This window comes from Mytilus trossulus, chromosome 1, assembly GCF_036588685.1.
Source record: "Mytilus trossulus isolate FHL-02 chromosome 1, PNRI_Mtr1.1.1.hap1, whole genome shotgun sequence".
Classification (NCBI taxonomy): Eukaryota; Metazoa; Mollusca; class Bivalvia; order Mytilida; family Mytilidae; genus Mytilus; species Mytilus trossulus.
Window position 1 is genome coordinate 28,365,404 of NC_086373.1, and position 72,089 is coordinate 28,437,492.

Consider the following 72,089-nt stretch of genomic DNA (forward strand, 5'->3'; position numbering starts at 1 on the left):
AACTGCGGAAGTTTCCACTTATTTCCAAATGACAAGTTAGACTAATCACCTTCGTTTCGTTAAAAATTTCCTTAATAACTCTTGCAAAATGTTATTTCTGTGTCTTTATCATATACCATGTATTCAGAACCAGTAACGAAGAAAGACCAGCAAGTAATTTATTCATTCTTCAGAAATATGTTATGTAATATTGTAACATAATAAAGAAAGTACCGTTTGACGGGAGCAACCATTTCTCGGAATGTCGATTTCGTGTAGAAAAACAAGTAATATCTATGATTGGATTTGAAAGGCAATCGATTCTATGATGTGTGAAATAACGTGAAAAATGAAGGACTAATATAGCCAAAATAATTTGCTATAAACTTCTTAACATTGTAGTTGACCAGTTGAAATCGTGATCTATGTTATGCGGGAAAGAGGGGGAAAGCGCAGACTAAGGCAGTTGCCTCCCCTTTCCCGTTGAAGGGTTTATTGTGTTGTTGTTGGTCTTCTGTTTTACATGTCTGTATTTTCTATTTAACTACGATAATTGGGGGACTATCGTTTGCGTTCTTTCGAGGCTCCTGGTGAATAAAACAAAGATGTCAATATATGTTTATTTGGAGTCCAACCATACGAGTAAATTAATCAAATACATAAATATGTAATAAAAGAGTTTGATTCTTAAATGAAATTGAAATAACAATTATCAAAATACTTTATCAATTAATTAAAATAATGTATCATAATAGTTGTGGAACTTTAATCAAGAAAGACTTCTATTATTTAACTTTTCATTAAACAAAAATTATAAGTTTACGAACCTGGTGAATAAAACAAAGATGTCAATATATGTTTATTTGGAGTCCAACCATACGAGTAAATTAATGTCTCATTCCTTAGGGTTTCCTATTTTAAACCCTAAGAACACGTGCTGGTTGGACTTGTTTTATTCACCAATCAAAATGACTTTTAGAATACTTATTTTTATAAGGACCGTTTTTATTGGTTAGATCTCTTTAACCCTATTCTCATTTTTGCATAATTTGGGGTTACTATTTTTAATAACTTAATACTTTGTTTTTACGACCATTACGGGAATCCGATTATTTTGGTTAGATTGAATTCTAGGTGAACAATAGAAAAGAATAAGATATATTTGCTAAAGGAAATACTTCTAAGAGTTTAAGCTGTCAAACCTTATTTATGTCGCTAAGTGTCAAATAAGAAGAATTTCACATCTAATACTTATATATTAAAAGTTACATAATATTAAAGACTTTCTAATTATATCTTTTTTTATACAAAAAGCTTTATACAAGAATTAGTTATTTTCTACAATTACATAGAAGATTCCTAAGTTTTATATGAAATATTAAAATTTATTTCTTTGAAATATTTTACCTCATTTTACCTTCATTATATATCCCTGTTGTTCGAAGAAATTGCTCCGCAATTTTACATTCTAATTTATTGTCGAGCCTTCGACTTTAGTCGAAAAAGCGAGACTAAGCGATCCTACATTCCGTCGGCGTCGGCGTCGTCGGCGGCGTCAACAAATATTCACTCTGTGGTTAAAGTTTTTGAAATTTTAATAACTTTCTTAAACTATACTGGATTTCTACCAAACTTGGACAGAAGCTTGTTTATAATCATAAGATAGTATCCAGAAGTAACTTGATTTTGTAAAAATAAAATTCCATTTTTCCATATTTTACTTTTAAATGGACTTAGTTTTTTCTGCGGGGAACCATTACATTCACTCTGTGGATAAAGTTTTTTAAATTTTAATAACTTTCTTAAACTATCCTGGGTTTGTACCAAACATGGACAGAAGCTTATTTATGATCATAAGATTGTATCCAGAAGTAAAGTTTGTAAAAAGATTACTCAGTTTTTTCTGTAATTTACTTTTAAATTGACTTAGATTTTCTTACAATCATAAAATAGTAACAAGAGGAATATTTTTATTGATTTTTTTCCTCATTGTTTTTGAGCCTGCGATTTACAGCAAAAATAGGCGAGACACTGGGTTCAGCGGAACCCTTACAAATTTTTTTCTTTAAAACTTGTTTAATTTTTTTTTTTTTTTTAAATATTCTCTTAACTGGATTTGACTATTTGACTTTATGGCTTATGATCAGTTTATATTAGATGTTTTGGTTAAATACAAGTTGTTATGACCAAGATGATTTATTGCGTTTTAGATATTCTTATTCTTATTTTTCTTATTGATAAAACAATTTTATTCTTTAATATTTTACATGTTCGATCTCTTCATCTTTTTTGTAAGAGCGTTGGTGTTTTATTTTATTACCATTATTATTATCGTTTCGCTATTTCTTATATGTGGCAGTAAGCCCGCTTTTATTGGTAGTCTGCTCGAACTCCAAACATACCCGAGTCATTTCCTCTCGCTGGAGTATGCTCATTTCCTGGGTACTTTGCTCCGACTCCAGAACTATACCGCAAGTCATACCCTCATTTTCTTTTATATTTCTTACATCGGATTTGTTGTTTGTTTTACAATGGATAGTTTCTAAAACATTTGATTACAGTTAAGATTTTACATTATGGTTAATGATTTGCTTATGCTAGAATACATTATGTTTGCTATAATCAAGATTTTACATGATGACTAGCTAGGTCAACATATTTAGCACTAAATTAGGTTTGTACCATCCTAATTCTTATGATTAAACTCGCATTAAATTCTTACATACGGGAACCTTAAAACACATGTTTTACTCAACATTTATCGTAATCGCTATAGAAACATTAAAAACTTACACAATTTACCAACATTTTATTCATTTTTACACGTGCATTTCTCTTTAAATTTCTCTTTATTTATTTCTCTATTTTTATTCCTTATAGGACACTGTGCCTTACTTCGTCAATTTCTGCTTCTTTTTTTAAGTCTTTAAACAACCAACCTCTTCTTACAGATCGTATTTTTTTTGTACTTTTATCTTTTGAAAGTTAACATTTAAGGCATTATTTTACGATTCTCATATAAACAAGGGTATTTCTTTCTACTCTTTATTTTGGGGTTACTATTTTTAATAACTTAATACTTTGTTTTTACGACCATTACGGGAATCCGATTATTTTGGTTAGATTGAATTCTAGGTGAACAATAGAAAAGAATAAGATATATTTGCTAAAGGAAATACTTCTAAGAGTTTAAGCTGTCAAACCTTATTTATGTCGCTAAGTGTCAAATAAGAAGAATTTCACATCTAATACTTATATATTAAAAGTTACATAATATTAAAGACTTTCTAATTATATCTTTTTTTATACAAAAAGCTTTATACAAGAATTAGTTATTTTCTACAATTACATAGAAGATTCCTAAGTTTTATATGAAATATTAAAATTTATTTCTTTGAAATATTTTACCTCATTTTACCTTCATTATATCTAAATGACAGTTGAATCTTATCACTCGTAAAACTTTGACAGTTTGATAGATAGTTTGTTATGTGTCATTCTAATTTCTTTAAACGGCACGAGTTATGAAAATATTCAAATTGAAGTTCGCCAACTGTTTAAGTATATAAAAATGAACAAAGACTGTTTTTTTTTATATAAAATTTACAGATATTAATCCTAATATATTTTGAAATATTAAATGTTTTTTTGTTTGTTTTTTTTATTATGACTGACATTACTCATCCATAAATATATCTACATATATTCAAAAAAAAATCATGGATCATTCATACTTTATTCGAACTGCAAGATATCTCCCAAATACGTCTCAACATACTGACTGAAACTTGATGAATAGTAACTAACTTATTATCGTTATTTTCACAATTTCTAAAATCATAAGCTAGCATAAAACCGCTTATAGGATGTAATCGTAATCCACTTTTTTTTATACACAAAGCAACATACACATCTTCCAGATGAAAAAACGGAACTGTTTTTGATATTTCAACTATTTTTGTGATAACGTTTAAACTGGTGACGTATCCAGTACCAGAACAATAACCCGGGTATGTTTTTTCTGGATAGCTTTCAAATGAAGCATACCATTTGGATCTTTTATCTCGTATAGGACTTGCAACACGGTGACAACTTCCTCCAACGGCGTTCTGTAACGCATTCGAATTTTCTGTTATTACTCGTTTTAGTCTAGGAATATGCACGTACACATCATCATCCGTTTTCATAACGAACTGCGCATTTCTGCAATGTTTTGTTGCCCATTGAAAACTCATCAATGTTTTATAAGTTAGATTATTGTATGTGTCCTTAAAGCCTCCCAAAATAATATCCATTGTTTGAAAGTTTTCTTCCTCTAATTCTTTAGTCATATGCGATTCTCCAAGTAGAAATACGTAGCGAATATTTCCTTTGTTCATTTTTGTATGCTTTAACCAAGTATCTCTTATAGCGTCTCGGCTCAACTTATTTTGCGGAGAAGACGTTATCATAATCAGTATATCGATAGACTCGCTACTAGGTTTACAAATTTCTTCATTATTGATAATTAAAGCAATGTTTTCTGAGAAGCACCCAGTACATTTCTGTTGCCTGATAATTTGGTTTTGTTTATCAGATGGTTTAGTTCTAGAATGCATAGTTTGTTTTAATTTAATAATTGTTTGAGTACTAGTGTGTGTTTTGTGAAGAGGTGTAAAAGTTTTAATCCTTTCCAGAACAACTTTTGTGCCACCTGTAGCATCATATTCCAAGAATGGTTTTACATACAAAGTTAAGGATTTGACGTTGGTGTAAAGGTAACAGAACATTGGAAATGCAATTCCGAGTGATAAAATAAATGGAAGCAGAAGTACAACTGTCGTCTGGAAATTTCTCCGCTTTATGTGCACAACTTTAAGCATGTTTTCTGCTTTTCCTTTGAGAAGTTTCTACGTACATCTGAAAAAACAAGAGAGTTTGGCTAATTGAACGATTTTCAAATCATACATACAATATCTTTTTTCTAAAACCAACAATTATAAAAAAAGAAGATGCGGTATGTTTGTCAATGAGACAACACTCCAGAAGAGACCAAAATAACACAGAAATTAACAACTATAGAGGGCGTTATCTATGTATTACTGGTAATTTATTAAGCCAGTAATTTCGTAACCACAAAATCATCTATGAATATAAATGTGGTGTTGAAGTTTGGTTGTATCTCATGAAAACTTATTTAAACGTGATAGCATATTCTCCTATTTTACGGAAATAGTGTTTACCGTGCCCGAAAATTTAGAAACGACCCTGGTGAACTTATAGATCCTTCAAACAAAATTATTCTAAAAGGTTACCAATTCAACACTGTAATTATATCATTGAATTTTGTTTTTATTGGTATTAATATTGATTTTGTTATCACTGAAAGCATTGCACAAGGTCATGTTTATCTCGGACTTTTAATGACGTATTTACACTAAATCCATTGGATGTTTGATGTGTAATGATTTTTAATTTAGTCTAAGATACATAATTTTTAATAAATTGATAGTTGCTTTAATTTAGCTGTCAGTAACTGCAAGTACTCTCAGATTAGTGCATAGAGCCTCTTCGTCGTTTGGATATCCAAGTACTCGGCCACTGTCACTCTGTGTTTTGTTAGATGCATTTCTATTTGTATCCATCTAATGAGTTAAGCCTTTTTCAGCTGCTTGTTATAGTCTGATCTTATGTTGAAACTGTCTTAGGTTAAGAGAGGGTTGGTTTCCCACTAACACGTTTAACCCCGCAACAGTGTAAATGTGTGTGCCTTTCCCAATTCAAGAGCCTGTAATTCAGTTGTTGTCTTTTGTTGATGTGTTACATATTTTTTCGTTATTTTGTTGTACTTACTTTAGAAAGTTAATTTTCCCGTTTGAATTGTCATTTAAAGCTGACAATACGGTATGGGATTTGCTCATTGTTGGCAGACGTATGGTCAACTATAGTTATTAATTTCTCTGACATTTGGTATCTTTTTGATAGTTGTCTCATTGGCAGATCTTCTTTTTTATAGTACACATTTTTGTATCAAATATTAAAGTGATATTGTTGTACGAGTCCTTACAGTTTCCGAGCACAACATCGTTTGTTATGAAGTGTTTTTTCCTGAATCAAGCTTCTTTTGTTATAACCCTCAAAGAAATACGTAATTCTATCTGGTCTGACTTATCTTCGTTTGTTCCATACACTAGATAGCACTCCACAAAACAAATCACAAAAGGTCCAATTATATTGTAATCATGGGTTTTTCATACATTTAACCAACTGTTTGTGTCATACATTTATATGTAATAAGTTTCCTCTACAGATTTAATGTTCAATTTTATCTTGTTGGAATATAATTCCTTTTCTGTGTATCCATTGTATGATGCAGCATATACTTATCATTGGATAATGTACAAAGGCCTTGAACGGTCATATTTCTCCAAAGAATTTGGCTTAAACTATATTTTACAATAGTTAGCCCTTTTAATGATACCTTTCTAAAATTATCGACATGAATGTACCATATGAAATGATATGTTTAAATAACTAATGATTATTTTTTTTGTAAAATTTAATCACAAATTTCATTCATGTACAGTGCACGATGACTAATCAATATTGTAGACAAACGTTAACATTGTTTGAACCCTTATATTGTATTTACATTGTTGACCTCGTTAATATCGCGATGTATACAATCTTGAAAATATAAGGTGTTTACATGGTTAACATCGCAATGTATACAATTTCAACACGATGTTGTGTTAACATCGTTTACATTGTCTTCACTCTTACATATTTTTTACATCGTTGACCTCGTTAACAACGCGATATCTACAATATTAACACGATGTTGTGTCAAAACTGTTTACATTATTTGAACTCTTATATAGTGTTTTAAGTTACATCGTTGACATCTTAAACATCGTGATGTATAGAAATATTTTGTGTTTACATTGTTAATATCGCCATATAAATTATGTTAACACTATTTTGTGTCAAGTTAGAACTACAACATCACATCTTTTAAAGATTTATTGTCGTTAAAAAAACCATAAAAATGCAAACTGTAAACATGTAACCGACAAACTTTATTGATTTATATGTAAAAGCGATATTGTCAACATCACGATGATATCGATATAAACGATATAAACAAAAAGATAAAAGCTTGGTTTACAACCTCCATACGATTTTGACGATGTAAAAACGATTGTGTTAACATCACGATGTATGCAATGTAAACGATGTAAAGATAAAGGTGGGACTATATGCTCAACATAAACACGATGTTGACAAAATTTTATTTACATCATGCTGTTTACGATGTAAACACAAAGGTTTAGACTTGGTTCACACCATGTATACAATGTTGACGATGTAAAGACGACATTGTCAACATCACGATGTATAAGATGTGAACGATAAAAACACAAAAGTAAAGACTTGGTTCACAACATCTATATAATGATGACGATGTAAAAACGATATTGTAAACATCACGGTGTATACGATGTGAACAATGTAAACACAAAAGTAAAGACTTGGTTCACATCATCTATACAATTTTGACATTGTAAAAACGATTTGTCAACATCACGTGGTCAACAAAAAGTTATAGAGTCGATATACAACATAAACATAATGTTGACACGGCATTGATAACATCACAAATATACGATGTGAACGATGTAAACACAAAGGTACAGAACATATAGATAGGATAAAAAGTAAACACAATAACGGCACTATAAAGTTGACATTGCGATGTTGACAATATTGACAAAACATCGTGCACTGGACATACTTCACAAATTCTGAGCGACAAAAAACTGGAAAAACATTACAATACAAAAGTTATTTTACGAAAACAATTTCTGTTATCGATAAGAAAATACGGATTGTCATACAGCTAAAACCCATAATACATACGTTACCCAATCTTGATGTCCCTATTAAATCACTATGAAATCTTTATGAATCTGCAACTCTCCAAAAAGTATTTATATTGCACACTAGCTTTTATGTTTGAAAACTGCAAAGACACCAAATGCTAACCTACTCATATAGCTGTGGACTGCTACCCTAATGTGAAATCTCGCTGCTTAAATTCTTAACTATTTTGGTATGTTCAGCTAGCTGTAACAATGAATATGGTACTTTTTAAAAAAGTGTTTAGTTAAAAAGATTTTATAAAGGTTAGCATATTATGTACAAATAAAATGCTTCAGCAAAGTGTAAAACCTGAAGTTTTTCTCATTTTATTGTCTGTTTATTCGTTTAAAGTTCTACAATAATCTACAAAGAGGATACATGGTACAGTATGTAGCTATTTGATATCACACGCAGTTCAAAGTTGATTTGAATAGGATGCCAACCATTGGTTTGACACTTTTAAATATGGTATACATTATTTTTGGACTTTCCTTTTTGATTTTTTCCTCGGAGTTCAGTATTTTTGTGTTTTTACTTTATTTTTTATTTACAGTAATGTCAACTTTAAATGTATTAAATGCCTAATTATAACACAAAATCCTGCTCAAAATGTTTATTTGTCTTATTTGCATTTAAGACTATGAAGCACTTCATTGTACGGCTACTAAAGTGCAATATTTAGTTACGAGGTGAAGCTAATGAAGTAAACATTTTAGACGAAAAACTGTCTAGTTTTGAACATGTCTGTATTTGGTTGTCTAGAACAATATACAGTAAAATTAACATGCATTGACATCCTAGAAGTTCCCTTCTGAACTAATTAGGTCTTTCCTTTCACTATCAGGAAAGACTTTACTGTATTTCTTCTGATTATTATTATTATTCTTTCCGCCAAACTTTTGCGAAATTTCCCCCAAAAAGTACGCGACATGTGGAAATGATATTAGGTATCTAGTATCTGTTGACCAAAAGCTATTTTGTGGGGACGGCACGACCCCGTAACTTGTCCTTTATAGCGGTTATCTCCACTACCACCGAAAACCTTGTTGTCATTCTAACATCATAACCATAATAGGTAGACAAAAACAAAAAGTGGAATTTGTTCAGGAACAGACCTTGGTTCTTTGTTACATTTGGATCGAAAAGATTCAACAACTCATTGGTAGGGTTATGCCTCTTTGAATATAAAACAATGTCGATTGGCCACTGAAACTCAGAAACTGTAAGTTGTAGCCACCTAGGATCATCACCAGAGATTATTAATTCACGTGACCATGAATATTGACCTCAAGTCAAAGGTCAAGGTCATGACCTAGATTTTGACCTTAGCTTGTTATCATATTTACTGATCAATTACCGTAAAAGATGGCTGTTAAAATGTTACGGAGACAATGTGTGTCTTGTCAAGATCTACATTTGTTATGCTGTGTTCAAAGTTTTTGGACCAAATGTTATGGAACTAGGGCACCAAATAAAGGCAACAGTAGTATACCGCTGTTCAAAACTCATAAATCCATGGTAAAAAGACAAAATCGGAGTAACAAACTAAAACTGAGGGAAACGAATTAAATATAAGAGGAGAACAACGACATAACATTTAAATGTAACACACATAGAAACGGATTAATCATTAGACTATGAGAATAACAAATATAACATCAAAACTGTTTTGGGGTCCGAAATGATGATTGTTTGCTTATAACTAAAAACTGGTTAGAGATAGAAAGACACTTTGAATGCTAAAATGTTCAGCATAATAAAATCTATAAAGTTGGCTCAAGGTCAAATGTCAAGTCCCTAGCAACGACATAAAACACCTTAGCAACCATATTTTTGAACTTAGAAGGTTATGAATAATATAAATATGAAATTCTTAATACTTGAAATGACATTTTTGACCCTAGCAACGACATATAAGTCCTTAGCAATCACTTTTTTAAAACTTTAAATACTATGAATAGTACATATGACATTGTTGATACTGGTAGAGATATTTTCATACTAAGGAATGATTTTTGTCCTTAGCAACCACTTTTATGAACATAAAAGTCCTCAGAAACCATGAATTTTTTTTTTACCTAAGAAGGCAATTAATAAAAGAAAAAAAAGGAAAGACCTTTCAATTGTTAATGAACAATTGACTTTTAATTATCTACTTTTTTTGGTTTTATCATAAATTGCGGCTACTATTTTTTACATACATGTGTATATATGCATTGATTGTCTTCTATATATTTGGTTTCTAAAAAAAGATAATGAGGTGAAATATAATTCCTATGTGTGTTGATCCATGGCAATGATTTGATTGATTCAAACAAAGTTGGGAAAAACAATGTGCAAAAACTGAACATTTTACTGCCTTTTAGTACATGAATTAGTAAAGAAAATGAAGATATAAAATTGCTTATTTTCATTTTTTTTTATCTTTATGTGTATCTGTATCAAATTTATATAATAGAAATACTGTAACAGTTATTTAATCATTTCTTTTTCTAGAATCAACGCTTCCTAAATCTGTCACCGAAATTGTCTCACCAAATGATACTCAATATTTTGTTCTTTGTGAGTCTAATTTTATTTAGTTTGAGTTTGCTTATTTACTGATATCTGTTCACTAATGGAATTGTTTTAAAAACTTACCTTTAACATATTTATTTTTTGTAATTTTCATATGCCTACACTGGGAATCGAACCCGTCCATGCATTCTTTTAAGTGTCACTAACATCAACATATTGACGAAACCTCTCTGCTACCAATTGGTTACGATTTTGTTATCTAACATATATATATAAATGAATATCTGATATACATCGGTACAACGGACACATATGGATTGTACCTTTATATATACAATAAAATACAATCGTAGTGTATGAGTTGGTAGCCGCGAGGTTTCATGGTTTCGCTCAATGAGTAAGAACTTGTCGGTTTAGCTTCGAATCTTTGTACTTTTTTGTTGTCCCTATTCTCTACTTTCCCTGTTTTGTTTCTTGTTTGTTTATGTCATTGTGGATATTTTGTTTAATAGAAGCGAGTTTGTTCGTTTATAATAGGATCATTGTTAGCTATTCCACATGTTTGAAATGAAAATGTTTACATTCTAGGTGTCCATTTTTGTTTTATTTATCAATATATAGATATAGGAAAATGTTGTGTGAGTGCCAATGAGACAACTCTCCATCCAAATTACAATTTAAAAAAATAAAACCATTATAGGTCAATGAACGGCCACCAACACGGAGCCTTGGCTCACACCGAACAACAAGCTACAAAGGGCCCAAAAATTACTAGTGTAAAACCATTCAAACGGGGAAAATCAACGGTCTAGTCTATATAAAAAAAAAACGAGAAACGAGAAACACGCCTTAATTACACAAACAAACGACACCTACCGTACATCAGATTCCTGACTTAGGACAACTGCAAATAGTATGATTTCATCTGTTTATTCGCAAATTCCTATGCTAGAAAATCGTGATATGCCTAGAATAAGACTTCTTGTAAAAACGTTTGAACACCTGCTTTATATATAAGCTATATATATGTTTTTTTGTCAAGTTGTTATCCCCGGCTTTGACACATTCCTCATTTTTATTCTCAATCTAAATTAGAAATAAGATCAAATATGTCTCATTTTGTCAAAACAGATAATGTTCAGATGCATGGTAAGTCTCGGTTATTGTATAGAAAGGTATATACCATGAAAATTAGAGCGCGAAGCTTTGCCCCAAGCTCTTATTTTCATAGTATATACCTTTCTTTACAATATCCAATTGAGCACATATTTACAACTTGAGTAATCCTGTAATTCGTCTGTTGATATGTTTTGGCTGACTGAATGTAGCTTGTTTACGTAGTTTTGTGAATCTACTCACTATAATATCATTGTTAAAATGGGATTTCAAAAGGCTGTTGACTTTAGAATAAAAAGAAGGTAGCTGCTGGTGTAAGTATGTTTATTGATATAAAGTGTTGTTTTACTGTACATGTACTATAGCTGACAAAATGAATTGACCAAGAGCAGACAATTCTTAAATTGCAGTGAAAGCTTTACATTCTTGAAAACATTTTTTTTAATTTCACATAAAACCGAAAACTATCTTGAAAATGCTTTTGAATGAGTACAAACAGTTGGATCCCCTGGGCTCCTACACCTTCAAAAGATTCCTGGTTGACTCTTTTTGTGTACAAAGTAATTGCATGGAAGATAAAGGATTACAATTATTAGATTGAGTTGTACTTTAATCAAGGTATAAAGCACCATAATGTTTACTCTTTATTTAAATGAAAGAAACTTTTGTAATTGTCAAAACAGAATTTAGATCAAAAGATTGAATAGTAGGATGTTAAAAATCTGTTTGAAAACTAATTACAAACTATTTAGGTAAATTTGGAACACAGAATTTATTTCAAAATAGCCAGTAGCAATTTTTGTTCTAATATCTTGATTACAATACAATGAAATCTTACCCTTGTGGTCATTTATGCGTAGTTACTTAGTACACGGGAAAAGTATGTACTATGAAAATTAGAAGGCAAATTCAAGCAATTTGATTGGACGAGAAGTTGTAAGTATGTGCTAAATGAAAATCTTTAAGGGCAGACGTGGTTTTTTCAACATGTATTTGTATTGTTTTAACCATTTAATTGTTATATATAATGTATTGTAATGCATTGTTTGTCACGATACCATGGTTATTAAAACTCACTTACAATACCTTCTAATTAAGAATAGGCTTAAATTTTGAAAAGACATAATCACAATAGTTTAAGTTATAGATACAATGGATTAGCCTTGCGGGCTCATGATTTCTTTTTCAAGAATCAACGCTTAGTCATTGTATCTATATCACTGAAACTGCAGTATTAAGTTACCATTTTTTGTTGAAAGAAAGATTGAAACTCAAATTGCTAAATATTGCCCATTGCGGGAATCTTTGAATGGGAATACTTTCCAGAACCCTGAAAACATATCTGTCACTCCATGACTTTGCCTTTGTACAAAATATCATTACTTATTTCAGCGAAAGTGCCCTTGAACAAATAATCAGTGTTCAACCCTGCCAGGCACGATATAATGGGATAACACCACGTTTATTGATACATTTTTATTCGAAAGTTTCTGTATTTCTGTGTTGTATATTTTGCAAAAAAAAGACAGTTTTAATGCTTGCTTAGTCAATAGGCTAAAAAAAAAAAATCATACAAAGCCTTATCATACGAATTGAATATTTTACTAGTTAGTGCTTACCTAGATAAGATGTTTGTTTTTTTGTTCGATTAAGTATTTTCCAACATGAATTTATATCAAGGTGACGGAACAAAACAGCATACAAATGTATTAAAAGTTACTTTCAAAGAGAGCTCTGCTTGATTGATCTTTGGTACTTTTATAGAGGATAATTTTAACTATGTCTTAAATCTAAATCGAAATGCTAACCGTGCTTTTATCCTACATGAACGTTTATATTTTCTTCACATTTTCGGATGTTTATTGAAAAACAAGAAGATACAGAAAAAAAAATAGAATTATGGTCCAATTTTTTTTTAAAGCTTCAAGTAATTTTGAGAAAGACAATTTATCATTAATATATTTTTATTAAACCAAACTGATATAATCAATACAGTTTCCTTAATCTATTTGTTAGAGGTTTCGATCATGCAGAAGTTGTTGAATACAAACTTATACATTTATCTATTTATTGTGAAATTAATTTCTGAATTTTAATACGATATTTACTTTAAAAGCCTTCATTAGTTGGTAACTCGAAATGATCTGGTTTCCATGGTAGTTTTGCGACATATTTATTTTCCTTAAAAGTTATGCTAGAGTTTTGATACTCAAGCATTAGGTTTTGTACCTTTTGTGTGTTGTCATCATAATCCGCCTCTACTCCGCTCGACTTCGCTCGACTCAATTTTTCAAAATTTCTGTAAATCGCACTCCTCGGGTTTGTGCGCCACTAAAACATTCATCATTGTAGAGTTCCATTGTGTATTGTCAGTATCTGTGTTCAGTGGTCCTGATAGCAAATAGCATATTTTGGATTTAACAGCTGTTGGGCCGTCACCACGTATAATTTCATCTTGTACTAAAGACCAGCAGTAGTCTGCTCCAACGAGACGTGACATGGAAAACTTTTCATCATGCGTGACTGGGTGATCAAGTTGTAATCCTCGTAAATAGGACAAGCTGTTGATGTTTACCTGTTTCCTTATATGTATCGTTGCGTAATTTTAGGAACAATAATTAATATTACTTCCATTGAAATTCTTTCTTCTCTTTCGGTCTCAATTGATAGTGTTGCTTTGTCCAGATTGCGTACCTCACCTTCTTTCCCGCGAAATGCAGAACTTTGCATGTTTACTATACCAGTTGGTTTGATATGGAGTTTTTCTACTAGTTCTTGAGAAATAAATAAATTCTTGGCGCCTTCATCGAGTAGAAAGTTAGTCATAACACTTTCATCATGGTACCATACGGGTGCAATGGCGGTTTTCAATAGAATTTCGGTATGTGCTGTAACTGCATAATGCATAGCAGCGCTCTTTGTTTCTTTGTAGCTTTTCGTTGACAGGTTTTGTTACGGCTTTATTTTCATTTGAAGTGGAGTTTTCATTTAGTAAATTATTACGGCAGATGCTACTGTGATGTTTTTTACTGCAATTTCGGCAACTGTATTTTGACTTGCATTCCGAAACCTTGTGATTACCGACACAGTTAAAGCAAACTCGTTTTTCCTTTACGATTTGGGTGTGGGCGTTTATATCGGTAATCTTTGTACATTCATTTGGGTGATGCGGGTTTTGACAAAACAAACACGGCCTTTTAGTCTTAGCGGAACTATTGTTGTTTCTATCTTTAGACCCTGTTGACTTCCATTTGTTATTTGCAGTTTCTGTCACGAACGATGCGATGCGGTGGGGATAATATCGGTTTCAATAGGATTGGCGTTAGCGGCCTCTTGGATACAGATTTCTTTCTTTATTGCTTTGCGTAAACTTGAAATATCCCAATCATCATTACCGTGGTCTCGAGTAATGTTTTGTCTGACAAATCATAAAATTTAACAATTTTGCATGCATGGGTTTACTATTTTGTGTTGTTGGCCAAATCTCTCGTGCATTGCTTGATTAAAATTTGTATTAGTAATTTGCATTCCCGAAATACACTGGCTAGCTTCTCCATAAAGTTGTGATTTTAAATAGTAAAATCGTTGCACGTCACTCAATAAAGGATTTTTATGTACGGAATTATTATAGGAACCCCAAAAAGCTGATCATTCCAGTAGGTTTCTGCCGACAGTTGGCGAGTTGAGTTTAGGCAATTTGTTATAATGACTTGACACTGTGGAGGTGGGCATGCTTGAATTGCTTAGGCTTGTTTGCTCTGAGTTGAAAATTATCTGGTTAGAATGATCTTGCACGCTGGGGTTATTGCATTTAAAATCTGATGCATTAAGGTTAAGAGCTGATTGATTTTTAGACTGACTTACTTCTTTTATGAACTTCACAATTTTCGTTATTCAAATTTAAATTTCTAACTCGTATCTGTCAACTTCTTCAATTTCTTTGTCGATTTCTTCTTCTTCTTCAATAGATTCTATAATCTTCTCATTGAGGTCGGACAATGTCTTCTGCTTTGTTTTAAGAAGCTCTATCATGGATCTGAGGTTGATAACATCTTGTTGCAGTTCTTCTGCCGGGTCTGCTTTTTTCCGTAGCTTTATTACTGCTCGTCCATGTGCGGCTCGTACTGTTTTGAGTTTCAAACTCATCTCTTGTTGTGTTTTTTTTTCGTCACGGCACCAATATCTTTGAGGGTTATTCACTTTTTTTGTGGATTAAAATAATGACTTGCTAGTTCAGATGCTTTGTGATCGTAAGATAAGATACGTAACAATAAAGCTACGTTATATTAAGAAAAGTGAGCGCGAAAGTACGGGAAACAACTACATAAGGTAACGATCTAAAGTCTGTATGCCTATATTCACGACAGCCTTCATCATGAGTCATTTCCGTTTCTATATGTTATTCGATAAGTTTTAAATTTAATGAAATAACATATCTATAATTATAACTTACTTTCGGTTTTTTTTTACAAACTTTTGATATGACATTGAAGATTTATGGACCTGTATTCGTTGGAAAAGGGAATGCAGGTTTTTTTGCAAACAGTAAATGAGGGGCAAGGGGGTCCCCATAACAGCAAAACAGTGAATTGATTTGGTGAAAAACGGATAACAAGGAATTGAAAAGGGACAATAACAGATAACAGTAAATGAAATCAGAAAATAAATCTGTCCAGGACCTATTCAGTAGATGACTCGTAGATATTAGTATATAACTTGTGGTATGGATCTAGAAAATTGTAATTTGTGTAAACAAGACATTTCGGCCGTTGAGGCAGTTCTGCCTTGGATGATTTTTTTCCCGTAACTTGTACAATAAGTTATAGTATGGATGTTGAATTTTTCTGATCGAAATTACTAGTTTCTGTTTTTGATATAGGGATATTTTTAATCTAGGGCATTTGAGGGATCAATTTTTAATGGTTTAGGTTTTTTTATTTAATTTTTGAAAATAGTGCAGCCAGTGACACAATTCAAAGGAGAAAACTAACTGCCTAATTTATCCACAAAATAGGGAACGAAAAAACACAGTAACAAACTACAACCACTGAATTCAGGCTCCTGACTTGGAAATTGGCACATACAGGAATGTGACTGCGTCAACTTAAGCATGCTAGTTGGTACCCAAATCTCCTCTAATCAGGGACAGTGGTGTTAAAATACAACATAAAGATTATTATGTGGTCATTGAATAAAAAAAATCTATAAGGTGTACCAATGCTTTTTTTATAACAAAATCCATACTATAAGTTATTGCACAAGAAATAAGTGAATTATAAATTTGTGCAAAATGCTACATGTTCACAGACAACAGAATTTATTACAAAGGATAATAATAATATATACTGGAATGGTCCTGGGTCCAATTGATTTTAATATTTTTATGTGATGTATGTTACTGAAATTTTTCTGCAAATACAGGGCCACCCGATATTACCAGTAGAAAGACCCTAATAGATATACATTGTAAGAAGATGTGGTGTGAATGCCAATGAAACTATTATCCATTCAAATCACAATTTTCAATTATCTCCAATTTCTACGGAAGATTGGCTGTCAAAATGCTAGCATTCCAATTTTCAATAACAGTTAACATCAAAAAGATTCTCTCAATTAATAACAGATAACAAAATAATTAATAGTTCTATAACAGCTAACAAAGAATAAGACAATAATGTTTAGACGAGTTGTATATACATTATGTACACAGCCATGTATCACCATCATTGATGGCGATCCGATGGATACATCTGTTGTAGGGTTGTCACTGACTCAGACGTACTTATGTATATATATATATATAGCTAGTACAGTGATTATGGACGTCATACTACACTCCATATTATATACAAGAAATAGAAATTAAAAATCATACAAGACTAACAAAGGCCAGAGGCTCATGACTTGGGACAGCTGCAAAATTGCGGCGGGGTTAGATATGTTTATGAGATTCCAAAACCTTCCCCTTTACCTCTAGACAATGTAAAAAAGTGAACGCATAACAATACGCACATTAAAATTCAGTTCAGTCCGATGCCAATAGATGTAACAAAAGAAAATAAATAAAATTACAACAATACATAATAACAGCAGACTACTAGCAGTTAACTGACATACCAGCTCCAGACCTCAATTAAACTGATTGAAAGATTATGCCTTCATCCTATGAATATCAGGCACAATCCCTCCCGTTAGGGGTTTAGTATAATACTATCATAGAATATATGGGAAGAACATAACCCATTGCATGCCAACAGCTGTTTTTTTTTAAATAAATGTGTTTATAAAAAAGAAGATGTTGTATGATTGTAAATGAGACATCTGTGCACAAGAGACCAAAATGACACAGAAATTAACAACTATAGGTCACCGATGCAAAGACGATTCAAAGAACCTATAAGTGAACCAATATTAAAGCCAAAATATGCAATCTTTAATGACCTGACACCACTATCATAACTATATCGATTCTTAATAAGTCTGTTTTAAGGTTTTGTAAGCATTTGAGTTGAATACTGACATTTTTGTGCTTTATAAACAATATTACCATAGAAGATTGGATGTGAAATACCTGAACGTGTAAGATGTCCGCATGTTGAGTTATATTTACGAATTATTTCCTTATACTGATGATACAATTAAGTAAATGTTTTGACTAGTTTGTGTTATAGAAAACCCGGTGTAATACTTTTTCAGTAATACATACATTCCTCTCGCTAAAATGAATCGTTTCCTACAAAAAGACTTCTAGAGATACTTCTTTTTGGTTGATGATCTTAGTGTGTCAATCAACTATTTCAAGAAAGATCAGATTTCTTGGGTTCTGCTTCAGGTATAGACTGTTAAATATATTTGAAAAAGAGTTATTTTTGTGCTGAACCTTCATTTTCTTGTGTAAATCAATTAACATATAATGTTGTTTGTCAAACAAAAAAAATAAAAATAAAAAAATCCCGCCCTTCTCAACCGTACAAAGCATTGGTAGACAACATAAAACAGAGAATTTATTTACAGGGGCCTTACATTGTAAATCTGTTTGTATTGAAAAGATTTTAATGATTATTATTGACAAGGAGAATATTTTTACGTCATTGCTAATAAAAAGTTATTTTTAAGGAATATAGTTGATACAATTATTTTTGCGGATACCATTTTTTTCTTGATTGAGGAAAATCATGCTCGGATGAAGAGTAATCAGTCGAAACAAGCATAAAAAATGAACCTGCAGTTGTTTTTTCTCTAAAAATTAACTAAAAATTTACATTATAAAAAGAACACATTTTCTGGTTCATTGTTACGCTGTAAAGATGGTATCATGGGTATGGTAGTCTAAAATAAAAATGATAAAATTTGTTCATACTTTGCCAAAACGTAGTATCTATTATTATATGTTGAAAAATATAAGAAAGATTATTTGTCACCGCGCATTTTTCAAGGTACAGGTCGCGACAAAATGACCCATTTTGTATGAATTATACAAGAAAATACACCATTTTGTGGATAGAAACTAAACAAAATGGTAGAATTGTTCAATACTTAAAGATAAAATAGCTGTCAGACAATGCTTTGAGAATTTCAAAAGAAAAGATAGGGTCACCGTACGTTTTTTTCCGGCTAAAATATAAAAAAAGGAAGATTCCATGTAGAATCCCTCAGAAAATGCACTGTTTAAGAGTTACCTCCCCTAAAAATTGCAATTTAAAAAAAACAAAAAAACAACCAAAAACAATCAACATTAGCAAAACTATTAGTATTATAAGTAATATTCTTATAAATTGGTTCTTTCAAATGAAAATTCACATTAAATATCTGCATTCCTGCATCAAATTTTTCTAACTTGTTTGATTGTCTGTTATTTACAATCCAAGATGGAGGAATACACCCATACCACCTCAAATGTGGGTATGTGTAATGCTGTCCCTAGTAAAGAAGATTGGATAAATATAAGCATATATTTTTATCTGACATTTTTGACGAGCATGAAACTATTTTCGCAGAAATCTCAACATAGGGATATTAATCCGGCAACTTTGGCGGAGGCGTTAGTTAACTTCTTAAAAACTTAATTTGTAATTATTCAGAAGAGAAAAGCCTGGATTCTTCCTACTATGTATATACATGCATTTTGGTACGAATTTTTTGTTAGACAAATGTCCATTGTCCTTGAATTTTTTTTCATGACTTCTTGAAAAACGAGTGAAGAATTTAATATTCTTAATATCTCCCGTAATATGAGTATTAGGGTAATTCTATTTGATATGTGCAGATTTCATGCCTGTCGGTCAGGTTTCATTGAAATAAAATTGAAATATGCTTTATCTCGAGAATGTATTTCAACGCAATCGTTGTTGTAACAAGTAGCTGTCGTTATCGCTGAAATTTTAGAATTGTACCAGTGATTATAACACCTTACTGTTTTCATCTCCGTCATATTTTTGCAGTCTCTGATGTAAATAGCTAATTAACCTACGTCCTTTTTAAGATTTTTGAATTGTACAAGCGTCTTTGTGTCCGGTTTTAACTATTTTATTGAATACATTTCAAGATTGATATAGTTTTATCAGAATAGAGTGATATGATTCATTTTATATCATAATCACACTAATGAAGGGTATCATTTTTCCAAAATATTTATAGATATTTAAATTAAATGTTTCCTTTCTTTGTTATTTGTGCTGTTTTGTACACTTTGTATGCGTTTAAATGATTAATTTATTGTGTGACATGATTCCAGCGATCCAGCGCTCTCGTGGGAAAGTTCGTTGACTAATATTTGGTCATTTATATCGCTTGTAGAGTTGATAATATTTCTGACGTACTTATAAAAACGTTATGTCTGTGACTGTATCCTACATTAATTTATAAGATCCTGTTCGATAGATAATTGAGATGATCGGTAAAATATTATCGCCATGCCTTGTGTATCATGTACTATGTTACGATGCTAAACATAGTACCTGATACAATTATGCAGACGACAATACTTTGTCAGTTAGCAGTCAGGATTATGACCATCTCATATCCATATTATAATCTGAGTATCAGTGCTGATCGATTGGTTTAAGGAAAATTCTGATCAATTTCAAGTTATTGCTTTAGGAAAAAGAATCTTTGGAACCAATCCGTCCAATTCAGCCAAACATTTAATTATGTGAAGAAACCATCAAGTTACTTCGAATTGATTTTGATTACCAACTAAAATGTGATGCACATATAAGTAACTTGTGTAGAAAGGCATCACAACAGCTGAATGTTTTCAAGAGAATTGAATCCTTCTAAACATATTAAATATACTTACTATTTTTCTTACTTTTATTTTGAGTTATTTTAATTTTTGCCCTTTGGCTTGGCATTTTTGTACAGAGAATTAAAAAAAAAACCTGGTAAAGAGACCATTAGGATTTGTATATGACGACAACTTAACATCCTCGGAAACTCTGATTGAGAACGCAAAGGTTCTTACCCTACAAGTAAAACGCATCAGAACAATGGCACTTGAGACTTATCAAATGTAAATAATTTGGCTTTTTATATATAAAAAAATTATTCCAAATTAAACACATTAGATATTCTTTTAGAAACAGTAATATTTTGGAAATACCACAGGTAAGAACTACCTCATATTGAACAAAATCTTTTAGCTTTGCTGCTGCTTCTTTATGGAAAAGCTTACCACACCGTTTCAGGACGGTAAACATCTTCTCACATTAAAGAAGGCTTGTTCAGTCCTGGAATGAAAAAGACTGTTTTTGCTCTGCCTGCTTGTAATCTGTGTTACATTTTTTATGCTTGTTATTCTGCAGTAACAGCTTGCATTGCAACTGCAATTTTGTTTTGTTTTTTTTACATTTTAGTTATAACAAGATTTAAAATTTTTATCTTATGAATTATTTATAAAATTTCAAACTGCACTTTTTAAAAAACATATTCCTGTATTAGTGGTTCATATATATGTTTTGATATCTAGCTATTACATGGTTAATACACGCAAGAGTGAAATGTGGTGCTTCTTTTTATTATGTATTGGTATGCTGCATGACCTGTTTTATTTGTTATTGCATATGTTTTTATATTCGGTTAAAAGCTCATTAGAAAAGGACGGAGGTCACGTGAAAATACATGTTATTTGGTCTAGGTGAACTTTTTTGCTTTTCAATATTTGTATTATATTTTGGATAATCAAATCTGTTAGCCTCGAGAATAACTGCAGACTCATTATTTGCTGAAATGTGAATCTGGTGCGGTTCAATTGGTACATTTAATGATTCGATGGAAAATTGTCCACACCGTTTTGTAGTGAAAAAATAAATAAGTTAAATTTTAGTGGATATTTAAACTTTTTAACGCCTTGTTAAGATCAAATCTAAATCCATTGGTGCAAGATAATAAATATTGATACTAATTTCTGTTTACGGGTAACGTTGATGGATATTTAATTATTCTTCACAGTTATTGTTCAAACGATAGTGTACTTTTGCATGGAATTAACTGTTGATAAATATTTACATTTTTCTGATTATAACTAATAGGAAGCAAAATTTGTAAAGAATAATAGACCACCTTATCAAATAAACCTCCTCACGCGATCAGTGCAGGGACACCCTTTTTATACTTTACTTACAAACTGTACAACGTTATAATTTCTATTAGATGTCTGTATTCTATATGAAAAAAAGTAAAATCACAAAAATATTGAAATTAGAAAAAAATCAATTCGGAAAGTCCATAATCACATTGCAAAATCAAAAAACAAAACGCATTAAGGACGAATGGATAAAAAACTGCCATATTCCTGACTTGGTACAGGCATTTTCAAATGTAGAAAATGGTGGATTGAACCTGGTTCTATAGCGCGTACCCTCTCACTTTAATGAAAGTCTCATCAAATTCCGTTATATTTACATTGATGCATTAAATAAACTGTCTTTAATTAAAGTTCGGTCATTTAAGGACGTTTCAACCGTTACATATACGTAGACGTATATGCATCTGCAGATATACCAAAAAAATAGTATGTGATCCCGGCTTTATTAATTATATTCTTTCAATAACACAGATGGACAACTGATTACTTTCTTATGCAAGTATTTAATTGTGTAGCTGACTTAATTTTGATAAAAGTCTCGAATATGTCTGTTTTAATTTCATTTGATTCTAATGTCGTTTACTACATGGGAAGATGTATATGACACGTATGCACTTACGATGTGTTTACATGTACATGTAGGAGGTACATTGTATGTATTGCTATTCAATGTGAATAACATTATTGACAGACATATATTCAAAGATATAAAACACATAAGCATCTTTTGTCAGGATGAGGACAATGTGCAATTGTAAAAACTGATTTTTTTTTTTAAATGTGGTTAAAATGGAGACAATTTTTAGACAAGTTTAGTGATAAAACCACAAAAAAATACTATGCAAAGTGAATCATGTCACAAGTCAATAATAAACTGATAACGTCGTGGCTTAAAGGACAAGACAAACTCAAAATCAACACAACAAAAATATAAAGCTACAGGCTAAGAAACACGAATTTAAAACATGCAATCCAAGTTGTTTTCGATAGAGTACCTTTATTTATGTTACTTTAAAGAATAAAAGGAATACAAAAGTCAAGAATTCAGATTTAGAATTCATATGGCAAATAGATATGTCAATCTAGGCTAATTCTGTCAAAGTTCTTATATATTTTTCTCCTGTTATGAATCCATCGCTCGAAATAAGCGAATTGATCATCCGAATATATATATAGATATTTATTATTTGTTCAATATGTATAATATTTATCATGCTGGAGGTACATAAATGTTTACTGTTTAGTACAAAATAACAATAAAATGATTTTGTTTCAGCTTTAAAAACATTTTCCTAATATCTGATATTGTTTACTACAATCTTCAATTTTGACGACAATATGGATCAATGATAGAACATATAGTTTATGTCCAAAGGAATGATAGTTAAATTCTCCCTCGCCCTGCTCGTCCGAATTTAAAGCATTTAATTTCTAATTCAATAGGCTATAAACAAGACAAACACAGATATAGGATTAGTTGCTCGCAGTAACATCTTATTTTCTCTTGCGATACAATATTTTATTTTACTGAATTTTACATATTTCTTCATTCGAAACATTATATAAACACATGACATATAACATTGTTTCTCTTTCGCATCGTTTCTTTTCCCCCGGCTAATGCCTCCAACGCCTGTACGTACAATAAACATAGCAGCAACTGCACATATACCTATGTGACCAACTTCAATCCGACGTAACTGCGAGCACCTTCGATACTAATACATTTAAATCCCAAACTTTATATAGTACCTTTAAACCCCACCCATAAAAACCGCCAAAACTTTCCTCGTGCCTCCTGCACCTAACATCAAACTTATAAATAGTACATACTGTTACAAAACCAGTATCCGAACTAGTTACACTAGTTTCCATCTGTAAATATTAACTACAAATAGCAAACGGGAAAAACCCTATTTCAAACGAAATAAAATACATTTCAAATGAGTCTAATTACTGTGTAATTGATCACCGGTTCACCCTGGTACAAGTGAGATTTAAACATTTAATTAAAGAGTTTGCCAAATTTATCACCTTGACGAATCACGATATTATAGATTACGAATGCAGGTATTCGTTTCGATTTACATAAAGAGTGTATAGAAGCGCAAATTTATTGTAGAAGTTTTGAAAATTAAAAGTGGCGTAAACTAATTATGATTTATAATATTAGAGTTCACTTTTGAACAGGTTAGTCTTCAATTATTCGTGGTATCGTTATATATAAATTAGTATCAGGAGTGTAATGCACAGTGCTTAAACATTTCGTTGAAGTTCAAATATTATCTTTATAAGTACATCTTTTTAGCCAAACGGAATAAATGTGGACAAATTTTAAATCCTGTTACTTCATAAATTGTTTAACCGTTCAAAATAATACAAACTGTCAACTATTTACAGATGAATCCCGCTTCAAAAAGCGTTTTCAGTGCTTGTAAAAGCCTTTAATGAACATGAAAAGGGAAATAGTGGTCACTGTACTATTTTAATAGATTATGGCTTGAATTTTACAAACAATGTCTTGAAAGGACATTGTTTTTTTTTTCATTATTTAGATAAGGTAGTGGATCACGTATCACACTACATCGAATATATATATATATTTAACAATGAAAAGCAGCCACAAGTGCACAAAAAAACTCACAATACAACATTTCTGCAATTTGATACTTTAATCTTGGTTTTATGCTAGAATGGTTTCTTGTTTGAGTGTTAACAGCTACTGGGTAGATATTGTAGTTTATTTCATCCCCGAAAGTATCATTTTAGCAGTCAATACGGTTTAGTTCAATTCTGAGAAAATGTCAGAATTGAGTATTTTTGGTTTTCATCTTCAGAAGTACATTTTCTTTAAGAGCCCACGACTAGCCACTAAAGTATGTAACGTGTACAAAATGTGAGCCTGTCTATTTTACAATGGGTTCGTTACCAGTTCGATACTGAATGTCCCTTTTACAAAAAAAAAACATACTTAACAAATTTACATTAATTAACTAAATTATGTATGCAACTGCTCTTTGCATTCTCTAATGAACTATTTGTTAATATTCTACTTCAAAAATATACAACAAGTATACATTTGAACTATCACAAATGTGTCCTGGGTCTGGCAAAAACTTGTTCTCTGGGAGGGGGCATTTATGTTCCCTACTTGTCTAATTCGTTACAAAAATACGGGAGAAATATGTTAACTCTAACGTGTACAAGTTTGTATTTCTGAAAGGCACCAACCTGTTCTTTTTACACTTAAGTACTAGTGAATATGTGAACATGGTTCTAAAAGTACCTAATGTCAATGTTTCTGTTCTGACATGCATGTTATATGTATATACCACTGGACGTTCATTATGATTTCTCAAAAGTCTATTTGAAACTTTACTTCGGATAGACTGATAGTAGTTGTATTAACGAACGATCCACTCGTGGATTGATTAGTTTATTACTTTAGCTTGTTGGGGAATAAACCATCCCCAGTATTGCACTTATGCATAAAATAATGAATAAGAGTAACCTGAAAAAAATTTTAAAACAAAAGGTCGTATATCTGCCATTCTGGTATTTTTTTTGTTATCACCATCTAAGGATTCAACGTACAATTGTATGCTAAATCGAAAAAAAATTCGGCGTTAGTTAACTTCTTAAAAACTTAATTTGTAATTATTCAGAAGATAGAAGGCCTGGATTCTTCCTACTATGTATATACATGCATTATGTAACGTTTTTTTTTGTTTGACAAATGTCCATTGTCCTTGAATTTTTTTTCATGACTTCTTGAAAAACGAGTAAAGAATTTAATATTCTTAATATCTCCCTTAATATGAGTTTTAGGGTATTTCTATTTGATATGTGCTGATTTCATGCCCGTCGGTCAGGTTTCATTGAATTAAAATTAAATATGCTCTATCTCGGGAATGTATTTCAACGCAATCGTTGTTGTAACAAGTAGCTGTCGTTATCGCTGAAATTTTAGAATTGTACCAGTGAATATAACACCTTACTATTTTCATCTCCGTCATATTTTTGCAGTCTCTGGTGTAAATAGCTAATTAACCTACTTCCTTTTTAAGATTTTTGAACTGTACAAGCGTCTTTGTGTCCGGTTTTAACTGTTTTATTGAATAAATTTCAAGATTGATATAGTTTTATCAGAATAGAGTGATATGATCCATTTTATATCATAATCACACTAATGAAGGATATCATTTTTCCAAAATATTTATAGATATTTACATTAAATGTTTCCTTTCTTTGTTATTTGTGCTGTTTTGTACACTTTGTATGCGTTTATATGATTAATTTATTGTGTGACATGAATCCAGCGATCCAGCGCTCTATTGGGAAAGTTCGTTGACTAATATTTGGTCGTTATTTATCGCTCGTAGAGTTGATAATATTTCCGACGTACTTATAATAACATTATGTCTGTGACTGTATCCTACATCAATTTATAAGATCCTGTTCGATAGATAATTGAGATGATCGGTAAAATATTATCGCCATGCCTTGTGTATCATGTACTATGTTACGATGCTAAACATAGTACCTGATACAATTATGCAGACGACAATACTTTGTCAGTTAGCAGTCAGGATTATGACCATCTCATATCCATATTATAATCTGAGTATCAGTGCTGATCGATTGGTTTAAGGAAAATTCTGATCAATTTCAAGTTATTGCTTTAGGAAAAAGAATCTTTGGAACCAATCCGTCCAATTCAGCCAAACATTTAATTATGTGAAGAAACCATCAAGTTACTTCGAATTGATTTTGATTACCAACTAAAATGTGATGCACATATAAGTAACTTGTGTAGAAAGGCATCACAACAGCTGAATGTCCTCAAGAGAATTGGATTCTTCTAAACAGATTTAATATACTTACTATTTTTCTTACTTTTATTTTGAGTTATTTTAATGTTTGCCCTTTGGCTTGGCATTTTTGTACAGAGAATTTAAAAAAAAACCTGGTAAAGAGACCATTAGGATTTGTATATGACGACAACCTAACATCCCCGGAAACTCTGATTGAGAACGCAAAAATTCTTACCCTACAAGTAAAACTCATCAGCACAATGGCACTTGAGGCTTATAAAATGTAAATAATTTGGCTATTTTATATATAAAAAAAATATTCCAAATTAAACACATTAGATATTCTTTTAGAAACAGTAATATTTTGGAAATACCACATATTGAACAAAATCATTTAGCTTTGCTGCTGCTTCTTTATGGAAAAGCTTACCACACCGTTTCAGGACGGTAAACATCTTCTCACATTATAGAAGGCTTGTTCAGTCCTGGAGTGGAACAGACTGTTTTTGCTCTGCCTGCTTGTAATCTGTGTTACATTTTTTATGCTTGTTATTCTGCAGTAACAGCTTGAATTGCAACTGCAATTTTGTTTTGTTTTTTTACATTTTTTACATTTACATTTTTTACATTTACATTTTAGTAATAACAAGATTTAAAATTTTTATCTTATGAATTATTTATAAAATTTCAAACTGCACTTTTTAAAAAACATATTCCTGTATTAGTGGTTCATATATATCTAGCTATTACATGGTTAATACATGCAAGAGTTAAATGTGGTGCTTCTTTTTATTATGTATTGGTATGCTGCATGACCTGTTTTATTTGTTATTGCATATGTTTTTATATTCGGTTAAAAGCTCATTAGAAAAGGACGGAGGTCACGTGAAAATACATGTTATTTGGTCTAGGTGAACTTTTTTGCTTTTCAATATTTGTATTATATTTTGGATAATCAAATCTGTTAGCCTCGAGAATAACTGCAGACTCATTATTTGCTGAAATGTGAATCTGGTGCAGTTCAATTGGTACATTTAATGATTCGATGGAAAATTGTCCACACCATTTTGTAGTGAAAAATTAAATAAGTTAAATTTTAGTGCATATTTAAAGCTTTTAACGCCTTGTTAAGGTCAAATCTTAATCCATTGGTGCAAGATAATAAATATTGATACTAATTTCTGTTTACGGGTAACGTTGAATTATTTATTTAATTATTCTTCACAGTTCTTGTTCAAACGATAGTGTACTTTTGCACGGAATAAACAACGTTAAATGTATACATTAATCCATTATAATGATTAGCGACAACACCACTAAAGCTTTGAACACTAATGCTAGACTTTTCCATATTTAATTAACTGTTGATGTATATTTACATTTTTCTGATTATAATTAATAGGAAGCAAAATTTAAAAAAAATAATAGACCACCTTATCAAATAAACCTCCTCACGCGATCAGTGCAGAGACACCCTTTTTATACTTTACTCACAAACTGTAGAAGGTTATAATTTCTATTAAATGTCTGTATTCTATAAGAAAAAAAGTAAAATCACAAAAATACTGAAATTAGAGGAAAATCAATTTGGAAGTCCATAATCACATGGCAAAATAAAAAAACAAAACGCACTAAAGACGAATGGATAAAAAACTGTCGTATTCCTGACTTGGTACAGGCATTTTCAAATGTAGAAAATGGTGGATTGGAACTGGTCCTATAGTGCGTACCCTCTCACTTTAATGAAAGTCTCATCAAATTCCGTTATATTTACATTGATGCATTAAATAAACTATCTTTAATTAAAGTTCGGTTATTTAAGGACGTTTCAACCGTAACATATACGTAGACGTATATGCATCTGCAGATATACCAAAAAATAGTATGTGATCACGGCTTTATTAATTATATTCTTTCAATAACACAGATGGACAACTGATTACTTTCTTATGCTAGTATTTAATTGTGTAGCTGACTTAATTTTGATAAAAGTCTCGAATATGTCTGTTTTAATTTCATTTGATTTTAATGTCGTTTACTACATGGGAAGATGTATATGACACGTATGCACTTACGATGTGTTTACATGTACATGTAGGAGGTACATTGTATGTATTGCTATTCAATGTGAATAACATTATTGACAGACATATATTCAAAGATATAAAACACATAAGCATCTTTTGTCAGGATGAGGACAATGTGCAATTGTAAAAACAATTTTTATTTAAATGTGGTTAAAGTGGAGACAATTTTTAGACACGTTTAGTGATAAAACCACAAAAAAAAAATACTATGCAAAGTGAATCATGTCACAAGTCAATAATAAACTGATAACGTCATGGCTTAAAGGAAAAGACAAACTCAAAATCAACATAACAAAACATATTAAGCTACAGGCTAAGAAACACGAATTTAAAACATGCATTCCAAGTTGTTTTCGATAGCGTACCTTTATTTATGTTACTTTAAAGAATAAAAGGAATACAAAAGTGAAGAATTGAGATTTAGAATTCATATAGCAAATAGATATGTCAATCTAGGCTAATTCTGTCAAAGTTCTTATATATTTTTCTCCTGTTATGAATCCATCGCTCCAAATAAGCGAATTGATCATCCGAATATATATATAGATATTTATTATTTGTTCAATATGTATAATATTTATCATGCTGGAGGTACATACATTTTTACTGGTTAGTACAAAATAACAATAAAATGATTTTGTTTCAGCTTTAAAAAGATTTTCCTAATATCTGATATTGTTTACTACAATCTTCAATTTTAACGACAATATGGGCCAATGATAGAACATATAGTTTATGTCCAAAGGAATGATAGTTCAAATGAGTCTAATTACTGTGTAATTGATCACCGGTTCACCCTGGTACAAGTGAGATGTAAACATTTAATTAAAGAGTTTGCTAAATTTATCACCTTGACGAATCACGATATTATAGATTACGAATGCAGGTATTCGTTTCGATTTACATAAATAGCGTATAGAAGCGCACATTTTTTGTAGAAATTATTAAAAATAAAAGTGGCGTAAACTAATTATGATTTATAATATTAGAGTTCACTTTTGAACAGGTTAGTCTTCAATTACTCGTGGTATCGTTATATAAAAATTAGTATCAGGAGTGTAATGCACAGTGCTTAACATTTCGTTGAAAGTTCAAATATTATCTTTATAAGTACGTCTTTTTAGCCAAACGGAATGAATGTGGACAAATTTTAAATCCTGTTACTTTATAAATTGTATCACCGTACAAAATAATACAAACTGTCAACTATTTACAGATAAATCCCGCTTCAAAAAGCGTTTTCAGTGCTTGTAAAAGCCTTTAATGAACATGAAAAGGGAAATAGTGGTCACTGTATTATTTTAATAGATTATGGCTTGAATTTTACAAACAATGTCTTGAAAGGACATTGTTTTTTTCATTATTTAGATAAGGTAGAGGATCACGTATCACACTACAGCGAATATATATATATTTAACAATGAAAAGCTGCCACAAGTGCACAAAAAAACTCACAATACAACAACTTCTGCAATTTGATACTTTAATCTTGGTGTTATGCTAGAATGGTTTCTTGTTTGAGTGTTAACAGCTACTGGGTAGATGTTGTTGTTAATTTCATCCCCGAAAGTATTATTTTAGTAGTCAATACGGTTTAGTTCAGTTCTGAGAAAATGTCAGAATTGAGTAGTTTTGTTTTTCATCTTCAGAAGTACATTTTCTTTGAGAGCCCACGGCTAGCCACTAAAGTATGTAAAGGGTACAAAATCTGAGCCTGTCTATTTTACAATGAGTTCGTTACCAGTTCGATACTGAATGTCCCTTTTACCAAAAAAATAAACAACTTAACAAATTTACATTAATTAACTAAATTATGTATGCAACTGCTCTTTGCATTCTCTAATGAACTACTTGTTAATATTCTACTTCAAAAATATATAACTTTACTCCGGATAGACTGAAAGTAGTTGTATTAACGAACAATCCACTCTGGATTGATTAGTTTATTACTTTAGCTTGTTGGGGAATAAACCATCCATAGTATTGTACTTATGCATAAAATAATGAATAAGAGTAACCTGAGAAAAATTTAAAAAAGAGAAAGGTCGCATATCTGCCATTCTGGTATTTTTTTGTTATCACCATCTAAGGATTCAACGTACAATTGTATGCTAAATCGAAATAATCGTCGGTTCTTACAATACATAAAAAACAGGGGCCGCATATCATTCATCATCAATATTTTTTTCTCATAAAGTTTATACTTTCCTGTTTTTCTTTATGAGTTAACGCAGGGACATGTCACTAACCATCTCTAATTAACGACATCATTTTCTTTGTATCAATCTCATAAGTAAAGCCTTCTCAACTGAGTTTGATATTGTGTTTTTATGTTGTGTTGTTACACCACTTCCCTATGTGACAGTGAACGCTCACATACATGTCTAACCGCGCCAAAAAAAAATTCGAGTTCGATGCATTGCAGTCAAAACTTTTGGTTTTAGTGAGCAACATTCGTGCGTTAAAGGGCATCGTCACTTCCGTTTCAATGTTGAACAAGTTGTTAAAATACTATAAGAATAGTATTTCTCAAATTACTCTGCAAATCAAATTCTCATAATTGACAATCAGCACTGTTATCAATGCAGAATTGCGATTAAGTTCCTACAGAACAAACATTATTTCTAGTTTATCCTGTACGATAATGATCACTTTTGTTCAGGGATACAGGCGATTCGATCTATCTGGTAAAAAGCATCATAAAAACTCGAAAGTGGTATGTTCTGTCTGTGCTTGTCCCGTGTCAGGAGCCTGTATTTCAGTGGTTGTCGTCAGTTAATAACTGTCATATTTGTGTTTTCGTTATAAATTAGGCAGTAAATTTTCAAATTATGCCGTCAATTTTTTCATCTGAATTTTTGCATATTTTTCATTTGGGGGCCTTTTATTTTTGTTTATACGGTATGGGATTTTCTGATTGTTGAAGACCGTGTACTGGCCTATAATTGCTTTAATGGAGAGTTGTCTTATTGACAATCATAATGGAACCAGCATTTTCAAATAGGCTTGTTTAAAACTCTATTTCTACTTATCTCCAACACCAAAAACCTTTGTTAAGATTTGATGTGACATTAGACAGTTGAAGATGCATATTGGTTTATTTTGTCTTAATAGGAACAAAGTCAAAAATCAAGCCATGATGTTTAATCTATGGAGGCTACTGAAAAAGGTTTGGAGGAATGGAAAGAAACCATCATCTTGATAGAAAAGAGGGAGGTGTTTCATTCCATAAGAAGATAAATCAGAAGAAATCAAACAAATTTCGAACAGCCTCTCTTCTAAATGTAAAAGGACAGATCTGTTTCTCTATCATAGTTAGAAGGACGACTTCATTTATATATGATAGCAACTATGCAGACACTTCAGTACAGAAGGGTGGAGTACCAGGATTATCAGGATGTATTCAACATACAAGCATCATTTCAAACTGATTCAAGAGACCAAAGTGAACAAGAAATATTTTACAGTAGTATGGTTAAATTTGGTCAAAACCTATGGCACTATTCCTCACATGGTGATACATTAATCACTAGATTATTTCCATATTCCCGACGACTCAAAAGTTTGCTGCTCAGTTTAAAATAAATAACTTTCCATAAAACTAGTATATATTGATAGGGGTTTAATCGTAGAATCAAAAAAGCAAAAAACAATAAGGGGACAATGTGCATGTTTTTGAGATATTAGCCACTGACATTTTGGCGGGAAAATGTTCGCTCTTGCTTTTTCATGGATTTATCATTGACAAGTTAAAGTTCTAAAAAACTATCAAAACATAAAGCAGACTTTTACAAATGGCTAATAATAATAATAAATGAAAATATATGATTCTTGAAATGAATAAAATGTAGAAACTTATTTACGCGTCTTTTAGCAAATGCCTATATTATACTGACCAGCTCATATCTTGTCATACTGACTTTGTAATTAACAAACTACTCATAAAATTTGAGTAAAAACTCTTGGGTCGATTCATTTCAAACCCCTGCCCGCTACAATACCCTCATTTTCCAGTGCAAGTTCAAATTTCACATACCTTCATCCCAGACGGTCAATACTTTAGGACCTAACTATAGTATGTATATCTATTTCTTTCCCATCCCGAACTTGTATTAGATATTTGCCACTGGATGTGAAGCGACGAACAAACCAGCAACCTATCCTATTTCGTTCATGCTAACCGATAAAAGGGAAATATTAAAGGGCATATTGTAACGTTTACATATTGATAACAACAAAACTACACACGATTTTTTGTACAAATTAAAAAAAATCAATAGCTGAGTTTATATTATATTCGATATCAGGTATATGCCTATTTGAATCGGAATAATTATTGCGATTTTCGGAAAAGCTGCATGCAGATTCATGTATCAGATATCAGAATGCGAGTTCTTATTATTGCGATGATCAACCAGTCGCATTATTTGCATTGATAAAAACTACGAAATAATTTCTGAATTTACAGTATATTAACACTGATTCAAACGTTACTTTGAGCCTGGAACCAACGTACCCCTTGATTTGAAGCCCTATTATGAGAGGATAGTGTTTTATCAGTTAAGTATCCCCCTTCCCTCAAAAATGTTCAAAGGAGCTCAAAGCCCTTCATGTTGAAACAGGAGCAAAACAATGAAAAAAGGATGAAACTCAAAAGCCGTTTATCCCCGAGATTGTGACTAGTTGGTTATGCTAAGTTTAGAATAATCATAAATGTAGAACAAGTACAGTTCGCTACGATGTGTATTATATATGTCATAGGAACTTATAGTAAAAAGGCAGTCCTATTGTCCGTGTCCTGTCAGTATTACTTGTATAAGCTTGTAACTGATCATAATTTCAATCATTTCAAAAACGTTTACATGACAAATATGTTATTATTTTACAACATTTAAATGTTTGCTTTTTTTTTAAACATAATAAAATAACAAATTAATATGTATCAGTCCGATGGAACATCCAATATTGAGTTACCTTTATTGTCCAATGTTTGATTATTTGTATCGAATTTGACATCCTGTAACCCGGTTAACATTGTTTAAGCATTACACTTTTTCAAAAAGTTTACAAAATAATACATCATATCGTATACTGCTGATACAATTGGTTGAGTTTAACATCAAAAACTCAACAGAGCAAACAATAGATTTGAATATCATCTCTGTAAATCTCTGTATTTTAATAAAATTCAAAAGAATAGCGTAAGTTATCCAATGCAAAAATAACAAGAAATTGAGAGAAAGTAATTGGTTACCTAGGCATTGATTTGAATTGGATATTACTTTTTGAAAAGTGTTTAAAATAAGTACATGTAAGTGTTTAATTTCCCCTTCAATGTATATATAGTTTTATCAACCTGCAACCAATGAAGTAAATACATATTCCACCACTGCAACAAGAGTGTTACGATATTTCTCCAATCATTAACATTTTAATATTTGAAGCGCGAGGATTGTCGAGCTATTTTAATAATTGAAACTAACTGTTGAGAGTGGAGAAATGTCGTCATACACTAGTTATAACGGCGAAATCGGTTTCACTAAAGATTTTTATCCTTCCTTTGTAAAGATTTGAAGACAGTTGTGTACTTTTTATGAGACGTTATTAAACATGCATGGTCGCCTTTTTTCTTGACGTCACAATAGGAAAATTCAGAAGAAACCAAGAAAATTTGACGTCACAATTAAATTTCAACCAATCATTTACTGAGAACAGATATGCCACTAGTAACGAGAACTATTTTTCTCACACTCTCAAAAGTTAGAGAAATCACATTTCAAATCAATCAGGCAAATACAATTAAGTGCCTTTAGTACGTTTTCTTTTGTTTCTTTATTTTAACTTTTAAAGAATATTTTACGAATTTTGACTATTCTTCATATATCAAATGTTCTCATATCTTTGGTTTCATGTTAACTCTCTGGTACCCACAATAAAACATTTTCCCTTTTTATAAACAGACCTCTAAAAGAAACTTACAATTATATAGATTCATGAATATCTGTTTATGTATATCATGAGACGTTTATGCTTTACGAAAAACAAGAGCAAATATAACCGTGGTACAGTTCAGCTAATATATTGATGAATATAAAAATTTGTGAAAAAGGCCGTCTTTAACACCAGTTGCGTTAATTCATAAAAACAATTAACAGTATAATCTGATTATATATGATTTATTTTGCAGCAGAATATTGTGGAATTACTTGTGCTCATGTAAGAATTATTAAAACTGTTTAAAACAGTCTCAAATAATGAAAATAGCTTCAAATTAACATACAATTTTAATGTCATAACTGTGTTAATCAACAAAACTGATGGCGTTAATCATGTTTCATCAAATTGTCGGTGTATTTAATAAAATAAATCAACAACAAGACGTCACGGAATCTAACTTTGAGGAAGCAGAAAATTATTACGAATCAATACTACCACAAAAACATCAATACTTATGTAATTGGGTTAGCTGTAAAATACATAATCTTCCCTGCAGCCCTCATCAAAGAAAAGAATAAACAACAATTGTTGAAAAACAAATTTGCAAACATATACATGGAATACATTAGTAAAACAGTTAAGAAAAATGATAATACATTACAACTGCATAAATTGTATGAACAAAATACACATGATGAAATGATTAATATTTAATATTTTTTTCAATTGGTTGATTTCATCCGTTATTTTTTATTTAAAAGAATGAACATTAATTTTGTAATATTTCTTAAAGATACAGGCAAATTGTTACACAGGAATGGTACAGAATACAAAATAAATGTCATAAACAATTGAACAAACTTGCTAGTAAGATATGATGGCGCATCATTTTTGATACACTTAAATGTCATCACAAATTTGTGATATTTTTTCCTCTGTTCAACAGTCAATCAGTTTAAGTCTTTGAATAAGGGATCAGAAGGAACAAAAGATTCTGCTTCAATTCTAGCCGCTCTCTATTGTCATTTTAAAATCCCATTTAAACCCTCACTGCTACAACTACTCATAACAATACAACAATAATCAGTTATAAGATATACCCATTATAAAATATTTTTCTGCAATTTAAATTTAGATATATCTTAATAGTAGATATAGCCTAAATGAAATATTTGAACAGATCAAATCAACTTGGTTTGTTCAGTTGAGAAAATATAATGTTAATGCCTGAGAGGTATTGATTTCAGTGTATTATTACTTAATGTGGGTTAATAAAGAGTGGAGAAATGTTTGGTATATTTTCATTAGCATAAAGAGCAAATTGATATTTGTATATTCCTTTCAGATAAAGTTTAAAGTATGAGACATTATGTCCATGAATCCCTTTTGAAGAAAAAAACACTTAAAAATTCATAATAGATATACATGTAGGAAGATGTGGTATGAGTGCCAATGAGACAACTCTCCATCAAAATAATACATACTAAAATGTTTTGATAGAAAATGACACGGGACTCAAGGAAACGTCACTATGTATTCATTTTCTAAACAAAATGTTCAAATTGGCCCATTTTTTTTGTGTTTTATTTATGGTTGTGGAGATAAGACATGTTTTAGGTAAAGGATGAAGGTAAATCCAGAAAAGTGCTTCGGACGATAGAAATTATTAATGGTGTTGTTTCCAATTCTGTAAATCACTGGGTCGTTACTACTGCTGGTGGCCTATCAGTCTCCGAGTGTATCATCAGCTCAGTAGTCAGTATTTCGGTACTGAATTGATTTAACAAACTTTTCTTAAATTGTCCGTTTATAAATTTTGAAATTATATTTAAACAATTAAACAAATTTGAAGCAGCATTATCGAGGCTATGGACAATAGTGCGTGCATGTTTTTACTAAAACCAATGTAATTTTTTTTCAAAAACACTTGACTATTACCTTAAAGAACCACATTTGTATTTTTCTGTAAATAACACTGATATACAATACTCTCAAGCCCATCAGTATGAAACTGTGTATAACATTTCCCGACGAATACTTTGTGGTTAGAAAGATAACATAACTGGACTGGACTGTTAATAGAAGCTAACCCCGATCTTTGTCGGCAAATAGATGCGCTGAAACGTCATGCATGGTGTCTGTGTGCTTGCATATCAAATAAATTAAGAAGCACTAAATGTATTAAGAGCGGAGCTGCAGGTTGCTTTGCGTCAGAATGTGATAATGCCCACATGAAGATGGTAAAAAGTAAACGAACAATTTTGGTTCCTTGTTGATAAAAGTTATAGGCAAGATTGGAGTGCAACATATTGATTACTTTGCGTTGTGCATTGAAGGATCAGAAATGATTATTTTGGAGTCAATAAGAAACGAAATGATATCCGGAAAAATTGTGGTAAATATTTGGTCTTTTGAATACAGGACATAGGTTGGAACGAAAACTATTGTAAAAGAGTTATTCCAGAAATTACAGAGTTTACAATTTTTTTTATTGGAGGTTATGTGGAACATTCTCAGTTAAATAATGAACATGGTGATAACAGAGATGGCATGGCATTGAATGTTTTATTTGTTCGTATTAATTTTTCGATGTTTTCGAATGGTACATTATGTTTATTAGAAAGAATGAGGAAAGGCAGTATATCTAGTTATTAAAGCACCATAGTTTTAATGTATGGAAACATTTTTAATTAGGCCTTTTGACCCAGAAAAGAGGGGGGTTTATTCAGTTTGTTCAACATGAACCAACAGTAAATTGATGTTAGGTTCCGTTACGAAATTAAATCAAGTAAATTTTTAAATTAGACTAAGTCTTTAACATGTTATATGAGTCGGTCAAATCAGGACAACTTATATTAGGAACTTTCAAAAGTGAATTTCTAGATCAATAACAGTAATTTGTTTTTCAAATTAGTTACATAATATGCAAATTACATAAGAGTCCGTACTTTTGATAAGTTGACACCAATGCGAACGAATTTCAAAATTATGTTTAATTGAAGAAATAGTTGATGCAAGCTATACTTTATTGTAGTTTTAACATAGGTAGGCATTATATTCGTGATTATTTTTGCCGGAGCGATAGTGAGGGCTAAAATGACAAAAATAGTATGCCTAAATAAAGGCAACAGTAGTATTCCGCTGTTCAAAATTCATAAATCGATTGAGAAAAAGCAAATCCGGGTTACAAACTAAAACTGAGGAAAACACATTAAATATAAGAGGAGAACTACGACACAACATAAACAAAACATTAAAATGTAACACACACAGAAACAAACTATAATAAAACAATTATTATTTTCCTGACTTGTTACATGAGATTTTGATAAAAAAAAATGGTGGGTTGAACCTGGATTGTGGCATGCCAAACCTCCCGCCTAACCATGTTAAAACTGCAATAAAGTACAATTCTTGACTTGGTACAGGCATATGTAGAATAAGTAACCTCAAATTTCCAAAATATTCTATAGAAACACCAAATGAAAAAAAACTTGTGCTTGGAAACACCCAAGATTATGAACTATATTTTTTTTACTTCAATGAAATAAAGAATTAATTACCCACAACTGAACATTTTAGAAATATTTAGTTAAGATAACAAGTTCTCAAATTTTTACTTCTTCATTACTAATTTTTTTAATACAATTAAGAAAAGAATTGGGGAATTTGTCAAAGCGACAATTGCTTATAATATGGACGGACCGAAGGAGAAACGGAAAGATGGACATAACGATGGACGGAAAGACGAACAGACGGAATGACAGTTTTTGCGTTCTTCGCTTAGCGGTGGGGACATACAAATCTGTGACGTTGATGATATTGCAATCATTGGAATTAAGGAAATACAATGATATAAATCATATTTGAGCACTTTTGTTAATGCTGTCATACTACCTGAAAACATTTGAATAAGCTCATGTTTTCAAATTACGCACATTACGAAATAACTTGCAAATCTTCACGAAACAGCAAATTTTGTCGCTTTCAGGTATGAAAATTCCATCAAAACATTGATATCGAACAATTAGAAACATACCAGAAGAGATTAATTTCATATTCACAAGGACGTATCCTATTGAAAAAAGACAAAGACAAAGACAGACAAATTTCATAAACGTAATGATTTCACATTTTGAAAACAGACCGGAACAGACGAAATTCATAACCACAATGATTTTACACATAATATATTGAGAACAGATCTGTATTAACATTCAAAGTACAAGGTTAAAACCGACTGTTATAATGAAAATCAACAACACAACAAAAAATGCTTAAAAATACAATGAACAAAAAAAAATTAAACATTGACATTTTAATTTTCGATTAGTATTTGATTCAGTATAGTTGTATTTTGAAATATTCAGCAGCCCATTGAACACATTCTGTTCTGCGGATGTACCAGTTATTATCTATACTAGAAGCACCGTCTATATCTGGGAGATTTCGGCGTGAACTATGTGCAGTCATCGGAACAAATAGCGGTTTCAAATGTGTTTCTTTAAAAATTAAAGCATTCATTGATATATCTTCGCAAAACCGTTCATCATTCCAATCTACCAATGCTTTATCTTGCATATATTTTTGTAAGTACTTGCGGTGAAAAAGCATTGTTTTACCTATAACCAAGGATGGTTCTTTACCTTTAACTAAATATTCATTTTTTGAATTAACAAAGCGCATGTCACTGCTAATACCAACTAGTCTATCTATATTTTCACTCCAGCGTAATAACATTAATGATAATAAAGATTCACTTATTAACACATCATCGTCAATCATCAGAACAGCATCTGTATGAACATATTGTGATACATTAAAGCGATTATTCATGCTGTTAACTTCTGCTTCTATAAACGTTATTTTTGGTGAATCAATTATAGCAGTAAACGGTTTATTTCTGTTATTCCATATCAATATTATTTTGTTAATAATCGGCATATGTATGTATGCTGGTAATATTGAATTGTAATTATTAAGCCTTCTTGGGGAATATCCAATTAAAACTACTGTCACGCCACTGTTGCCAACACAATAAGTATCAGAGCCTTCCAACATGGCCAGTGTTAAATGTGGAATAATGGAAAGGCATGGCTCAACATAATTACTAACTTCTTTCTTCCAGTTGTGTAAATGTTGAAATGAAATTAATATCCGAATTTTTTTAAATTGGAGAACATTTGATATTGCGGTATCATTAAATTCATCTGTCTGTATTATTACGATGAGTTTTGTATTAGCTGCATTGTTTACGAATTTCAGTTGATCTTGAATTAATGTGGCATTTTCATTTGAAATAAAAAATATAATTGTCTGCCTGCCTCCAATTTGTTCAACACAAGGCGAGTGTTGTGGAATAGACGTTTTTGCAACCATATTACGCCTCTGACCAATGAAATACACTCCATGGTTTTGTAATCGACGCAATTCTTCTGTGTCCCAAGAAATATATTTTTCGTCAAACATAGACAGTACTTGTTTTGCAATAACTTGCTTGATTCGAATCGGATGCAACTGAAATTCACGATCGTGTTCTGAATTCGCAATCCCTAGGTAGTTATTCCAAAGTCGTTCATGCCAAATAAAAATGCCATTCTCCATAATCAAATTAATGGCTGCATTAAATATAGATAGAGCGTCATAGACATGTTCAATAACATTAATCATGATCAAAGTATCAAATTTCCGTATATTACTCAACTCCTCCGCAGGTATAGATACTATCGTGGTCGGCAGACTTCCAAAACTTCCATTCTTGTAGAAACAACGTTTAACGTTTGTCATATAATGGAACGCCATCGGTTCTATCAAGGTTATGCTTACTGCTGTTTTGTCTTGTAAAATTGTCTGCGCTTGAGTAAACGGACCAGCGCCAATTTCAATGACATTGCCTAAATGTTGTGGTAAAGATTGGTAGTAGTTAAAAGATTTTGCATGTGCTTCGTTCCGATCAGTGGATGTAACACGTTTGTCCCATGTTATCTGTTCAACACTTTGTGCGCCATGCCATCGCTCACAAGACACTGATAAAGTACCAGTTACGTTACTATAGAAACATTCATCACTCATCTTGGAACAAGGTTTGGTAGAATAAACGTCACAGTTATGTCCGTGCCATGACGGTGTACAAAACGTTTTATTTATAAACGTAAAACTCTTTGGTATATGAGTAGCTTGCTTCTTAAGCTTAAAACTACCAACACACCATCCTTTTTTAGCACCTCTGTGCACCCAGCCATCTGGTACATGCATTTCAAGGTTATTTAATCGATCATTTGTCTTCAAGTATTCAACACCCTTCAGCACAGCAGGCCATGACTTCGAACAATCGTCCATCAGTAACAAATTATTTACTGAAGCCACTCGTGCCATGTTTTTCATATCCATTTGGGGAAAGGGTGCATGGTGGGCACCATCTATATGTATAATGTCACATTTACCTTGAAATTGGGGAACGGTTTTTGTAGAGTCACCTTTAATAAGAGTGATTTGACGATTTTTAAATTGCTGTCTTACCCATTCAATTGCAGTGTTCTCATACACAGGTTGATCCCACATATCAAATCCTATATAGCTAGCGGAATCTGTTGAAAGAAGGAATAAGGTTGCACTATGTCCTCCGGCAAATCCAATTTCACAAATTGTTTTTACTTCATGCATTTTGGTAAAATTCTGAACTGCTGAAAGATAACTTTCTATTTGCATCTTCTCTTTACCACTGTATATATTCCCATATATCTTTTTTTCAGGTGCCTTTTCACGGATTCTAATATCTAATTCGTTCAGAAGATTAAACAAATTATCACTAATACTTGCTTTAGACGTTTCATCTTTATTAGGTTCCTGTCTTATTTCAACGTGTTCAGTTTTAATGAACACTAATAGCACCACTGTAACGCATATACATAATAGTAACATATATTTTTTATTTATTTTACGGAACATACTAGGCATAGTTGTACACCTACCCGTAAAAGACCTTTTCAACAACTCACGGCACCGACTATTGACACCTACAGTTTACAGCCGAAATAGAAGGGGTGCATTAAAGATAAAAATCATTCAAGTAGAACATGCAGGTATCATAAAAGTAGTACTACATATTCAATGTAAACGATAATATTTGAAAAAAAAAAATACGTACAGCTATTCTGAATTTTTAGTTTTTCCCCTTTCTTTCAAATAATAATAATGTAAAAAAAATATTTATAAACCACTTCTCTTCAAATTCTATGATTCTTTTTTTTTTAGGTGGCAATCTGTTCACTTTCAAATCTATTAATTCTTCGGTAATATGATTATTTATAGTTTAGTTGTACGAGTTTTCCATAGGCAACTACTTTGCTTCTCAATGGTCGTTAACCCGTTTATTAATGTTGTTTTAAAGCTACATTTATCCGTCCCATAGTTACAAAGTTACGGATAAGACATTTCAACGGCATCTATCTGTCAGTCTGTAACGCGTCCAAAAACACACTTTTGGACATTGTCGAGGTTGCATCCCATCATATCTACACTAGATTTGTTGTACATATTGAATATAATTCTATGTTATAAATTCCTGAATAAATCAGAACACTTGGCCCTTTGTTTTTCGGTACATTTTCTCCGTTCCCGGGCAGATCCACGGGAAACACGTATGTTGTAAGAAGCTATAACAGCGTACTTGCGTTGATTCATGTTTTACGGAGTCAGTGTTTTCCTTATAACTTTGGTCTTCTATGAGAAAATTGGCCTTTTCTCTTGTCCCCCGATTGTTTCCCTTTATTTTTCCTATTGCTGATCTAGTTCAAACATATTTATTTATAGTGTATTATGTTAATCCCTTTCCACTTTGCGGGTGCGATTGCTACCTTGTAGCATCATTAGCATGCTCTTTTTCTAAATCTACAAGGGTGTCTTTTACGTGCAAAGTTACATATGATTTGGCTCTCTCTAAACACGGGTCAGCAATATATCGTCCCCTTCCGACGGACTATCATCGTTTCCTAAAGACCATACTCGCAAATGGTGTCAAGGGAGTGCCGAAAATTCAGTCCTGGAAATGTTCAACCCGGAACGGGAATCGAACCAGGAACCTTTGTGTTAGTAGTCCGATGCACTAACCACTACATCACGGCTGTCGTTGCTGATCTACGCTTCGGTTTCTTCTTATAATTGGTTTTACTGTGTATTCCATTGGACTTGTTTTTATTTATTGTACCTCTGACCAAAATTGGAGAGAACTTTTGGATCTGTTTACCTGTCCTAAGTCAGGAATCTGATGTACAGTAGTTGTCGTTTGTTTATGTAATATATACGTGTTTCTCGTTTCTCGTTTTGTTTATATAGATTAGACCGTTGGTTTTCCCGTTTGAATGGTTTTACACTAGTAATTTTGGGGCCCTTTATAGCTTGTTGTTCGGTGTGAGCCAAGGCTCCGTGTTGAAGGCCGTACTTTAACCTATAATGGTTTAATTTTTAAATTGTTATTTGGATGGAGAGTTGTCTCATTGGCACTCACACCACATCTTCCTATATCTATAGACTGTATTTTATAGGTTGTAAAGTAATTGTGTATATTTTTATATTTAGTTGATAGTGTTGTATTTTGTTTGTTATATGACTAATATTGATTAATTAAAGGTATGAGTATATTAATTACAGATTGTAGTTTAAAAAAATATGTAATTATTTTATTTTCATGATGAAACATGTGAAATTACATACTACAGTATTGGATACACATTATAAAAAATGAAGTAATACTTAAAAGATCAATTAAGTCATAAGGATATAATAAGGTATAAATATAAATATAACAAATGATTTTTTTAATTAATTAAATAAAAGCTGCTTCTAACAAATGCCATTTCTGATCCATTTTTACTTTTTGTACAGGGGTTAAGAAACATACAGAGTATTTTTCTATATTAATCCAATATCTAAAATATTATACCCGACCTTATTTTGCGGGGGATATGTTCTTACATCTACATTTGTATACATAACATTTGAATAACAACAAAACATCATTAATTATGTTCTAATTCATAACTTTAAGCCAACATACATTATTTACAAAATAAACTCAACACCGTTATATTGGATCAGCTCGCCTGACAGTGTGCAGCAAAGCTTTAATTTTATTAAAGACAAATGCAATGTAATAAATGTTCATCAGTGTTACTGTCTGCCTAGGCCGCTGCAGGTAACAAACACAAAAACCAATCTACAAAAATAAAAAACAATTTTCATTATGTACGCAATACATATTATGAATCAAATAAAGATTCTGTTCTTACAACATTATTATTCACATTAATAAAAAATAACACGAGAAAAATACATTAAGTCGAGTGGAAGGGTGTTAAACTTTACTGCACCAAAAGCGAACCTCGGATGACTATATCTTTAATTCACAAAACCGCCAAAAGTATAGCACGAAATATTTGAAATGACCTTATTCAAATAGTATGGTCAGTTATAACTCGACCAATGAAAAACATTTAACCTATTATATACTTTCAAACACGTGTAAATTTATACACAAATACACGGGGTAATGTTTACATACCGGTGTACATAACTTTAATAAATATATCTATTTTACTGTTGACAAAATCCTCAGACACACCCAAAATGACTTCTTTTGGACTGAAAGGCAGGAGAATGCCATAATGTTTAATCAAATCTATAACGGATAGCCAGAAGTTTTGTGATACATTACATGCCCGAAAAATGTGAAAAAATATTTTCTTTAATTTCTGAACAAAATGTACATAGTTCAGTTTCTTTTAATTTACAATTCAATAATAATTAATTACATGATATAATCCTTCGAACAATGTTAAATTGAATGTTTTGTTGAAAAAAATTCTGGTTATAATGAAGGGCATGGACTAAATAGCATTCCAATCTTTAATCTGCATATTTAAATTTATTTCCCATTTTTTACGGGAAGATACAGATATTACTTTATTATCCTCCAAAAATAATGTATAGAAAAATTTACAAGATTTTGATTCCTTTTTGAGTTTATCTATTAATTTATTTTTAATAATTTCCAGTTTGAACTACCTTCTATTATACTTTCCCATCTATTTGGAATCTCACTTAACCTACTATATTAAAACTCTACAAAATTAGTATTAATATCATACTTATTTTTAAATTCATCATATGAGAATAATGTACATGTATTATTACCTGACATCAGATCATTAATGAAGAATATACTATTTTTAATATATTTGAACCTCAAAATCATCTTGCCATCCATTTTGATGTTTGGGTTCAGCCATATGGACTGGGTCAGAATTTCAGTATTGTTTTCAGCTTTAGGCTTACTTTTTGACTTGGAAAACTTTACCAGGATACCATGCCAAAACGGATCAACTTTTTTCTGCTAAATAAAGCAATGCATCTGCACTTAAGTGTAAATTTTCGACCTCCCCACCAATGTTTGTATATAACTAAGTAGCAAGACTTTCCAAGGAGAGTAATTTTAGGGAACAAATAATTTATACAGTCAAGAGAGTTTTACACTATAGCAAAAATAATAAATATTAGGCATCTTAAGACCACCATCACAGTGTTCGGACATTATCACTGCCCTTTTCACTTTATCAAGTTTACCTTTCTATAAAAAGTAGAAAACTATATTCTGAATGTCCTTCAAAACCCCTTCTTGGAGGAAGGATAGTCATATCTTGAACTACAATGGTGAGTGCTGAAGTTTAAATAACTACAACCCTTCCAATATATTTTAGTTCTCTATAAGCCCAAGTATTGAGTAATGACTTGATACTGTTTATCTTGACTGTAAAATTACATAGAGTTTTATCCACTTTAGCAAGCTCAAACCATATACCTAATAGTTTAAACCTCCCAAAATGGTTCCAAACAAGATTTTTTTCTGGCAAATGTTTTTCCATACTTCCCTTTTTTGACCCAATAGATACGGATTCGGTTTTTTCAACATTACATCTAAGTCCAGCACATTCTGAAAATTTATCAAACAAATATAAACACTTATTAAGGGACTTCTGTTTCCCATCCAGGAGAACGGAAGAATCGTCAGCATAATGTCTCAACCATACTTTAGAGTCATTAATTGTTACACCAGCAACATAAGGGTCATTTTTTTATAGCTGCACTTAGTAATTCCAACACTAATATAAATAGATAAAGAGACAGAGGATTCCCTTGACGAATCCCCCTTTTCAATGAAAAATATTCTGAAATATAACCGTTTTTTAACACTGCACTAGAGACATCACAGTAGCATGCCTTACTCCAACTTATAAATGTATGGTCAAAACCATAAAGCTGCAACGCCTCATACATAAAAGGCCACTCAACTGTGTCGAGAAAATATACTGAAAGTAAAAGTCTAGGAATGTCGTCTTCTTCCATCTTTTCTATCAGATCATAAATAAATCTAGTAAATTCGCCTATATACCTACCTTTAAGAAATCCTTTTTTTAGTTTGACTAATTATGTTTACCAAGACCTTTTAAATCTATTTGCTAGACTTGCTGTAGCTATATATCTTATAGTCTACACACAGCAAATAATAGGTCGCCAGTTCTTTAGATAACATTTTGACTTACCCTCCTTTGGTATACAGGTAATGAATCCCTGTCTTTAAGTAACAGAGAACTTTCAATAGTCTAAAGCCTCATTTAAACACCTTATTACTGGTGGTATTTTAATATCATTCCAAACAAATTGGTAAAACTCAACAGTGAATCCATCTATACCAGGGTCCGTATGCATAAAGCTACTTAAGTTAAGATTTTCCTTAGTAAACACTTAAGTTAAGGAAACTCAGCCATTTTTATCTAAATGGTATGCATACAAAATATTAAACTAAAGTATGTCCTAAGAACAATCTTAGTTGTTTTAAGTCACGCCCACAAAACTTAAGTGGTATGCATAAATCGCCTTAGTATACTAAGGAAACGCATAAGATAAGGGCATCCGATACAGTTTCTCGATATAATGTCATTTTTATAATTTTGAAATATGTTGTAGACCTTGTCGAGTTATAAAATAAAACACAGAATAAAACATAGGTCACCGTGCTTGTTTTCGAGAATATTGAGGCTGAACATCGGGGATATGTGCAATTTTGTAAAAAAGTTGGGCAAAGTTATAAAATTTTTGGAGCACATATTCTTCGTCGAAAATGATTAAGATCGGGTTCAATATGAAGCTGTTATAAGTGACAATCAGGACAAAAATAAATCTCTACACAAATGACTATACAATTATTCAAACCTGGCTTGAAATGGAGGACCAGATGCTCAAAGTGGTATTTGTTTAAACCTAAAAATATGCAAATAAAGTGTTTTTGAAAATGTAATGATGTAGATATACGTAGAGGCATAACCTGTGTACCTCATACGAGGTAGGAATGAGTGTTCATTTGTAGTTGCTTATTTTTGTATTAGCTCAGTTATTTTTCTTTGTTTAGCTTAGCTCTATTAGTTAACTGCTTTTTGTTTTTGGCTTAATTAATGCTTATTTTGCTTAGACTATTTGTTTATAGCTTTAACGGTTAAATCGTATATTATAATGTTTTGCTAAATGAGAAACTTTGTTTCTATTTTGCTTTTCTGACAAGTTAAATTCTGTTTCAAATGTCACAGAAAGTTATATTTTGATTATATAAGGTTAATTGCACATTTTGGTAATTTCATGAACTGTGACGTATTTTACAGTAAATTGGTTAATTATTTGTGAGTACACATATTACGTAAATTTATCAGATTGATATAATACATGTTTTAAAAGAATTGATTTATATACGTTGTTATTTAATGTGATATTTTATTACAGGGTTTCTTTTGATTCTTCATTGAATAATAAAACTATCCAGAACCCTATACATAGTCTACTATTATTTACGCCCAGATAGTGCGACTACATTTTGCGCCAACGTTACTTGGAGGATAGTGAAGGATTCACAACAAAACATCTAGATAGAAAAGATCAGAAAAGGATCCGTTGGCTCCGACCGCGGAATATTCCAAGTTGGAGAAAAAAGTGAACCGTAGCTCCGGCCGGCGTATTCTAGAATTCCAAAGCGAGTTTGACCATTGCTGACATTTAGACTTCCGGTACTCGAGTACGAAAAAAAAACCACATGGAAATTTGTGTACAAGTTCAAGAAAGGACCTGATATTTTGTATTTATTCTTGTACATTGTATGTGTAAGTCATTTTTCATTTATAATCGATTCATATGTATGTTAACCACATGACTATTGGTATTGAGTAGCGATTTATTCAGAATTAATTGAGAAATTTGAAAATATTGTCTTTGAAAATTTCGACATTTTTCCTTTGTAACTTAGCTGATTTTTTACACATAGATTAGAGACACTTTAGAATAGGTGACACCTGTCAATCATTGAAGGTTCATGTTGAACATGACTTGGTGTTGATTGATTATATGTACATAAATATAGGAAGATGTGGTGTGAGTGCCAATGAGACAACTCTCCATCAAAATAACAATTTAAAAAAGTAAACCATTATAGGTCAATGTACGGCCTTCAACACGGAGCCTTGGCTCACACCGAATAACAAGCTATAAAGGGCACCAAAATTACTAGTGTACACTTTAACTATACATTGATACTTGACCACCGGACCACAACCCCCACCCCCTTCGAGGTCAAACTTGGTCAATACTTGTCAAGGCAACCGGAAGTACATACACATCCTGTATAAACATAAACATTGTGACAACGTACCATTGATTGATTGTTTGAAAATTCAATATTGAATTTTCAAGCCACTGATTTGCAAATTAACAATAGTTTCCAATTTATTTAATTTTGTCACAAACAATAGTTGTTTTTGGTAATAGTGCATACATGCATACATTTTTGTGCCTTACACATAGAGACTTTGCGTACACATTTACACTTGAACATAGCATACACGCATTACATTTGTGTGATTGAGTTTTTTCTTTTCCATTTATACTATACCACATAGGTTGCAATTTTGCGCAACATTTATATGATTATGCGGTTGAGATGTGATGTTAGTTCCATGTACATTGTGATTAGTACTTATATTGACTTAGCTGTCTAGTTTGTGTTATATTGTTGATTTTTACATAGAATTTTCGGCACAGACTTAGAAAATTTTGATATTGGTATATTATTTTTTTAATAACTGACATATGTGATAAATAAGTTTGATATTGATAAACTTAGTGTTAAACTTGGTGTATGATAGAGTTATAGTGCATGCTATATAGGTGATATCATTCCTTATACCTTTGCATGTGAACCCATCCATATATCTGCACATACCTACTAACACTTGTACACTTAAACTTGTGTGAGATCTTCGTGTATTGTCTGTACTATCAGTTACCATCTTTGAGACTTGTTTCTGCCAGCTATACAGTTACTCTTATGTTAGTGCTAGTGATCTGTATTAATACCTGGTCTCAGCTTTCTATACTTAGAGTATTTCTATCCCAGACTGATCATTGGTATTGAGTGGACAGTTTGACTTTGACTTGAGCATATTATAGTTTATACAGTGAGATATAGTACATGTAGTATATTCGATATAGATATACATGTATATTATCCGTAGTTGTCGTACCTTTCGATTCGCTTATTATACGCTTATTATTCGACCGTTAAAGTTTTATTTCGGATATTTTGTACGCGCATATTTTTTTTAATACAGTTTTCCTTTTGCCGGAAAGATTTTGATTTTGTTCTTGAATTTCACACTGAAATTTCTTTTTAACATGGCTAATAAGTTCAAGGAAGAAGAACTTATAACTGCAAAAGTCCAAAAACGCCTACAGCTGAGATGATGAAGCCTTTGAGATGTTTGAAAAGATGGGAGCTAAACCGATAGCTGATCACCCTGAGGACTGAAAGAATTGGATGATGGAATATCTGATATCCCAGGGGGCACTCAAGGAACAGAAACCTAAACCAGCTCCAAATTTACAACCACATTCACCTGTAGCACCACCTAAACCAGTTAATGTGACCACGATGATGATGGTTATAATCAAGAAACTGGATAGCATATATGGAAGCGTGGACAAGAACGAAGAGTTTTTAGCTCAGTTTTATGGTTCAAGACAACGACCAACAGAAAGTGTAACAGCCTGGAGTTGTAGACTGGAAGGAATAATTGGAAAAGCAGTTGATAGAGGACTTGTACGCAGACAAGATGTTGATAACATGCTTCATGCAATGCTTTGGACAGGATTAAAACCACACTTGAAGGATATTTCAGGACATAAATATGATACCATTGGTGATGTTGATGAACTACGTGTAGCTTTAATGCATATAGAGAGCGATCATAGCAGCAGAAGTGAAACACTACCAGCAGAGACCACGACACACATAAACAAGGCTATAACAACCCAACCTGAAGATGAAGGTTGACAAGAGATCAAAGTTTCCATTAATCAGATACATACAAGGCTGGATTCCAATGACAAAAGATGGGAGCAAGCACTATTGAATCATCAGACACAACCTACACAATCACCAAATTAACCAATATCAATGGCAGCAGCCCAATCAGTCATCACCATGGCAACAACAACCACAGTTTAGACAACAACAACACCAATATAAAGAAGGATACTTTAGTTTCATTATGAATATATCTTTCACATTCATTTGTTAAAATTTACTGTTTGCAATAGCATGAATTGTTCTATATAATAGTGTTCTTATCCCGGGCATAATACAATGCCGTATTTAGCAAAACCTTTACAACTTTTGATCTTCAGTGCTGTACAACTTTGTACTTTTTTCACTTTCGATCTTGTATATCTGGGCGTTATGTATTCGGGTTTAGTTTTCTGTAATTAGTTTTTACTTCAATTTCATTATGTATATCTCTTTCATATTCATTTGTTAAAATTTACTGTTTGCAATAGTGTGAATTGTTTTATATAATATGAATGTTCTTATCCTGGGCATACAAACAATGCCGTATTTGGCAAAACCTTTTCAACTTTTGATCTTCAGTGCTGTACAATTTTGTATTTTTTTCGTCACTGGTGAGTCTCGTATGGACTAGACGCGTTTTTGGCGTATTGAATTTTAAACCTGATGCTTTTTGTTATCTATTAATCATGCTTTTCTTTGTCTAATATGTTCTGCTTTTTATTTGTATTGTAGTCCTGTAATTTTTTGTTTTCATTTCAATGTTATATTTAACTGTGCCATTAAAGTGCGAGGTTTGGCATGCCTTAAAACCAGGTTCAACCCACCACTTTTATTCCCCTTTAAAAGTGTCCTGTACCAAGTCAGGAAGATGGCCATTGTTATAATATTGTTCGTTTCTGTTTTCTCTTATTTTTGAGATAAGACGTGGCACGGTACTTGTCTATCCCATATTCATGTATTTGGTTTTGATGTTATATTTGTTATTCTCGTGGTGTATTGTCTGTTGCTTGGTCCGTTTCTGTGTGCTGTTGCGTTTCGGTGTTGTGTCGTTGTTCTCCTCTTATATTTAATGCGTTTCCCTCAGTTTTGGTTTGTTGTCCCGATTTGGTTTTTTGTCCATGGATTTATGAGTTTTGAACAGCGGTATACTACTGTTGCCTTTATTTATAGAGGTAGAAGAGGACATGAAATAGAGGTAGAGGAAAGTGAAACTATAGAGGAGGACGAGATAACCCAGATAGAGATTACCAATGCTGGAGATGTGGACAGACAGGACATCTGAAGATAGGATGCAAAGTTGGGATGGATCATTGTCAGCAACATTTAAACTCCAACAAGCCTATGGAGGGGGAACATCCATAGGTTTAGAGAACAGTAAGGTTCCCAAAGTCAGTCAGGTAAAGACACCACCAGGACTCTTTGGCCAGCCAACAGAAGTAAAGATGAACATAAATGGTATGGAAACATCAACCTTATTAGTTACAAGCTCAACAGTGTCAACAGTCACCCAATCTTTCTTCAACCAACATATACAGACACCATTAATGGAGATAACAACCTTGCTAGATAAAGAGTGTGCAGATGGGCAACAGTTACCATACCTTGGCTATACTGAAATTTGCATACAGATACCAGGTCAACATCAGGAGTACCCATGTATACTTTTAGTCATACCAGACAGTAGATACAACAAACAGGTACCGCTGCTATTAGGAACAGACACGCTTTCAACCATCATAGATCAACTTAAGGTTAGTATGGGAACTAGATTTTTACATGAAAGCAGCTTGACTACACCATGGTACCTAGCACTGAGATGCATCATACTTAGAGAGAAACAACCTACGAAGCACAGCAACCGTCTTGGGATTATCAGAAGTGGAGAGATCAAGTCTGTAACAGTATCACCAAATTCATAAATCACATTAACCGGCTACTTAGACAAAGACATACCATACCATGATTCACCAGCAATATGACAGTCATCATTACTTGCAAAGAATTACAACGACTTCGACATTGAACCAACATTAATCAGCTACCAACATAGAAAGACTGAACCAGTGAAGAGACGCATTTTCAATGTAACAACCAGAACCGTAAGTATACCACCTAGGGCTATAGTATGTGGGATCAAACCAGTAACCATCGAACCATCACACCCAACAACGCAAGGTGATGAAACGCTACGTATTATGGAGGAGATTGAATTCACCAAAAGTAATCTCACTGATGAACAGTTTGAAGAAGGACGTACACCTATCTGTTCGTACATTGATATATTTTCCAAGAGGGATGATGATGTGGGTCACACTGACACAGTGCAGCATAGGATCGACCTTCTTGAAGGTAAACCGTTTAAGGAGAGATACCGCCACATACCACAAACAGCATATGATAAAGTCAGGGCACATTTAAGACAGCTACTAAATAAGGGGATTATAAGACCATCACACAGTCCATTTGCTTCCAATGTGGTATTGTTAGGACCAAAGACTCCAGCCTGCGCCTCTGTGTAGATTAAAGAAAGCGGAACAACGTCACGAAAAAAGATAGTTATCCGCTTCCAAGAATAGAGGAACTTCTGAATTGTTTGGCAGGATCGAACTACTACTCAGTTGTGGACATGAAGTCGGGATATCATCAGATTGAGATCTACGAGCCACACAAAGAAAGAACAGCCTTTACAGTCGGTCCAATGGGTTTTTATGAATACAACAGGATGCCGTTTGGTTTTACCAACAGCCCAGCCACTTACCAGAAAATGATGGAGGACTGCTTAGCCGACTACAATCTGAGGATATGCTGTGTTTTCATAGATGACGTAATCATTTTTGGGAAGACGTATGAAGAGCATTTAGAGAACCTCAAGCTAGTGATAGAAAGAATAAGGCAAGTCAACTTAAAGCTAACACCAAAGAAGTGTTCCTTCTTTAAAAGAAGCGTGAAGTTTTTTGGCCACATAGGCAGGAAAGGAGATAGACCCCGAGAAGACTCACAAAGTGATTAATTGGCCGAAACCAACATCGCCAGAGGATGTCAGACAATTTGTTGGGTTTGTAGGCTACTACAGAAGATTCTCCAAGAACTTCAGCCAGATTAAAAGTGCATATGCACTACAATTTTTTTCAAAGGTCAAACTATAGGGCTGTGCGGCATATTTTCAACTTTTATATGCCCTGAACTGTTCATAGTTTAAACTAACACTAAGTTTCTTAACTACCCCTACCTCGAATGAAAGGTTTCCACAGATTTCAATGTAAACAATATGCACATGTATATTTACTGGTAACATTCCCAAGTTATGTCTCTATGAGATGGAACACAGAAAACATAACTAGGAACCAGTGTGTAAACAAAATTAATTTTCTATAAATATTATGAATCTCCCCAAAAGAGGCGTGGTTTAGAAACAGCTGTATTTACAAAGTGGAACCTACAGAGATGATTATTGTGCTTCATTTATTCTGTTTGGGTTACTAGACGTAAACACGATAATCTTTATTTTGTAGCGGAATGTTAAATGACTTTTTATTAGACTACTGAAGATAATTTATAGATAACAACAAAAAGAAAAATGATAGGATGTTTATGTCCAAAAGTGAACTATCATTTAACAAATCATAAGCAGTGTCCGAAACTAGTAATTTGAGATATTTTTACAGTATTTTGTACTCCGTTACACTCTTTTTATTAATAGAAACGAACACCTGTCTTCGTGATCTAACAGGGTGATTTTTTAAATGAATGTTAACCTTTTACTTTTAACGAGATGAAAGTGTTGTTTTCGAGACAATTTATTACATGCATTGTCATTTGATTTTGACATGTGATTAGGAACTTTCAGATTTAATTTTTCTCGGATTTCAGTATATTTGTGGTTTTACTTTTTACACAGAAGTGAGACTTATTTGAACTTTCAATTTTTTAACATATATGTAACACACAGAAACGTGTTATTCACCCCCAAACGTGTCCACATCGACGTCACTGAACTGGAAACCATGTCTAATTGTAAAACAGCGCTTTGGCGTGTCATTTTTTAGGCCTTTTTTCTAAACCGACAGTATCACCTGAGTAAAAGTGGTGACCTTCGTTCTGCTATGTTGGATGTAAATGCTCAGTTAAATTGAATTTGTATATATTAAATCACATAACTCGTGTAGGGAGAGTATCCCATTCTTAGTGCATTTCTAACTGAGGTCATAAAACAATTGTTTTTTTACTTACTCTTATTTTTTTTAAAGATTAAAATCCAAACTAGTGTTAATCCAGAATAACCGTAAAAATTTAAGCCCAATCCCAAATTCCCGGTATGATAAAAAAAATATCTACAGTATTAAAAAAGAAGACGTTGTATGATTGCCAATAAGACAACTCTCCACAAGAGACCAAATGACACAAACATTAACAATTACTAGTATAGATGACAGTACAGCCGTCAACAATGAGCAAAGCCCATCCACATAGTCAGCTATAAAAGGCCACGAAATGACAAATGCTTTTATTGCTAACATGATCATGATGATATCGTCCAAATAATGCATAAAATATCTGGCACTGGTCGTTAGGTCTCTTGTTCGTGTGTCTTTATTGATGTTCGAAACCTAAAATTTATTAAAAAAAAACCTGATAACAACTTTATGATTTTAAGAGCTTTAAAATATCCGAACTGTTGAAAGAAAGGTGGTCAATTCTGCTGACAAAATCATGCAATATTTGGATGAATATAAAAGGCCTCATTTGAGTTTATAAGTACAAAATAATTTACATAGTAGTCAACAGTACAAGAATTATATGTATGTTTGCTCAAAATCCGCATGAAATACTTGCAACTGGACAATAAGCAATTTCAGTCAAAATTCAATTCATTTGCTACAGATTAAATTTTAAATATATGTGTTTATGCTAATCATACAAAACTGGCATTGAACAAACTACAAAGACCACTTCCTCAACTGTGTCCCCAATCATAGAATTGCCGTGAACGTTATGGATTTGGGACGGCCATGCATGTATTAGCACGTTCTGGCGTGTAATAGTGGACACGTTTTGGCGAATAACGTTTAACGGACACGTTTGGGGGTTATGAAATCGGACACGTTTGGGATTATTCTATATTACGGACACGTTTGAGAGTTTACCATATATATTTTGCATTGCTTTATAGCCACTTAAAGTATTAACATATAAACTTCAACATTGTAATTTGAAATCAAAGATATTTTATTTTTAGTCGAAAGTATTCAGTAGCGAGCTCAATCGAACTCGCTTCTTGTTATTTCGTACTAAACAAGTAAATGTATATCAAACCCAAGCATTATTACTATTATATATATTGAATTAGAAGTAAAAGAGGGAAAACAGATACCAGACTAAGAAAACTAAAGACTAAACAACACGAACCCTACCAAAAACTGGGGATGGTCTCTGATGCTCAAAAAGGGTAAACATATCCTGCTTCACATATGACACCCGTCGTATTGCTTATGTTATTACAAATCCGGCAAAAAGTCTTATTCGGTAGGTCGCATTCATAGAATGGAAAGGTATCGTAGTTACGACATAAGGAACATATCCGATATCATCTGTGAAACGGTATTTCCATAACGTTCAATTAACTCGTTCTGGTGTCCGAAAAAAATAACTGATCAACTGTTGCGCTTTCAGAAAAATCTGAGTAGTTTTTACAGTTATATGTTTCGATTTCCGAATGTGAGGTCTTATTATTGCGATACTCAAACTCAAAAAGATTTCTGAATTTACAGCATACATTGTAAGCAAACAGTAATTAATTTGCAAAAATAATAAAACAGAAAGAAAAGACAGACTCGCTAACATGTTTAACCCCACCATATTCTGTAGGTATGTGCCTGTCCCATATCTCCAGCATGAATTCAAATGGTGTCGTTTGTTGCTGTGTTACATATTTGATTTTTGTTCAATTGTTTGTACATAAATTAGAATGCAAGTTTATCGTTTGAATTGTTTTAAGTTTGTCATCTTAGGGCCTTTTATAGATGACTATTCGGTATGGATTTGCTCATTGTTGAAGGTCGTACGATGACCTATAGTTCTTAATTTCTGTGTCATTTGGTCTCTTGTTTATAGCTGTCTTATTGGCAATCACACTACATCTTCTTATTTATATAGCATCGCTTTTCTTCTATTCGTCATTTTGTTTGTAGCATTTGCTTTAATGTGGACCATTTGTGGACTGCAAAGAGGATACAATATGAACTGATAATAAATTTCTTTAGTAATTTCCAAACAACTGTTTCTTTCTCCAAGCAACAGAAGCAAGATACCGGTAGAATATTTCTATTTATAATTATATTATAGGTGTATCGCTTAAGATAATCTGTACACCTATATTTGTACAGAAACATTATCATGAACTGCAATTAAATGTACTTTGTGCCTTTAGATGTGCAATTTGTATTTGCTGATCTGACAAGTTAATAGTCAAGTCTCTTCCAATAACATCAGTGTGTTCTTATGTTGTACTGTGACTTCCGTCTCAGGTATGGGGAATTTCAGAAACATGCGTTGAGTGCTCATCAACATACTTAATCCTACCACATTCTGCAAGCATCTGTCCCACACCAGGAGCCTGTATTTCAGTGGTTGTTGTTGATCACTATTTATCATATTCATTTTAATTTACTAATATCTTTTTGTAAATAAACCAACTTGTTCCTTCAACCTTTAAATTTCTCTACATTTTTCATGGCAGGGACTTTAAACGCTTACTATGGTGTGATTTGTTAAAGCCACCATTGAATTTCAGTACTTTTTGTATTTTTATGAAAAATATACTGAATTTTTGCACGCGTTGCCTAGAAGGCAAAACTTTCTTCCCATATTTGAAATAAATCAAAGGCAAATACAATAAGACGTTATAAATGCCTTTTATATTATATAAAATGTGAAGGATAAATATGCTTTAACTTTTGTTTTTGTTGAACAAGAATGCACTCATTTCTTCCTTTCTATGGAAAAAATTTACCGGCATTGGATATTTGTAATTCTTATAGTAGTTTATGATTGGTTATTTTTTCAAAAGTGTGAGAATCTGAAAAAGATGAACTATAATGGTGTTTGCTTTGTTTTAAACAGAGACATAGCCAACCACGGCTTACTATGACAAAAAACATAACAAAAAACAAACAAAAACATAAAATTGTAGGACTTGTGGAAATGAAGAAATCTATTCATCATACCTTTATTATGTATGTGCCTTTTCCAAGTTAGGAGCCTGTAATTCACTTTTCGTTTGTTGCGGTAAATCATATTTGTTTTTTTGTTATTAGTCTGTAAAAAAAACAGGCTGTTAGTTTTCTTGTTTGAATTGTTAAGCCTTTTACATAAATAGACCTTGCATCATTGACATTGCAGTATGGATTTTTCTCTTTATTGAAAGCCTTATGGTTACCTATAGTTGTTAATTTCTGTGTCCTTTGGTTTCTTGTTCAACGTTAAGAAGTAAATTGCTTATACTGGACAGAAAAAAAAGGTCATACACTCACACATAAATATGAAAAAAAATCACAAATATTTGCAAGTGGATGTTAGGCAACCAGCAATTAAATCAGCCTGCTCAACAACAAAGGTAAAAAAAACTTTTTGTTCAGTTTGTATTACGTAAAAGAAAAACATTCAAATAATTGTAAAACTATATACAATGTCAAGTGTATGTCTGTTTCTAAATTAAAAGGAGATTTTAACTAGTCTAAAATGAAAAAAAGCAACAACCAGCAAACGTGTAGGGTACATTTCGAAAAGCATTTAAACTAATACATGTTGCCAAGATAACAGTAATGTTACATAATGAAATGTTTCTTCGTACACAAATGTTAAATGAAAAGGTAGCAATACGTTGTCCTGTTGGTTTTTATCGTGTATTTAAATATGATTTAATATCTTTATCTTGAAGGTCAAAATTCTTCACCTATCGAAAAGTGTCATAGTTTGTAAATGAACGTCTAGTAACAGATAGTTCACGCATGTTTATGACGGGTTTATGACGGGTTAATAGACAGAAAGTCACAGATCATAACGTCGCAAATTCAATAGGACAAAAAGTCCCAAATATTTTTTTTTTAAATTGTTCGAATATACAAGAGAAAGATCTTGAAATTTTCTAACATATATTCATGTTTAAGTTTAGGAAATTGTTAAGGTTTATAACCCGTTCTATAGCTATTTCTGTACGAACGTTCCAAACTTCAATTGTATCAAGACTGCTTATATAATTAATAATAGTGGAAGGCCATTTAGTACATACACCAAGGAGAAACTTAATGCAAAGAATATTTTTTTACTGTTTCATGGCATGTCATAGAAAAAGAGGACTTTGTGGCAAATAAATCAAGATTTTTGTATAAAATCCACAGCCTTTAATACAGAGATTTTTGCTATACAATTTGAAACATAGATTACTCACTTACTTTTCTATGATGTACTAGCGTTTATTGTTTTCAAAAAGTTCATAGCAACCAGTAGATCCAAAATACCTCGTGCTGGGTCACTGAAGTTGAGCGCAATCTACAAGGTGTACTTGATGTGGTTCATATTTTTATTTGTTTTAAGGTTCATCATAAAAAATGGACAAATATGGCCGTATTTTCTCCTCTAAAACTAATCAGTGTATAGACTTACCTGTGAAGTTTGGAAAGTTTTAAAGCCTGGCAACCACTAGATATAAAAACGTTAAATGCAGTTTGTGCTTCATAAAGATAAAATCATTTTTGGGTTTTGATGCGTATTTTTTTTCCTTCCTGCAGAAGATGTAAAAATAAACAAAAACCTGAATTACTTTGATACTGTCCACTCAGATAAACTCTTTAACTCACCTATACATTTGTATATATCTATTGTCCATGCCAATCAAGGACAATCAATACTTAAAAAAACAGTTCTTACCTGAGAGGGAGCATCTCAAAGTTATATCCCAACTCAGTTTATTTTTACACCTTCTACAGGAAGGATAAAAAAATGCTCAGTAAAATCCAAAAAGGATTTCATCTTTCTGATATGCAAAATACATTTATCTTTTATATATCTAGTGAATGCTAGGCCTTAAAACTTTCCAAACTGCACAGGTAAGTCTGCACACAGAGTAAATTTTTAGTTGAAAATACGGCCATATTTGTCCATCTTTTATGATGAACCTTTACCAATAACTACATTAATAAACTCATTTTAAGGAAATCAATGCAATAATCCTATATCTATCAGTCATTAAATTACCAAATATTAGAGCACAAGGATAAAGGCTGTGGACTTTCTATAAAATTTCTATATGTTTAGCATTGAATCACAAAACTTTACGACAAAAGAGATGATTTCAGCTTTCCAATTATTAACTTTCCATTCCTAAGTAGCAACATTCCAGCTGCACCTGTATACGTAATATATATCTCACAATTAATACGATATTCCCGTGCTTGCATTTTCTATCATGATTTTCTTGATAAAGGGTTGCTGCTCACAAGGAAGCTATTAAACCAAGAGTTCCAACTGTTGACGTTAAAATTATCCCTTCATAAATAAACTCATCATAGATACCAGGACTAAATTTTGTATATACGCCGACGCGCGTTTCGTCTACAAAAGACTCATCAGTGACGCTCGAATCCAAAAAAGTTAAAAAGGACAAATAAAGTACGAAGTTGAAGAGCATTTAGGACCAAAATTCCTAAAAGTTTTGCCAAATACAGCTTAGGTAATCTATGCCTGAGGTAAAAAAGCCTTAGTATTTAAAAAAATCAAAATTAATGTTACGGACGCCATCACGATTCGGTTGACCGTTATTCAATAACCATTTTACAAAAGATATCAGATATTTTCCTTACTATTAGACTATTAAACAGATTTGTTATAACATGAGCAACACGACGGGTGCCACATGTGGAGCAGGATCCGCTTACACTTCCCGACCACCTGAGATCACCCTTAGTTTTTGATGGGGTTCGTGTTGCTTATTCTTTAGTTTTCTATGTTGTGTCATGTGTTCTAGTGTTGTCTGTTTGTCTATTTCATTTTTAACCATGGCGTTGTCAGTTTATTTTCGATATATGATTTTGATTGTCCCTCTGGTATCTTTCGTCCCTCTTTAACAAATTATTTATTTTATGGAAAGTTGTCTCATTCGAACTATCTTTATATCCAATATGTTGTTAAACGGAAGAAAGTTTTTTACACGGCCTACGAAAATTAAAGTATTGAAGTACTGAACACCGGATGACCTCAAGTTCTTGTGGATGGTCACAAGCACTTGTCTCAGACAAAACAACATATTTCTATACCTGATGAAAGTGAGGTTTATGTAATAAATCGATTTTTTCTACTTAATTGATTTTAGTACGTATTCATATGTTCCTGCAATAGAAATAAATGACTTTTTTTTTAGTTATATGCATAATTATTATTATTTGTTTGATAATGCTGCTGCTGCTGCTGCTGCTGCTGCTGCTGATGTTGATGATGATGATGATGATGATGATGATGATGATGATGATGATGATGATGATGATGATGATGATGATGATGATGATGATGATGATGATGATGATGATGATGATGATGATGATGATGATGATGATGATGATGATGATGATGATGATGATGATGATGATGATGATGATGATGATGATGATGATGATGATGATGATGATGATGATGATGATGATGATGATGATGATGATGATGATGATGATGATGATGATGATGATGATGATGATGATGATGATGATGATGATGATGATGATGATGATGATGATGATGATGATGATGATGATGATGATGATGATGATGATGATGATGATGATGATGATGATGATGATGATGATGATGATGATGATGATGATGATGATGATGATGATGATGATGATGATGATGATGATGATGATGATGATGATGATGATGATGATGATGATGATGATGATGATGATGATGATGATGATGATGATGATGATGATGATGATGATGATGATGATGATGATGATGATGATGATGATGATGATGATGATGATGATGATGATGATGATGATGATGATGATGATGATGATGATGATGATGATGATGATGATGATGATGATGATGATGATGATGATGATGATGATGATGATGATGATGATGATGATGATGATGATGATGATGATGATGATGATGATGATGATGATGATGATGATGATGATGATGATGATGATGATGATGATGATGATGATGATGATGATGATGATGATGATGATGATGATGATGATGATGATGATGATGATGATGATGATGATGATGATGATGATGATGATGATGATGATGATGATGATGATGATGATGATGATGATGATGATGATGATGATGATGATGATGATGATGATGATGATGATGATGATGATGATGATGATGATGATGATGATGATGATGATGATGATGATGATGATGATGATGATGATGATGATGATGATGATGATGATGATGATGATGATGATGATGATGATGATGATGAGATGATGATGATGATGATGATGATGATGATGATGATGATGATGATGCCATTTCAATTACAATGACGTGTTTCTACCGCAAGGAGAGTCAAAACCAGTGACAAAGTTTGCAAAAAAATATATACACTTTGATTAAAAGATGCCTTAAATGAACACTGCACATTCAAAAATAGTAGTAAATCTATTTAAATACATATAGTCCAGCGGCTACAAGCATATTTCAGACGAATTGTGCACATCCTGCTACAAGCATAAAATTTGGCATAGACATTCCTCAACTATTACCCTTTACATTGAGATAGGAAGGCATTTGAAAAAAATGTCTCTCTTCCGGTAAAATCCAAAATAGCGGACATCATACTTAAATCAGTCAAATATCGATGGCTAGTATGTGAAAAATCATGCTACTATGGTAAAATTTGGTACAAACCTTTGTTATGTACTACTTTGGGATAAATGTTATAGATTAGATGTCTTCAAAAACCTTACATCCGGTAAAATTCATTATGGCGGACATTAAACTAAAAATAAGACTATTTTTTAGAAAGGGTAAATGAAATGTGTTTTAACGTATTGTTGCTATCCTATATTGTGCAGGAACCTTTCTTTGGTGCGTCTCACGCATGCAATTTACAAGTCAAAGTCTTTAAAACACCTAATTCCGGTAATGTCAAATATGGTGGACTTAGAAATATTATTTTTGTATTCAAATATTCAAGTTTTTTCAAAATGAAAAAAAAAATATGTTGCAGTTCATTAAATTTTGGCCTCAAAATCACTAATTCTCTATTATTTTTAAAATGTTTAATTCAAAGTTAACACTTCCGGTAAAAAGCAATATTATCCTAAATCCATTTCAATCCATCTCTATATCCTCGATGTAGAGTTTAGATAGAATGATTAAAACAAAAAAGTCACTAAAGTACTAAAAAAATTACAATTATTTGGCCACAAATTCATGTTTACTCACAATCACCAACACAAGTCACAGGCACTGGTTCTAATCAATGGTAAGACCTACTATCAACGTATAATGTAGTGGGTCGCCCCATGGCTGGAAACTAGTGCATGTGCCACACGCACACAAATCAGTGCATGGGAGACCCGATTTTCCTCCTTTACAACGACCGCTGCATCCTTTGACACATCTATAACGTACAAGCTCCTGACACGATGATTAGGTATTAGAACAAGATTTTTAAAAGGGTTCCCATGATTTCTTTTTGTCCCTGCGCCATCCATTAGGGCATGGACTGGGTAGCTTAAGATCAAGTTTCAAACACGACCCCTTAACACCCGCCTTAGTATATTGCACGTTGAATCACAAGCGAGATATTTTCAGCTTCCCAATTGTGAACTTTACATTCCTATGTAGCAACATTCCAAAAGCGCCTGCATATATCTTCCAATTGAAACGATATTTCCGCGCTTGTATTTCCTATCATGATTTCCTATGTCGTATCTACAATCCCCTTCCCTTTTTATGAATGTGAACTACCGAATCAGACTATTTACCGGGTTTGTAATAACACGAACAACACGACGGGTGCCGCATGTGGAGCAGGATCTGCTTACCCTTCAGGAGCACCTGATATCATCTCCAGTTTTTGGTGGGTTTCGTGTTGCTCAGTCTTTAGTTTTCTATGTTGTTGCTTGTGTACTACTATTTGTCTGATTGGCTTTCCCATGGCAATGCAGACTTAACCAAGATGAGTGACTAGCTACATTTAGACTTCCCTTTTGCACAAACCGTTATTTTCTTGCTTCATTTACCCCATCTGATAAGTTTCTTACGATCTTACAGTAAAACCACAGTGATTTAGGCTGATCAATCATCACTCTTAATGTAAAAGTCACATCCGCAAATGCCATCAATGTCTCCTACGCAGTCTTTTTCCTTTTCAAGCAAACAGAAAACCGTATCAAAACCGGTAAATGCATGGATCACAGGAAGTGTTTGTGATCAGTCATTGCCTAGTGCATTTGAAAGGACATGGATATAAATTTATATCAAGCTTGTTATCCTCCCTAACACAAACCATAGTTCATCTACCCCAATGTCACGGATTAGCGAAATAGTTATGACAGCATCATCATTAACGACTGTTCGAATCATGACTCGGTTTTAAGTCGGTCTTTAACTGCATCAGACACATCCACCTTGCTTTTAGTGTCAGTCTCAAAAACATTACCATGTGGTGGATAAGATAGAACATCCTAGGAATGTGTTGCTACAGCTACCATATACATCCAAAACTTCTTCATCTTGTTACAGTTTCAAGGGGTTTCTAAAGGTAAGGACATAATCAGCATACTCGTGACAAACACCTTGAAACTGTAACAACAGTGGATGTAGTCTCGGATGCGTACATAGTCAATAGTCAAAAGGCTGCTACAAGAAGCAAGAACTTAGGGAAAGGAAATACACAGACGAGTCCAGATTCAAAACAAATTCCTCAAAATTGGCAAAGAGTTCTGAGAAATTACGACAATAAGAAAGAACTTTATAGTGTTCATTCACAGCAGCTTTCTCAATAAGATTTTGAGGAAAAGTTATTTGTAGCAACAAATGCTCAGGATGTTCTGTGTTATCCACCACATTACGATATTTCAAGTTAAGCATGAAGAGGCTGACACTAGAATCATAATGCATGTGTCTGATGCAAATGAGTCCTGATTCGAACAGTCGATATTGATGTTGCTGTCATTGCTGTTTCGATATTCCGTGATAAAGGAGCTTTACATATATCTATCCATAACCTTTCAAATGAACCACGCATTGAGTGATTATACGCTTGCTGAAAAGGGAAAAAAAAGACTGCATTGGTGACATGCATGGCGTTTGAAGATGTGACTTTAGAATTTAGAAAGATGATTGATCAACCAACATCACCAGATATTAATTTGATAATGTCATTGATGGAATGATAAATGGTTTTACTGTAAGATCAAACAAACTTATCAGATGGGGTAAACGAAGCAAGAAAACATCTGTTTCTGGAAGAGGAAAGACTAATTGAGGCTATTCCCGGCCCACGACTCGGTCTAGTCTTTTCCAGCATATAAAACTTGCAATACACCATGGCGGGTGTGAATGAGTAACAAGCTTTGGATTGGTTCCTTTGCTTACTATTCCAGACGCTAATGAATGTCGAAGAGACAAATATGATCCATAGGAGGCTTTTTGGACAACTCTTTGTGAGCCTCTTAATCTTGTCAGGAGCTAGTACAATATGGATATAAGAAAGGATGCCACGGTCTTTGTAAATGTAGAATATCACGTCTCCAGTGCATTGCTTTATGTACTTGTGTAGATTGTGAATAAAAATGTATTTGCGGCCATAAATTAGTAATTCTAACATATTGAGGACTCATCCCTGAATTTTACGCCATATCTTTTTTTTACCGGAAATGTTAACTTTGTATTAAAACATTATAAACATTATAGCAAAATTGTAGTTCAAAGATAACTTCAAGCAAAAATGTAGTTATTGTCACAAAAAACACTTTTTTTTACATTTTGAAAAAAAAATTGAATATCAAAATTAAAAGTAAATATTTATATTTCCGCCAAAATGGATATAACCGAAAGAAGGGGTTTTAAAGAGATATGTCCTATATAACGATCCATGAGGAGATCCAAAGAAAGGTTTCTGCGCAATATACTGATAGTAGCTATACTTTAAAACACATTTCAATTACCGTCCCAAAAAATACGCTTGTTTGAGTACAATGTAAACCGGAAGTCGGGTTTTTAAAGTCATATAATCTATAAAATATATCAAAAAATAGCACATATCAAATGTGTGTGTCGAATTTAATGATAGTAGCATGATTGTAACACCTTTTCATATATCAGCCTTCGATATTGGGCTGATTTAAGTATAATGTGCGCCATATTGAATTTTACCTGAAGTGGTGCATTTTTTCAATTGACGCCCAATCTGAAATCAACGAGTAATACTAGATGAAGCGTTATGCCAAATTTCATGCTTGTAGCAGGATGTGCACACTTTTTCACCAAGCCGCCGTACTAATATATCTGCAATGAAAGTTACTGTTGGTTTTTGTAAAAAAAAATGAATAAACTTGAACAAATTAAGTGTATTTTTTATTGTACATTGATGACTTACTCCATTAATATTTCAGTATTGACTAATTTTTTATTATTAATTGCAGAAGAATTTCCAAACTTGTGGAACGATCTCACAACATTAGTAAAAAACATTCGGCGACTTTTTTAAACAGGTTCATTCGTATGAGTGTTAGAAAAAAGCAATTATACATTATGATGAAGATAATGTTACTTTATCCAAGCGTATCTTGGATGTGTTAAATGAAGGTCATTCTTAGAATATGAGCATGAGGCTCGAAATTAATAGATTAGCTTAACCATTGTGTGAGGGATGTATCTTACATGTAATATTTCTGTTTAAAGAAACAAACCATAACTAAAAACCATTTTTTACTCAAATGCAACATTTAATAATCAAAGCATAAACATCACAAACACATCAAGTAATAAGTACTGAAGAAAAGTCTTCAGTACGGTACTGATAGTATTCAATTCTCTGTTATAGAACTTATAAAAAGTGTTAGCACATGTCGAGAAAGCTGTTGCCATTATTAAGAAATAATTCATGGGGCTTGAATTTTTCGTGATTTTACCATGGGTTGGCCCTTTATGACAAATATTTTACCCTGAGCGAAGGCATAAAGGAACAACCCGTGGTAAATCACGATATATTCTAACCCCCATGAATTATATCGATTATAATAGGACAAATACGGCAATTGTTTTTGGTCGGGAGCTCTAGGCGAAGGTATTATTTGCCGTTCCCATGAATGAACGCACTTTAAATTGACATTAAAGAACGGAGCAAAATGAATAACTGACAAGCATAAACTATTTACGATAACATATTTGGATATGTTTTGAATGAATCTAAATGATAATTGTACTTATATGTCTCATATAATGCTGTATTTTTTGGTCCGAAATACTCTTCAACTGTGTACTTGTTTGGCGTTGTAACTATTTTGATCTGAGCGCCATCGATGAATAATGGCAACATTAGTACATGTATACCTCTGTTCGAAACTCATAAATTGATAAAAAAACAAAACAAATCCGGGTTACAAACTAAAACTGAGGGAAACGCATTAAATATAAGAGGAGAACAACGAGGCAACAATAAAATGTAACACACACAGAAACGAACTAGGCATTAGACAAAAACCGACGAGAATAACAAAACTAAATACATGCACTTGGGATAGAAAAGTACCGTGACACGTCTTATAGTAATGTGAATTCACACTCAAATATAACAGGGAACAAACGACACAACAGAAACACAACGGACAAATTGGTGGGTTGAACCTGGTTTTGTGACAAGCCAAACCTCCCGCTTTAATGGAAATATTAAATATAACATTAAAATGTCAACACAACATTACAGGACTACAATTCAAATAAATAGGAAAACATATTGGTCGGAGAAACACACGAATAATAGCTAACAAGAGGCACCAGGTTTAAATATAATACGACAGAAGTGTGGTTCGTCCACACAAGACTAACTAGTGACGCCAAGATACAAAGGTTCGAAAGCCAAAGCAAGTACAAACTTGAACAGCACAGATGACCAAAAGTTCAAAAAAGTTGTGCCCAAAACGGCTAGGGTTTTCTGTTTGGGATAAGAACATCCTTATGATTTAGAATAAATTATACTTTTGCAAACAGTAAATTTGATAACATAACTATATACTAGATATACATGATAAAACTGAAGTATTAACTATTAACGAATTACTGAAAAGAAAACGGATACATACGTACATACACCAACATAATCCAACACAAAAAAATACACACCCGAATTAGCCAAAGCCTCAACGCAAACAGTGACGTCACATTTGAAATTGTAAAAAAAGCACACAAAATTACGCCACATTTGAAATTCCAAAACAGCACACAAAAATGACGTCACATTTGAATGACTAAACCTATTTCTCAAAAATAAGATAGAATAAGATTGATTTAAGATAGCATTTGAATTAAATTCTGATATTAAATTTAAAAACAATGAAAATTGCAATACTTATTAATATCAAGCTGAGTTAGCAATTAGACAATTAACTATATTATATAGCTATGTCCGGTTTAATCAAAACCAAACTGCAAACGTAATACATCGTACAAATAACGTTGAACCAAATCAAATCTGATAAATGAAGGCGGTGATTAATTTTCTTTACCATTATACATGAATATAACAGAAAAGACGTCAAAACATTTGACAAAATACGATGTGAATTACAAATATAACATCAAAACTAAATGCGTGAATTTGGGATAGAAAAGTACCGTAACACGTCTTATAGCAAAGCGAATTCAGACTCAGCAAAACAGTAACAATCAGGAATAAGTCACCTTCGGTAATTAAAAGAGTAGACGACGTAATGACAAACCACAATTTAACATGTGGTAAAATGTCCTTAGCTAGATTGGACAAAGACACATCGTATGGATCAAACAATTCGTGATGGTGTCCGTAAAATGTACGGAGTGTCAATTTTAATCTGTCCTCCTCATAACTTTGTTGGAGCAGTTTCTGCGTAAGGAGCACACTCCTGTATATGAAGTCCGTATAGTGTGAACAGGCACGAGAATAACGTATCAATTGAGATATGTAAACATCATACGAAAGGGTAAAGGGTATGTTACCTGTGAGAAATGGGAATTTGAATATTAGAAAGTTGAAATCGTCCCGTTTATCTTAGATTTTCGTGTGAAGTCGTCCATCTGTGTCAATATTGAGAAAAAAATGAAGGTATTAAGCAGTCCTTCTAGTATCAGTAGTATCCTTAATTTCAAGTTCACTGGGATATATAAGATGTAAGTATTGGCTGAAATATGGATTATTCAATGATAGAACATCATCAATATATCGGAAAGTAAAATTAAAGAATTTCGCAAGGTACTTTTTTCTCTGTTTGTCTTTTAGAAGGTCCTGAATGAACTCTGCTTCATACGAGTAGAACACAAAATGCCAGTAGGGATGCACAATTAGTAACCATTGGAATAACGACTGTCTGTTAAAATATAAATCCTCAAAACTCAACAAATATATTGTCGATCAAAAAGTCCAGCATTTTGATAATGTCATCTTCAGTATAATTTCTGTTATATTCAGTGTTATTCTTCACAAAATATGAATTATTGTAACCCAAAACAGGAAATTTGTATCAACGATTCCCATTTTTAAAGAAAAAGCTCTGTTTAATGAGATGTTGAAGTCGATCTTTCAATTGAGCATGGGGAATAGTAGTGTAAAGCGTAGAACAACAAAAAGATTTTATGTTGCTGCAAAATTACAAAGATTGTGATCGAAGATTAAGCAGAAGATCTTTAGAATTGTTGAGAATCCACATCTGGTTAACACCACTGGTTGGTACCAAAAGAAAGAAGGACAGATGTATGATTTTGTAAAATTTCGTCCTTGGTAATTGATGACGCCTTATGTACACGAACACGCGTCTGGCGAATTAAATTATTATTCTGGTACCTTTTATAACTATATAATCATACCTTCAATTTCATTATATAAGCTCATGCAGTTGTATTGTCTGATTGTAAACCAATATGGTTAGATTTTGTGACTAACAAATGCTCTCTAAAAGAAAAATATAGCCAACAATTCTAAGCAATCTAAATAATATGAGCGTAATAAGCTCTGACACGTTCCATCTACCACCAGCAAATGTTCCTTCAAATTTGCATCCCAAAACTTTCTAATGAGGCAACTGGTCCAATCAAAAAACTTATTCAGATGGGTCTTTTCAATTTTCAGTTTCTGATTTTATATTGTTAAAATTTCACTTATTGACTCTTGTATTATAATGATCACTATAACATCTATTCAGTGCTTCGATACTATCTATCGTCATGTTTCTACAATGTAACGTTGCCACAGATAGTGCATTAATAGCCTGCACAACAAGACTTATATATGATTAGCCAAAAGTTTGTTTAAATTTTTCAAATTGATAACATGCCTTGAAGACCCATCTTTTTAAGGTTTGAACTAATAAATCATTGGAAATAAACATATTCTTTAATAATTTAACCTCTTTTATGGCTCCTTTAGCTATCAATCTTTTGAAATTATTTCATCCTTATGTAAAGGCAAATGCATTTTATTCAAAAATTATGAACCTTGTGGCATAATATCAACATTAATTGTATAACCATTTATTATTGTATCTAATATTACTAGAGCATTGGTAATGTTTTGCCATTCATGATAATTAAGTTCTCTTCTATATATAGGAACTGGTTGAGAATTGTGACTTCTTTGAGATCCTCTGTTCACTGTTGGAAAACCTATCCCTCTCAATTAGGAGAATTTCCCTCCTTATTATCTCCTATAACTCCCATTTCTTGAGATCTGAAGGCGAGATATGAATTAGAATCAACTGTACGTTTATTCTACGTAATATAACGGCACTATCGAATGTGTTTTACCTTTGTTGAAAACAATTAACTAAAAAAAGTAAGCACGTAAAACAATATTATCCTTAAGCAAATGCGAATAAAAGGACAATTTTCTTTTGCAAGGAGAGTCTTTAAAAAGTTGAAACTAATGAGAAAGTTTCCCAAAAACTAGATAATCTCTTTAAAAAAATCTATTAATGAATATAACAATGATAATTTCATTTTTCAGACAAGAAGTCGTAAACGCATTCAAACACATATATCTGCATTCGAGGTTGATGATTATTTTTGTAACATATCTAAATGAACTTTAACAAATTAGTGTACACTCTTTCAATTTGTACATTACTTACTTACTTCATTAATATCGAATTATTGACTCTTTTTATTAATAATTTCAGGAGAATTTTCAAACTTGTGGAAAACATGCAATACATCAAAATAATCAACTGTTCATTTATTTTTCCTAACATAACGTCACTATTTGATGTCGTTTACTTTTGCTGAAAAAAATAACTAAAAAAATAAGGCTCGTAAAACAGTCTTATCCAAAAGTAAGTGCGAATGCAGGGATGTTTTTTCCCTTTTGCAAGGAGAGGTTTTAAACAGTCAAACCTAGTAACAAAGTATACACCAAAATAAATAACACTGTCATAGATTATAGAAACATTCTTGCAATGCACATAACAATTGTAACTTCATATTTATGACAAGTAGTTGTAACCGCATGCAAACATATATATCTGCATTCGAGGTTACTGCTTTTTTTTTGTAAGAAATATGTATGAACTTAAACAAAGTTAGTGTACAGTGTTTTCCATGGTTCATTTATAACTATCTTCATTAATATACAAGTATTAACTATTTTTCTATTATTAATTTCAGGAGAATTTCTAAACTTATGGAATGATCTTACAACATCAGAAGCAAAACTTTTGGCGACTTTTACAAACAGGTTTATTCGAAAGACTGTTAGAAAAAGCAATACATCAATATCAAGATAATCAACTGTACATTTATTCTACCTAATAAAACGGCACTATTGAATGTAGTTTACTATTGCTAAAAAAAATAACTAAAAAAAGTTAGCACGAAAAACGGTCTTATCCAAAAGCAATTGCGAATAAAATGACGTTTTTCTTTTGCAAGGAGAGTCTTTAAACAGTCAAAAATAGTGAGAAAGTATTAGAAATAAGCACTTTTATAACAAGACACTTTCAATGAACATAACAATTGTAAGGTCATACTTCAGACAATTAGTCTTATACTCATTCGTACACATATATGTTTAAATGCCTTTTTGTGTATATGCCTTTTTGTTTGTATGCCTGTTTGTGTTCCTTTTCTAAATATGACGTGGCTTTGTGCTTATACATACCATCATTATATTATTGTACCAAGGTAAATGTTTGTTTATATATTTGTTTGTTTTATGGGGATTAAGATTGTAACACAATGTTGACTGCTGTGCCTCTATTTTTGACATTATTATCTATCATGTCTGTTTGTTTTATTCACATTTGAATGTCAATATAATTTAATACGACAGTAATTCAAGTAAGATGCTTGGCTACCTTTGAAACCAGGTTTAATCTACCAGTGTTTTAGAAAGAAAATGCCTGTACCAAGTCAGAATATGACAGTTGGTGTTCATTGGTTTGATATGGTCACTATTTTCTGGTGTACATACACATTACGAACTT

At 32.3% G+C, this 72,089-nt stretch overlaps 1 protein-coding gene across 4 annotated transcripts; it reads right to left on the reverse strand.

The window, feature by feature from the left end:
- Window positions 1–3,696: 3,696 nt before the first annotated feature.
- Window positions 3,697–34,091, reverse strand: LOC134720897 (beta-1,3-galactosyltransferase 5-like). 4 transcript variants are annotated; one of them, XM_063583466.1, is made up of 4 exons: window positions 13,134–13,209; window positions 10,522–10,657; window positions 7,879–8,085; window positions 3,697–4,878 (listed from the first exon to the last, which is right to left on the reverse strand). In XM_063583466.1, exon 4 carries the CDS (start codon window positions 4,839–4,841, stop codon window positions 3,708–3,710), a length of 1,134 nt encoding a protein of 377 aa, XP_063439536.1. In that variant the 5' UTR covers window positions 4,842–4,878; window positions 7,879–8,085; window positions 10,522–10,657; window positions 13,134–13,209; the 3' UTR covers window positions 3,697–3,707. The 4 variants fall into 4 exon arrangements, with proteins under 4 accessions (XP_063439536.1, XP_063439527.1, XP_063439544.1 ...); XM_063583457.1 differs by lacking the exon at window positions 10,522–10,657 and having other exon boundaries at window positions 13,134–13,246; XM_063583474.1 differs by lacking the exons at window positions 7,879–8,085; window positions 10,522–10,657; window positions 13,134–13,209 and adding an exon at window positions 33,975–34,091.
- Between the last annotated feature and the right edge of the window lie 37,998 nt (window positions 34,092–72,089).

Excerpts from the sequence above, each read along its gene's own strand:
- LOC134720897 (XM_063583474.1), bottom strand. The coding sequence starts at position 4,841 with ATGCTTAAAGTTGTGCACATAAAGCGGAGAAATTTCCAGACGACAGTT.